Source organism: Coffea arabica, chromosome 1e (genome assembly GCF_036785885.1).
Source record: "Coffea arabica cultivar ET-39 chromosome 1e, Coffea Arabica ET-39 HiFi, whole genome shotgun sequence".
NCBI classification, from domain to species: Eukaryota; Viridiplantae; Streptophyta; class Magnoliopsida; order Gentianales; family Rubiaceae; genus Coffea; species Coffea arabica.
In genome coordinates this window covers 2,239,413-2,311,501 of record NC_092311.1, presented here as the reverse complement: position 1 = coordinate 2,311,501, position 72,089 = coordinate 2,239,413, and the positions used below count along the sequence as shown (strand labels likewise).

At 35.5% G+C, this 72,089-nt stretch overlaps 2 protein-coding genes, 4 long non-coding RNA genes and 2 other non-coding genes across 35 annotated transcripts in view; 1 reads left to right on the top strand and 7 right to left on the bottom strand.

Annotated features, from left to right (window-relative positions):
- Positions 1–14,691: 14,691 nt before the first annotated feature.
- Positions 14,692–14,765, bottom strand: TRNAV-AAC (transfer RNA valine (anticodon AAC)). Its single transcript has one exon. It is a non-coding gene; the product is annotated as a tRNA-Val (tRNA).
- A 1,596-nt stretch (positions 14,766–16,361) lies between these two features.
- Positions 16,362–18,177, bottom strand: LOC113700520 (uncharacterized). Its single transcript, XR_003450724.2, has 3 exons — positions 18,037–18,177; positions 17,446–17,767; positions 16,362–17,339 (listed from the first exon to the last, which is right to left on the bottom strand). It is a non-coding gene; the product is annotated as an uncharacterized lncRNA (long non-coding RNA).
- A 10,596-nt stretch (positions 18,178–28,773) lies between these two features.
- On the top strand, positions 28,774–32,022 carry LOC140007783 (uncharacterized). Its single transcript, XR_011815214.1, has 2 exons — positions 28,774–30,930; positions 31,017–32,022. It is a non-coding gene; the product is annotated as an uncharacterized lncRNA (long non-coding RNA).
- On the bottom strand, positions 30,622–30,695 carry TRNAV-AAC (transfer RNA valine (anticodon AAC)). The gene has a single exon. It is a non-coding gene; the product is annotated as a tRNA-Val (tRNA).
- A 269-nt stretch (positions 32,023–32,291) lies between the features above and the next one.
- LOC113700512 (uncharacterized) lies at positions 32,292–38,642 on the bottom strand. Of its 5 annotated transcripts, none has more exons than XR_011815220.1 (4): positions 38,365–38,642; positions 38,125–38,258; positions 33,377–37,750; positions 32,292–33,270 (listed from the first exon to the last, which is right to left on the bottom strand). It is a non-coding gene; the product is annotated as an uncharacterized lncRNA (long non-coding RNA). The 5 variants fall into 5 exon arrangements; XR_011815219.1 differs by having other exon boundaries at positions 32,292–32,785; positions 33,080–33,270; positions 33,377–38,254; positions 38,365–38,638; XR_011815218.1 differs by having other exon boundaries at positions 32,292–32,785; positions 33,097–33,270; positions 33,377–38,254; positions 38,365–38,638.
- A 3,982-nt stretch (positions 38,643–42,624) lies between these two features.
- Positions 42,625–46,923, bottom strand: LOC113690830 (putative pentatricopeptide repeat-containing protein At3g13770, mitochondrial). Its single transcript, XM_027208907.2, has one exon. The coding sequence runs from the start codon at positions 46,874–46,876 to the stop codon at positions 44,060–44,062; it is 2,817 nt and encodes a 938-aa protein (XP_027064708.2). The 5' UTR covers positions 46,877–46,923; the 3' UTR covers positions 42,625–44,059.
- A 13,192-nt stretch (positions 46,924–60,115) lies between these two features.
- LOC113700503 (nuatigenin 3-beta-glucosyltransferase-like) lies at positions 60,116–61,990 on the bottom strand. The gene has a single exon (XM_027220991.2). The coding sequence runs from the start codon at positions 61,744–61,746 to the stop codon at positions 60,286–60,288; it is 1,461 nt and encodes a 486-aa protein (XP_027076792.1). The 5' UTR covers positions 61,747–61,990; the 3' UTR covers positions 60,116–60,285.
- A 7,581-nt stretch (positions 61,991–69,571) lies between these two features.
- The window catches only part of LOC113700456 (uncharacterized), a 9,990-nt gene continuing 7,472 nt past the window's right edge, over positions 69,572–72,089 (bottom strand). For 18 of the 24 annotated variants that reach the window (XR_011815200.1, XR_011815212.1, XR_003450691.2 and 15 more), the window contains one exon: positions 71,552–72,089. This exon is cut by the window's right edge and continues 508 nt beyond it. This is a non-coding gene — a long non-coding RNA (uncharacterized lncRNA). The other 6 variants (XR_011815187.1, XR_011815192.1, XR_003450719.2 and 3 more) reach the window with 4 other exon arrangements.

The window sequence follows — 72,089 nt, the reverse complement described above, 5'->3', positions numbered from 1 at the left end:
CTTGCCCTAATTAGTTACAAAGTCGTCATTCTGCAGTCGGCATCCAGATTTTCTAGATTTCTGCAGTTACAGGTTTCAACCAAAAGAATACAACTAAAATGACGGAAACAGGAAAAGAAGCCAAGACATAGAACCTTGCAAAGTAGCCAACTCTATGTGTTAGCAGATCAGCAAGTGGATATACAAACAGGGGCTAAATTTCTGAAATCTTATCTGATGTCCTGTAAACTCAAGCTGAAATTCCACACTATTTCTTGAGGAAAAAGCTTATCCATAAGACCAAGATACAAAAGAAAAAGCCTTAAGAGCAGTAAGTTCTAATGCCAAAACTGCACTATCCATGCCCTGTATCTGTGACACAGCTATTTTCTTCATGTTTAGGTTGACCCAAGATTCGCGACACTAACATGTAAGAGAAAAATAAAATTGCAGAAGTGTAATAATGCTAATTGCATTGACAAACTGCAGAATCTAGCAACTTTTCCTTTAGAAAATTTCAAAAAAAAAATTTCAAAAAGTGTTGGTCCTATTAGGATGACCCATTTGGCAATAGTGGACTTGTGCAGCTCTAGCCCGTTATCCTTCCACTGCGAGGAGTGGGAAGTTCTCGTTGCTCTGTCAAGCCAGCCTCACGCAGTGTCCTCCACTTTAGGAGCCAAGTGGTCCAAGCCTCCGCTCAGACTACTAGGTTCAGCTCTCCGCTTGGAATGGGCAGGCCGGTGAGTAGCTCCACAAGGCCTACCATCTGGGCCAATCCAACGTTCCAACACGTTAATGCCCCCACTCGGGTCACAAGCTTGCGCTACCAAGCTCGGCGGCCAGTTGTACCCAGGCATCTGGTTATTAAGTGACGAAAAGATAGAATTTCTTCGATGTGGGACGCATTTGTTTTCTTTTTCTTTCACTAGTTCTTATGTGTTTCTGGGAAACGCTTCAATGGAACCAAAAGAAATGTGCTAGATGTATGTATGGCTATTGGGGTTAAATAAGTGCTGGTATTATTGAGGATGGAAATGCAGGCTTTAAGAGAAGGTTGATTGCTGCCAAATCACCATTAGTAACTAACAAGAAATTGAAGTAAAAACTCGTACTCATCAAATTGGTAAATCTTAATCGTCAAAAGGTTTGAATGTCTATGGAAAACCTCCAACGAGGATTCCTTAAATTTCTTGAGCATGGCAAAAGAAGCTTTTTGTTTTTGACATTCTTGCTCGATTGCCAAATACAAAGGGCACCATATCTTTGTCAGAATTGCTCTACAAAACCTTCGAAATGGTGGATGAATGTAAGAATGGTAGATTAGTTAACTAAAGTAATAGTCTCAAAATGTTTATAAGATTACAAGTAGCCTACAAAAACCGGCATAAAAACTCACTGGATTTCAATTTTTTTTTTTTTTTTTTGTTTTTTAGTATAAGATTAACTACAACTAGAAACTTACATATAGGGAGATTTCAACCTAGTTTCTCGTACTCGTGCAAATGGTCAATGCGGAGAGATTTTGTGGTCAGATTTGATCTCTCACTGGGCATTTCAGCCTATTTGTTGCCAAAGATCGTCCTTAGCTGCTTGCTTGCTAGCAATGCTAGGTTCAGATATCTGTCTCAGTATTCAGTACATACTTTTTTTGGCTGTTTGAAGTGCAAGAGAATAGCAGAGTAGTTATTGAATTACTGCAGCCTGCCTGCGCGATGCTTAAACTCCATCAGATGGAAATTTTTTGAAAAGTTGGTAAGGAAAAAATCATAGAGACCTTAGATGGCTGATTATTTGTGTGATTGAGCAAAAATACAGAACATTGTATTTTATTCTTTATATATATTCCTTTTTTCTCAATATGCATTATCATTCCATAGACAATTCTGAGATGCCATGAAATTTAATTTGTCAAAACTAACTCGTTGACTTCTCAATCAAATGGAAGTTCTATTGTTGTTTCTCAAACTATCCAGGGCCAGGGGTATATTTGATAACTAGAAGGAAGATCCAGCTTCAATGGAAAGTATAACAAAAAAAAATCCCAAAATTTGTGTTCAAATGATGTAATAAGCAGTTATCCTGAAAAGCAATCATCAGCAATGGCCATTCTGTTCAAAGTCTCACCTTCAAATAATTGTCATTGCAGCAAAATAATATTTCACCCCCATTCTTTCTCCCCCAAAGGAAAAGAGAAGCTAACAAAGAGATAGTAATAATTTGAATTACTGTCACCAACTCCAGCTTTGATCGCCCTTTATCCAATAGCCGTTTTCTCTGAAATCAATCTTGCAATCCTCAGAGCATCTTTTGAATGATAATATCCTGTTGCAGGACCTGCGAAGTCCTAATAATCCACCAAGAGTCATTGGAATAGCATCCTGAAACACAAACTCAAATTCCTTGCTTTCACTATATTCAATCGCAAAAACCTGTCAATATGAAGTCAATTAGTCGGTGAGAAATATAATGCAGTTAACTCTCTGATCAAAAATCACCTTATGATTCTTTTATGACTCACATTGGTAAAAATAAGCACTTCGAGATTAGGGGCACTTCGAACCAAGTCTGGTAACAGTTTCCGCACAGAGGAAACACTGTTCTGAGAAGCTCCCAGTCCCAAAGTAGTCAAATTTTCAAATGCTGGCAATGATCGTCGGGAAAATGAGAGAGCCTTCATGCAAAGAAGATCAATAAATCAAGTTCAAAGGAGAAATTTTGCAGAAGCTCTGAATGAATTCAAAGGCAAAAGAGAACTTTCAAACAAAAGACAGAATACCTTCGGACGCTTCTCTGACAGATGGACTGATTTGGCACTTTGCAACCATTTAATAAACTTAAAAGCATGCTGACCAGGTAAGTAGCTGCTTTTTGATCTGTCCTCGTGTAAATATTCAACTCCTACTGCTGCTCTAACGATGTGGCTGAAGTTTTGAATAAAGTCTACCCTAAATGCTTCACTTTTGTAATTGAAATATTTAAGATTTGGGGCGTCTAAGAAACTTCATGCTTTCCCTTTACTTGGTAGCAGAAATATTCAATATTCTTCGACTCCACAGCAATAGGGAACTTACCTCCCATGCCAGGGAGTACAAGTTTTTTCAATGAAGGAATGGAGATATCCAGAGCTTCAACTTGATCACATTCGGACTCATGCTTGTAACCTTGCAACAATAGATACAATTCTTCAAGCAAGGGACAACCCTGAAAAAGCCTCTTAATGTGGTCTTCAGCTACCAATTTGAAGCCTTCCAAATGCAGAACCTTAAGATTTGGTAAAAGTATATTGACTAGGGAGAATAAGTTTGAAGTCCCTTCTTAGTTTCAGTTTAACTAGTCTTTTTGCACTTGAATATCATAGGATAGGATACTGGAAAACTCTTCTGGCCTCCCAAGAAGATGTCAAGTTCTTGCGATCATGTGAAACTGCAGCAGCGATCAGCCAGCCAATTTGGAACCTATAGTCTTCTTCTACATGTTGCATATCGATACCAAATTTTCTAATAGGAGCCCCATCTCGTGCTAGAATCACTCCAAAGCCGAAATTCACAAATTTAGAAAAGATTTGATCGACAACATCCTCGTGGTAGTGATTAGCACCATTATAGCCAATACTAAGATCAATATCAGGACGTAAAATCAAAAGGTTTCTCCATATAGTGGACAGAATTGACGTAGCTGCAGCTCTTTTCATGGGTAGGAATGACAAGATACGGATGAGAACACCATCCGGAAGGGCACTTAACCTATCAATATCATCTCGACAATCTGGAAATATTCTTGCAAGAGATATTTTGTGGTTTTTCATAGGAAGAAAATACAGAGTCTGTTGCAAAAGAGAGTCCGGAAGGGCACTCAACCTATCAATATCTTCCGTGGTGAGGGTTCTTTTAGGCATGGTTTCACAATTTTGCAGACTAAGTCTGTTTTTCAGTTTGGAAAAATCGTTCAAAACATACCTCATAGTTTACAAAATGACTTTTTAGTCCCTCACTTTTAAAAGTGTAATTTTGTATCCTTTACAAATTCATATTAGTCAAATTTAATCCCTATCTAGAAGATTTCCAACTAGTTTTTTACCAGAATCCATCACGTGCCTTGCACGCGATCATTTTTTAAGGGCAAAATTGTCAAATTAAATTTTATATAATCTGATCCAGAGTCTCTCACATTTCACAAAATGAATTTTTTCGTCTCTCATATTTTACAAAATGAATCTTTTCATCCGTCACATTTTACAAAATGAATTTTTTATCGCTTATTGATCATGTATATGAATAGCTTTTTTTTTTATAACCCATGTATATATCTATTTAATTTCATCTGAACAGTACGAATAGCATATAATATATTTCTATTTAATTTTGTACGAATAACGTGCAATATATTTCTATTTAATTTTGTCTGAATGTATTATTTAGGTGAAATCAAATGTGTATATATATATATGGGTTTAACAAAAATTATTAGTTTTACACTTATGTTCATTTCCTTTTACTCGAAAATTGAAAACAAAGAAGGCATTTAATCCTAAACATTATCAAATGTTTATATCGAATTAAATTTGGACAGAAAAAATAAACAAAGGAAAAGTATGACAAAAAGAAGTAAGTGATTGGCACTTTCAAATTTTAAAATAATCACAAGGCAAGTAATTCAACTATTAGTCTTAAAGGGGGCGAGTAAAAACTTCAGATTTAAACTGCAATTTATTAGTATAACTATAGAATATGACCTAGGACCGATTAATTAGATAGCCTTATTATACAACTCAATAAATGAATTATTACCAAAAGAGAAAAGACCACAAATATTGAATAGATTCACATGGTGAAATCAAATAGATATATACATGAGTTTAAAATAAATGGTAGTTTTAAACCCATGTATATATCTATTGAATAGCATGTGTATAACTACAATTAATTTATTTAAGTGAAATCAAATAGAGATATATTACATATTATTCGTACTATTTAGGTGAAATCAAATAGATATATACATTGGTTAAAAAAAAAACTATTTGTACACATAGTCAATGAGGGATGAAAAATTTTATTTTATGAAATCTGAAGGATGAAAAAATTCATTTTATGAAATATGATGGACGAAACAATTCATTTTGTGAAATATAAGGAACTATGAACCGAATTATGTAAAATTTGATTTGATGATTTTGCCTTTAAAAAATGACCATATGCAAGGCATGTGGTAGATTCCGACAAAAAAATAGTCGGAAACTTAGGTAATGACCAAATTTAAGCAAAATGAATTTGTAAGGGACGTAAAATTATACTTTCAAAATTGATGGATGAAAAAAGTTATTTTATAAAATGTGAAAGACTTTTTGAACAATTTTCCCTTCCCGGTTTGTCAGGATATACAACTCAGGAAATAAGGGTTCTATGTGGGGTTTGGACTTATGCATGTAGGTTTTTGTATCATGCATCTGCAGGGGCATTTATTTTAAGGGTCCGTTTACTTGACTAACAATCTACTGGGAAAATTTATTGATGGAGTTTACTTGGATTATAAGTTTAAACGTGCAATAAGATAAGAATAAAAACTCAGACCTTTCTAACTATAAGAATAAATAAAGCCTTTATTTTTTTAAGGAGTGCCCATTAACATATTTAAAATTCATGTAAATTATCAGGTGTATGCGCACATGCTAACAATTATTAGTTTCCATTGCATTTATATATTTTTTCTATTTATTTTTATCTAATCTTCCTTGTATTTATTTACTCCTTAATTAATATTACTTTCAAAAATATGACACATGAAATATATTTTAACGAGTGTCCATTGAGCACTTGTTCAACAGGCCCATAAAAAGTGCTTCATAGAGGGTTAAATATTCCACTAAGGAAGCTTTGGAATTAACATTTTTGACAATGCGCAAAATGCCTAGTGTAATTTGTTTTGAACGATAGGCATTACATAAAGAAAATATTTAATGATGAAAGAATATATATATATATATATATATATATATAATTGAGCTACCAAAGATAATCTAAATGTTTCTTTCTTTCTCAGGTTTCCTAATAAATATACGCTCTTATCTTTGCAAAATTTCTTGCATTATTATACTTCAATTGATACTCCAATAAATGATCAAACACCGTATATTAGTTTCCTTCAACCGCCTACAAGCAATGATCATGGTAGATATTTTGCTTAGATTCAGTAATGAATTTACAATATACTCTTGATCAGTGGGGGCATACGTCTTGGCAGTTATTGTAATTTGACAAAGAACAAATAAATGAAGAGAAGCAAATCAAGCAATGTAGCAGCTAAACTCACATTCCAATGCAACTCTTGAATCGCAAATTGACCGGACTACGCTCCACAACAATTGATTCCTACCATTTAAGTACATTTATTGAGATTTATATGTCACACCCTGGATCCGCAGGCGCAATAAATGACCAGAGTCTCAACAGTCAAATCCAACTATTTAGGCTCCATTCTCGCTAGCCTAAAATGGATATCCCCAGTTGGAGTTAACCGTTGAAACTCTGATTGCGTCTTGAGCCTGTAGGTCATAGGCATGACATTATGATATTAAAGCAAATCTCATGTAGTCCCTGCACAGGGTGAGACTAAATCAATGATATTGGGCTGGAATACACAAGAAAGTGGAGGAATTAAATATCGTGCGGAGTTAAAGTGCTACGTCAACAAGAATCCATACGAGCCACCTCTAGAATCCAACACAATTGAGTGGACAATCCAGATTATGATATTGGGTTGGATTTTGCGAGGACGCAGACTCTTAATTGGATGGGTGAATATAATATCCCACTCCATATCGGAAAAGTAAAGTGCTATACACCAATACTTAAGTAAAGTATCAACAGTCAAATCTAATTATGGATATTCATTTTGGACTAATGAGGATAAAACCCAAATAGTTGAACTTGACAATTGAAACTCTGATCACATCTTGGGCCCACAAGCCCGGGGAGTGAGCGTGACATGTATACCTTTAGAAGGATTAAATAAATATTCTTGTTAATTTTGTGCACCCACTGGAAAATGTTTCTAGTTCTAGACATCTTCTTTAAACCATAGAGCAAGCAAAATCAAAAAGTAAGGCTCACGAATCACGATAACTCATTTTTATGAAGAAAAGCACTTCAGGGTAGGTGGCACTTTCAAGTAAGCTCAGCAAAATGTTCCACGTACAGATACTCTCCATAATCAGAAGCTTCAAGCTCTAAAGTGGTCAAATTTTCGACAATGGCCAACCGCTGCAAAAAGTAGAGAGCTTCCATGCGAACAAGAAGTAAGATCAAGTATAAAGCTTCTAACAATGTCTGAGTCATGAGAGGAAAATTCTCTAAAGCTTAGAATCAAAGCCAAATTACATGAACAAGATATAAGGAAACCATGCTACACCTTTGAGAATGTTTTCAGACAAAAAGAGAGGTTTCACGACCTGCATGCGCCCCAACAAATTTAAGAGCATGCTGATGAAGTTAATCAATTTTCCTCCCAAGACAACTGGGAGATCCAACTTGCAATACTTTTGCATAGAAAGACTTGATTTTTCAAATAAAATCTACACGATTCACTATTCTACTCAAAATTTTTAAGATTTGCAGCATCTATACCAACTTCATGCTTTCCACTCACATAATAGGATGAATGTTCAGGATTGGATGACTTTGCAGTAATAGCAAACATCTCTACTATACTAAGGACACCAGAAAGGCAGAGAGGAAAAAGTTTTCAGAGGAGGAGTCAAGAAATAAAGATTTTGGGTACGGTGAAGAGCCCAATGTTGAATTTCAACAAATGTTGGCTGCCTCAATTCTTGAATTTGGAAGCCAACATTGTTGACTTCTCTTTGGCACAATTTAATCCCACATCGGTTGGGTTATTGGAAGAAGCTTAGCTTGAGAGCTATAAATAGCTCTCAAGTCTTTCCAATTTAGATGTACCAAGAACAACAAAGAATTACCCATAAGGATTTTGTAATTCTTTGTATTCTTTCTTCTCTCCCAAAATTTATAAAAGAGGGCTGCTTGAGTGGTGCTCGGAGAGTAGGCAAAATTGGCCGAACTCCGTTATCAATTTTTCGGGTGCGTTCTTTCCTTATCTCTTTTATTTGTTCCGCATTTATTTATTAGTTTCTTTTCTATTGTAGTATAGTATTCAATATATTTGTCTATATTTGTCGGGTATATTTGTAGTGTTTTATACGGTTCATTTGGGTGTATTTTTCTTATTCGTGTGTACGTATTATTTATGTATACACGGGTATAGTTGTGATAATACACCGTGCACGTAAGTTCTGTCTAGGAGACTGGGTTTTAAGTGGGACCGCTTGTGACCCCTCCAGCCTTTCCTGGGAATTTACTTGGAATGATAATTCTGTCTAAGGAGATTGTTTCGACGGTCTTTCCTGGGAATTACTGAATCGGTTTAATCACTAGTTGTATTTTTGAGTGGGAAATTACCCGATTTCCCCAACAAGTGGTATCAGAGCCGAAGGTTCGTCCTTTGGCTTGTTTGTAGTTTGTTATATTGAATACTATCATTTGAGTCTGTAATGGCATCTGACAATTCCACGTCAAGAATTGTATCTGGGGCATCGGCTTCCTCGTCCACATGGTCGAGAATTCCAATGTCAAGTTTAAAGGTGGCGGTGGAGACATTTGACGGTACTGGCCATTTCGGCATATGGCAAGGCGAAGTCATGGACTCCCTTTTCCAACAGGGTCTTGACATTGCCATTGAAGAAAAGAAACCAGATGACATAGAAGAGAAGGAGTGGAGTACCATAAATCGGTTGGCATGCGGAACTATTCGATCGTGTTTGTCCAAAGAGCAAAAATATACTTTCAAGAACGAAACTTCTGCATGGAAATTGTGGAGGGCGTTGGAGGAGAAATTTCTGAAGAAGAGTGGTCAGAATAAACTCCTAATGAAGAAAAGATTGTTTCGATTCGATTACCAACCAGGTACTACTATGAATGAACACATCACTATGTTTAATCAATTAGTAGCAGACCTGTTTAATTTAGATGTAAATTTTGAAGATGAAGATTTGGCTTTGATGTTGTTATCATCCCTTCCTGATGAATTTGAACATTTGGAAACTACGTTACTTCATGGGAAGGAAAATGTGTCTTTAGATGCTGTATGTTCTGCTTTGTATAGTCGTGAATTGAGAAAGCAGGATAAAATGAAAAAGAAAGTAGCTGCAGCAGATGAAGCGTTAGTGGCAAGAGGTCGTCAACAAAGCCAATCAAAGGGGAGAAGAGGAAGGTCCAAATCGAAAAGCAGAGTTGCCAAAGATGAGTGTGCTTTCTGTCGTGAGAAAGGGCATTGGAAGAAAGACTGTCCAAAGTTGAAGAAAAAAGGGAAAGCTCCGCAAGACGTAAATATTGCAGAATGCAAAAGTGATGCGGAATCAGATTTCTCTTTGGCTGTATCACCTTTAACATCCCATCCAGATGAGTGGATTTTGGATTCAGCCTGTACCTACCATATGACTCCCATGCGGGAGTGGTTCTTTGAATTTGAAGAACTTGAAGGTGGAGTTGTGTACATGGGAAATGACAATCCATGTAAAACAGTTGGGATAGGTTCAATCAAGCTGCGTAATCATGATGGATCCACCAGAATCCTGAAGGATGTTCGGTACGTGCCGAATTTGAAGAGGAATCTCATCTCCTTGGGACTCTTGGAGTCAAAAGGCCTGGAAGTGAAGATGCGAGATGGAATTCTTAAAGTAACTTCGGGAGCACTTGTGATGTTGAAAGGTGTGAGAAAGAATAATCTGTATTACTACCAAGGTAGTACAGTTGTTGGGACAGCAGCAGCAACAACATCTTCCAGTAGCAAGAAGGATGCAGAAGCAACAAAATTGTGGCACATGCGATTGGGACATGCTGGTGAAAAATCCTTGCAAAATCTTGCCAAACAAGGATTATTGAAAGGTACGAAAGTTTGCAAATTAGAATTTTGTCAGCATTGTGTTCTGGGAAAACAAAGAAAAGTGAAATTTGGCACTGGTATCCATAATACCAAGGGTATTTTGGATTATGTGCACTCAGATGTGTGGGGACCTGCCAAGACTCCATCCCTTGGTGGCAGGTATTATTTTGTCACTTTTATTGATGATTTTTCCAGAAGAGTTTGGGTGTTTACTATGAAGATCAAGGATGAGGTGCTAGAGATTTTTCTTAAATGGAAAGCTCAGGTTGAAAACCAGACGGGAAGAAAGATCAAGATTCTCCGAACAGACAACGGTGGAGAATACAAGAGTGATCCCTTCCAGAAGATATGCCAAGAATGTGGCATAGTTCGGCACTTCACAGTTAGAAAAACACCGCAGCAGAATGGGGTGTCAGAGCGTATGAACAAGACACTAGTGGAGAAAGTACGTTGCATGCTGTCTAATGCTGGGTTAGGCAGAAAGTTTTGGGCTGAGGCTGTGACATACGCTCAACACCTCATCAATCGCTTGCCATCATCTGCAATCGGTGGCAAGACTCCATTAGAGGTATGGTCTGAAAAACCTGCAACAGATTATGATTCTTTGCGTATTTTTGGTTCTACTGCATATTATCATGTAAATGAATCAAAATTGGATCCACGTGCAAAGAAGGCTCTCTTTATGGGCTTTAGTGCTGGAGTTAAGGGATACCGGTTGTGGTGTCTAGAAGCAAAGAAGACCATTATTAGCAGGGATGTTACCTTTGACGAATCTGTCATGTTGAATAAGGTAACACAAGATATGACCAATGGTACTCCGCAACAGGTGGAGTGTACGCCGAAGCAGGTGGAGTTTGAGCAAATAATGGTGAGTCCAGCAAATAGCACCATCAGTGACTCTCCCATGACAGAAGAGGAGTCAGATGAGGAAGAGGTTTCAACCCAAGAACCTCAACAGCAGCAAGAGTCAATTGCCATCAATAGGGCAAGACGAGAAATTCATAAACCTGCTCGTTTTGTTGACATGGTGGCCTATGCACTTCCAGTTGTTGATGATGTTCCATCCACATTTTCTGAAGCAGTTCGAAGTACAGAAGATGGTAGATGGAAAGATGCTATGGAAGAAGAGATGCAATCTCTTCAGAAGAACAATACGTGGAAGTTGACACAACTACCGAAAGGCAAGAAGGCAATTGGATGCAAATGGATATTTGCAAAGAAAGAAGGATTTCCTGACAAGATTGATGTTCGCTACAAGGCAAGATTGGTGGCTAAAGGCTACGCTCAGAAGGAGGGAATTGATTATAATGAAGTATTTTCTCCAGTTGTTAAACATTCCTCTATTAGAATTTTGTTGGCCTTGGTAGCGCAGTTGAATTTGGAGCTAGCTCAACTTGATGTGAAGACCGCGTTCCTTCACGGTGACTTGAAGGAGGAAATCTATATGACTCAGCCAGATGGATTCAAAGTTGCTGGTAAAGAGAATTGGGTTTGTAAGCTGAGCAAATCGTTGTACGGATTGAAACAATCACCGAGACAATGGTACAAACGATTTGACCAGTTCATGATGGGCCAGAAGTACACAAGAAGCAACTACGATCACTGTGTGTATTTGCGCAAGTTACAAGATGAGTCCTACATCTACTTACTCTTGTACGTTGATGATATGCTGATAGCATCAAAGAGCCAAGTTGAAATTGATAAATTGAAGGCTCAGTTGAGTAAAGAGTTCGAGATGAAGGATTTGGGAGAAGCCAAGAAGATTCTCGGCATGGAGATAAGCAGGGATAGAACGAGAGACAAGCTTTGTCTGACACAGAAGCAGTATTTGAAGAAAGTACTACAACGTTTTGGCATGAATGAAAATTCAAAACCTGTAAGTACTCCGCTTGCTCCTCATTTGAAATTTAGTAGCCTATTATCTCCAAAGACGGATGAAGAGCGAGCATACATGGCGAAAGTCCCGTATGCTAATGCAGTTGGTAGCTTGATGTATGCAATGGTGTGTACGAGACCCGACATTTCACAAGCAGTTAGTGTGGTAAGCAGGTTTATGCATGATCCAGGCAAGGGTCATTGGCAAGCTGTGAAATGGATTCTACGGTATATCCAAAATACCGTAAATGTTGGATTAATATTTGAGCAAGATAAATCACTTGGTCAATGTGTAGTTGGATATTGTGATTCTGACTATGCAGGTGATTTGGATAAGCGACGTTCTACAACTGGCTACTTGTTCACATTTGCCAAGGCGCCAGTTAGTTGGAAGTCTACTTTGCAGTCAACGGTGGCTTTGTCAACAACGGAGGCAGAGTACATGGCGATTACAGAAGCTGTGAAGGAGGCAATTTGGCTTCAAGGATTGCTTGAAGACTTGGGAGTTGGTCAAAAACACATTGACGTGTTTTGTGACAGTCAGAGTGCTATTCACTTAGCAAAGAACCAGGTCTTGCACGCAAGAACGAAGCACATTGATGTTCGCTATCACTTTGTGCGGGAAATTCTCGAAGAAGAGGAGATTTTTCTTCAGAAGATTCGGACTACGGAAAATCCTGCAGATATGCTGACCAAAGTGGTTACAAGAGCCAAATTTGAACATTGTTTAAATTTGGTTAACATCCTGCACATTTGAGTTGGCGCCTGACGGTGCAAATTTGGAAGCACCACAAGGACCGTTTGATTTTTTGAGGGAGAAGATTTGTATTTTTGGGTGGGATTAGAAATTATGCCAAGGTGGAGATTTGTTGAATTTCAACAAATGTTGGCTGCCTCAATTCTTGAATTTGGAAGCCAACATTGTTGACTTCTCTTTGGCACAATTTAATCCCACATCGGTTGGGTTATTGGAAGAAGCTTAGCTTGAGAGCTATAAATAGCTCACAAGTCTTTCCAATTTAGATGTACCAAGAACAACAAAGAATTACCCATAAGGATTTTGTAATTCTTTGTATTCTTTCTTCTCTCCCAAAATTTATAAAAGAGGGCTGCTTGAGTGGTGCTCGGAGAGTAGGCAAAATTGGCCGAACTCCGTTATCAATTTTTCGGGTGCGTTCTTTCCTTATCTCTTTTATTTGTTCCGCATTTATTTATTAGTTTCTTTTCTATTGTAGTATAGTATTCAATATATTTGTCTATATTTGTCGGGTATATTTGTAGTGTTTTATACGGTTCATTTGGGTGTATTTTTCTTATTCGTGTGTACGTATTATTTATGTATACACGGGTATAGTTGTGATAATACACCGTGCACGTAAGTTCTGTCTAGGAGACTGGGTTTTAAGTGGGACCGCTTGTGACCCCTCCAGCCTTTCCTGGGAATTTACTTGGAATGATAATTCTGTCTAAGGAGATTGTTTCGACGGTCTTTCCTGGGAATTACTGAATCGGTTTAATCACTAGTTGTATTTTTGAGTGGGAAATTACCCGATTTCCCCAACACCCAACAGAAACAATTGTTCAAGCAAATGACACCCCTGAATAAGCCTATTAACAGTGCCTTAATCAACAAATCCAAAGCCCTCCAAGTGCATAACCTTGACACTTGGTAAAGAAACCAATTCAGCAATAATCAAGTCCAAATTCCTATTTGTTTTCAAACTAACTAGTGCTCGGCACGGAAACATCCTAGGAGTAGATATTAAATACTGGGAAACTACAGTAGTTTTCACTATTATAGTCACCCACAAAAATCTCAAGTTCTTTGACATTAATTTGAAGCACAGAACCAATTAACCGGTCAATTTGGAATCTATGAATTTCATCTAAATTTTGCAGCGTACAGACAAAATTTTCTAAAAGAAGCCCCTTTTCATGGTTGAATAACTCGATCCCAAAATCTAAAGGAGTATAGAACCATCCAATCACAGTCATGTTTGGTGCCTTTATACTAATTATATAACATGAGATATATATCGGAAAGTGAAGTGAAAAGAAATCTCCATCTGCTGGACAGGATTGACATGGCTGCCTGCAGCACTTTTGGTAGGGAAAAACAACAGAATGTGTAGAAGAAGAGACATAGAAAGAAGTAAAATGAAGGCATACATACCTGCAGGGAGTGGTGATATAAGTCAAGTGACTTCACACTTTGTAACCAATTAATAAGCTCAAAAGCCTGCTGACTACGAAATAACAAGCCACTTTCAGTTCCTTCTGCGTCGTGATGCGACAATGAAATTGTGGCTCTAACAAGAGACTTCAGTTCTTGAATGAACGCTACTCTTTGAGCATCAATTTCATACACCAAATCTTTTCAGTCTCGGGACATTTAGCATAAATTAGGATTTCCAAAACCGCTGACTTCAAGATATGTTTAGGCTGTTACGCTCAATTACATAGTTGTAGCGTCCTCCCAATCTAGCAAGTCTTAAGTTTTTTCAATGGAGGACTAGATAAATCAACCACTTCAATTATAACAGACAAAACTATGGAAAAGTAAATACAATTCTTCAAGAGATGGGCAACCACGAATAAGTCTCGGAAAGTAATTTTCATCTACTAATCCCACAGGTCCTGTCAAGTGCAACACCTTGAGATTTGGCAAAAAAACTGAAGTGGGAACAAGAAGATTCACTTGCCTTGATAGTTTCATGGTTTCCAGAGTTTTGCAAATGAATATTTCTATAGGAAACAATCGTCACACTGAAGTGCAGCAGATATAAAGAATTCCAGCGCCATCTGAAATCTTTCCACCAGCCTATCGACACAGACACTCAATTTTCTAAAACAAAAGTAGTTTGAGCTAAGTGTTGTTACACATGGCGTCGCCCGGACTCGAACCGGAGACCTTCAGTGTGTTAGACTGACGTGATAACCAACTACACCACGACACCAGGCGTTTGAATGGCTGTCTTATCCTCCTAAGGAATTATAATTGAGATAACAAAAGCTGTTTTTGATCAAGTAACTTAATTACCGAGAATGTATTAGTATCTTATAATTTGATACGTTGACTTTGTCAGTTTGATTTCCAGGTAGGGAGAAGCAAACCTGCATATTATTTAACAACTACACCACGGGAAAAAATTTTACCAAAGAAAGTGAGAACCTGCAAGTATCTGTAGACTGGTGGGTAATGCATTTGGGATTAGCTAATTGAAAAAACAGACCCCATTTCATCAGGCTTCTCAACTTGACGATGAATCTTTTGATAGATCTTCTTCGGTCTCCCCAAATTAGTTGGAGAACCATGGAAAGGCGTGATGGAATATTCCCTCCTCACTTCACTTCTCTTCCGGAAATCGTCTACAGACTAGTAGAGTTAAAACTTCAAAGGCCGCCTGACTTGTTGAAGACTTGAAGGGGCCAGGGGTAGGAAGGGTTGCTTAGCAACGGTTCTTAAAGGATATGTGCATTTTGCACACGGTGTAATCTACTTTTAAGAATGTATAACTCCATAACAAAATTTTATGGGTTTCACACATATTATTAAAAACGAGATACAAGATGAAATCTGGACCTTACAAATTTTTTGACCAAATTTTGGCCGTGAACTGCCAAGGACAGTTGCTGCTTGCAACCATTTCTGTCCCTCCTCCGACTTGAAGAAATATAAAGGTTTATTGCACTTTATTCCCCGCACTCTATGGGTGTAGTCACATTCCCCCCCACCCTAAATTTGCACCATTTATCATAGTTTTTTATAGTTGAAAGTCGAGCCAATCTACTTGATATTCGAAGTCGGATTTAATTTGATTTGGTCGAATTTCATTTGAACTTGGTTTGGAAACTAATTAAACAAGGCATGAATAGCGTGACTTGTTTTTGGTTAATTGTGTTGTGCATTTTTCAACTATACTGAGATGGAACTCTTTAAACCCTAAAATTGAAATATAAAATTTATCCTGTTTGAAGCTAAAACGGGACTAAAATATCTCATCTTATATTGCAGGACAAATTGTATGCCTAAATTAGACCAATTTTATAGTTTAAAAACTAAAATATCTCATTTTAAAATTTAAGTACTAAAGAGAGAATTTGGTTATAGTTGAAAGGCGCAAAATAGAATTAACTCTATTCTGTTTGAACTTTGGCTCAATTATCATTGTTTTTAAAATTTATATGTAAAAAATTCAAACAATTTGAGTTTGTCTGAAAAATGTTTGTTTTAGTTCAGCCTTGATAAATATTTAATCCAAGCTTGAAATAGTTAAACCAAAATTGGCAATTTTTTTTAAGAAGGGGGGACAAAGAACAAAAAAGACAAACTATTCATCCTCAATCTACTTAATTTTTTTCCATCTTTCTCCGTCCTCATTAATGAATGTGTGTAGAAAAACAAATAGTAAACAACTTTAGTCAACTGAACTCATTCCTTTTCAAGTAATAGTTGGATTGATTAGCATCAACTAAAGTTCTTAGCTCTGAAACTTTTTGAGGATTAATGATTTTTTGCGCTTTGATTTGATGTAATAATAGAAATTATAGGATCAACTAAAGTTCTTAACTCCATGGAGAAGAACCTAAGAAATTGTATATCATTGATGAGCCCTTGTAAACTCATCGGTTGAAATTTTTTTACTAATCTGTTTCTTTTGTTTGTTAAAGAAAGAAATGAGTCCTTTTCTCACAAAAATTCTGGCTATTGATAGCTATTACAAACAATACATCTTGCATTGAGCCTTGTGACCTTGCTGCAGTATCCATCATCCAATCCAACAGTGCCAATTTAACAGTGCCAATAAATTGTGAGGGTACTCACTTCCACTATACTTGTCAAGTAGTTTCCAAATGATGAAGATCTTATCCAGGAACATGTTTTTCATTGAAAAAAGAAATAAGCTAAAACCTGTCATCTCGAATAACACTAGCAGATATAACCATGTTATGCTTTATTTTCCAGGTGCAAATGATCCAGTTCAGCTGAAAATTGTATATGTTACTAGAAATTCCAGTTCTGCTACCAAGTGATGTACCAAGCCACCTGAAAAAGCATAAGCAATCACATCAGATGACACTTGATCCTTGTCACAAGTTCAAACACCTTTCAATTTTTAACAATAAAAATCTGAAATAACTGGTCATATGTAAATGATCTCAAGACACAATCGTTAGAAACAACAACCAGGAAACCTCCCCTTACACAAAATCTTTAAAAGACAGACACAAAATCCAAAACTATTTGTTGGAGACTCTTTTTTTTTTTTTTGTTCTTCCTCTTGGTTATCAGGAGGATGAAAAGGCGTAGGACATGTAAGAGAGATGGATATAATTTACTAGGAGATTTTCATAACTGCATATGGAATTCATCAACTTCTCCTCCAAATTCTTTTGTTGAGCACAATCTGGTAAACCTATCAAAGCTTTGAGGCTTTCTTGAACGACAATATCCTATTCCAATCCTCTGACAAGGACTTCAAACATTGCCATTGTCCAGAAAGAGACACCTTCTTCAAAGAATTACCATTCTGCAAAAAATAGGGTGGAAGTTTCAGAGAAGTTGTAGATGTGTTATGGGTGGCTGTTCATAAATTATGGAAACATTGTTTATTGTAGGTAAAATTAAGAATTTACCAAGTTCATAATTTTACACCAGCTCCAACTACCAATTGTTCCTCTTCCTCCTGGAAGATGCTAAAAGTTGAGGTCCATTGCCAGGAAATGCATTCAAATCGTAGTAGGAGATGTGCAGATGACTTGTGGTATGATTGGTGGCACCCTGTTGGACCTCTGATTCAATTGTTTTTTGCTTGCATAATTCACTTGGCACTATCATCCTCAGCCCTATGAGGCTCTGGTAGTCCATTAATATGGAGACAAAGGATAGGAACCTCAAAATACAAGTGGCTGCAGCATCCTTCGTGTACAGAAAGGACATAATGTGATGGAGAATCGTCTGGAAGGGCACTCAACCAATCAATACCATCATCATTTTCTTGATTTGGCGTTTCAATTTTTCCAATTCTTCTTTTACTAGATTTTTGTCTCCACAAGTCATTGTTTGACTGATTGTTTCCTCAAACTAACCAACTGGGATTCTTTTCTATCCAAATTTCAAAATAGCTCAGGGATCCAGGGCATTAAACATCAAAGTATCGATGCATAAAGCTAAATTAGCAAGTTTAAAAGAAAAAGGTATGAATTACAAAAAAAACACAGAAGAACCTGCAAGAGTTTGTAGACTGGTGGCAAACTGGCCGTTGCATCTGGGGTCAGCTAATTGAGAAGACAAGACCACCGGATTATCAGCCCCATTTCATCAGACTTCTCAAGTTGATGACGAATTTCTGATGATCTTCGTCCTCCACTCAAATTAGTTAAGAACGCTAGAAAGGAGTAATGGAATATTCCCTTCTTCACTTCACTTCTTTTCCGTATAGAGTTAATACCTAGAAAGGCCTTTGACTTCTTCAACATACGAAAGGTTTTTTTTTTTTTTTTTTTTGATAATTCAACATACGAAAGGTTAATTGCACATTATTCCCCATACTTTCTGTGTAGACCTATGTTTTCAAAATCGGACCGGGTATCGACTTGGTCAGAGGCCAATGGATTCAACCGGATTCGATAGGAGTTGAACCGGATGATGTTATAAATAAAAATTATTTAAAAATTAAAATATTATATGTAAAATACCTAATAACATGTTAATATTAATAAAGGTATATTCATATATATTTGATGTTTCAAATATATTTAACAAAGAAACTAGAATAATCAAGTAGCAATTTATATTATTTAATGATCATTAACAAGTTTAGAATTAAAATTATGGACTTAATTGAAAAATAAAACCAAACTTTAAGAAAACATTGATAAAGTATAAAATATTAGGTATATTAATAATTTTTAACAATCTAAGGGTCAAAACATAATATTGAAAAAATTTGAGTTTTTTTTTAAATGCTGATTGAACCGGAAAACCCGATCAAACCTGATTTGACCGGGTTTTTACTTACCTGATTTTTTAGCATAACTCGGACCGGACACTTGGCCGATCGAACTGGCTGGTCCGGTCCGAGTTTTAAAACACAGGTGTAGACGAATCCCACAACCATAAAAAAATACTAAAGAAATGTATGATTTGAAAGTCAAACCAAATTGCTTGTATTATCATATATCACATATTATATCATATGATACATGCATACGTATATACATATACATATATACATATGTACATATATACATGCACATACACACAGACATGTATATATATATATATATATATATATAATGATGTTTAATTTGGATTTTGAAAGGTTGTAGATTTGGCTACTCTAACCTTTGCCAAATGCATTATATATCTATTCGTCATGTGGACATATTTAATATTAGTTTTTTTAATGCTTTTGATTTTTTTTTTTGGTTATAATTAATCGGTCTGTCTAATAGGTGTTCATAGAGCACTCGTTAAAATAAATTTTAGGTGTTATTTTTTTTTTAAAATATAAGATTAATTGAAAAAAGTAAATAAATACAAAGGATGATAGGAGAAATTAAATTGAAAAAGTATATAAATGCAAGAGAGGATAATAATTATTAATATATGTATACATATATGGTAGGTTAGATAAATGTTAAGTGTGCTAACCAGTACCCTAAGGGCGGACACCCCTTAGAAATTCCATAATTAATCCATTTCCTTTTTCACTTCTTTATTTGTAACAACTTTCAATCATTTTATTAGTTTCCGCCATTTTTATTTATTATGCCTAATCAAAGAGTTACCATTTGGAAGTAACTATTTGTATAAATTACAAAACAATCGAGGTTAGATTTGTTGAGAACTAATCAATGTATTTTGTAGAAGTAACTATTTCTTATCATTTAGTTTCAATGTTTGTCCAATATTTAGTATTTTAAAATATTTAATAAATTTTGTTGTTTTAGTTCTTTTGTATCCATGTTCATCTAAAAGCAAAATCTTGAAGATAATAAAGAGGACCCGTGCACTACTATATATAATAAAATGCTATTCAGTTCCCTATATAATAGATTTGCTGAGTTCGATATTCTTACGTTCTGTCAAGTCGACATCTTACATTTTTATCCTGTGTACATATTGTCTTATTTATTTGATTAGGTTTAAATTGTTTTATTTTTATTAATAACAACCAATCCGAAACTTTTTCACTAGTATTTTTGTTAACAACAATCAATTATCCACTTTGTTATCCTTAATTGCGCACTAATGTCCTCAAGGTTAAAATGCAATGAAATTGGAAAATGCACATAATGCAAGCCACCTTCTTCTTAAGGAATTCCAAAAACCCAATTATCTAGTTGATCTTTCACAAGATAGATTCACTATGTGGAGCAATACAAGCTCTAGAGACCCAACTTCTAGTATCAATAATGTCACATTCATATTAGGTTAACCTTCTAAAAGCCTTTATTACTTGAGTATCATTCACAGTTTTCAACAAAATTAATTGCTTTCCAATCCTTGAGGCCCCATGCTTTCTATTCCTAGAATGAAAATAGAAGTGATAGACAAGCACTAGCAACCCCATAATGAACTATCGGCCATAATTGATAGAAGATAATAAGACTTGAACACAAAATGTTATAGCTAGTTCAAAAAATCAAGAAATGCTTATTCTGCAACATATCCACCTCAAATACCCTTCAACTTCTCTAGAGGAGATATTCAAATGACAACCACCTAATGCTATGATCTCATAGAACCAATCTTTCAATGCCCGTTGCTATCATGATTAAACATTTGGGCCCCTTTAAGGAACTATTAGACTGTGCATTCCTGTTAGGAATAGGCAACATTCATCACATTTTCCAAGATTGACACAACAAATACAATTACAACATTTTAGATGCACATTACCATCACAGAAGAAGGCAGTGAGCAGCATCCATGCCTCACAATACCATCACAGAAGGATTGTCATGCTAAACATTTTCCATTTTCTTACTTTTCATAACCCCCCCCCCCCCCCATGCTTTGCTTGCCCTAATTAGTTACAAAGTCGTCATTCTGCAGTCGGCATCCAGATTTTCTAGATTTCTGCAGTTACAGGTTTCAACCAAAAGAATACAACTAAAATGACGGAAACAGGAAAAGAAGCCAAGACATAGAACCTTGCAAAGTAGCCAACTCTATGTGTTAGCAGATCAGCAAGTGGATATACAAACAGGGGCTAAATTTCTGAAATCTTATCTGATGTCCTGTAAACTCAAGCTGAAATTCCACACTATTTCTTGAGGAAAAAGCTTATCCATAAGACCAAGATACAAAAGAAAAAGCCTTAAGAGCAGTAAGTTCTAATGCCAAAACTGCACTATCCATGCCCTGTATCTGTGACACAGCTATTTTCTTCATGTTTAGGTTGACCCAAGATTCGCGACACTAACATGTAAGAGAAAAATAAAATTGCAGAAGTGTAATAATGCTAATTGCATTGACAAACTGCAGAATCTAGCAACTTTTCCTTTAGAAAATTTCAAAAAAAAAATTTCAAAAAGTGTTGGTCCTATTAGGATGACCCATTTGGCAATAGTGGACTTGTGCAGCTCTAGCCCGTTATCCTTCCACTGCGAGGAGTGGGAAGTTCTCGTTGCTCTGTCAAGCCAGCCTCACGCAGTGTCCTCCACTTTAGGAGCCAAGTGGTCCAAGCCTCCGCTCAGACTACTAGGTTCAGCTCTCCGCTTGGAATGGGCAGGCCGGTGAGTAGCTCCACAAGGCCTACCATCTGGGCCAATCCAACGTTCCAACACGTTAATGCCCCCACTCGGGTCACAAGCTTGCGCTACCAAGCTCGGCGGCCAGTTGTACCCAGGCATCTGGTTATTAAGTGACGAAAAGATAGAATTTCTTCGATGTGGGACGCATTTGTTTTCTTTTTCTTTCACTAGTTCTTATGTGTTTCTGGGAAACGCTTCAATGGAACCAAAAGAAATGTGCTAGATGTATGTATGGCTATTGGGGTTAAATAAGTGCTGGTATTATTGAGGATGGAAATGCAGGCTTTAAGAGAAGGTTGATTGCTGCCAAATCACCATTAGTAACTAACAAGAAATTGAAGTAAAAACTCGTACTCATCAAATTGGTAAATCTTAATCGTCAAAAGGTTTGAATGTCTATGGAAAACCTCCAACGAGGATTCCTTAAATTTCTTGAGCATGGCAAAAGAAGCTTTTTGTTTTTGACATTCTTGCTCGATTGCCAAATACAAAGGGCACCATATCTTTGTCAGAATTGCTCTACAAAACCTTCGAAATGGTGGATGAATGTAAGAATGGTAGATTAGTTAACTAAAGTAATAGTCTCAAAATGTTTATAAGATTACAAGTAGCCTACAAAAACCGGCATAAAAACTCACTGGATTTCAATTTTTTTTTTTTTTTTTTGTTTTTTAGTATAAGATTAACTACAACTAGAAACTTACATATAGGGAGATTTCAACCTAGTTTCTCGTACTCGTGCAAATGGTCAATGCGGAGAGATTTTGTGGTCAGATTTGATCTCTCACTGGGCATTTCAGCCTATTTGTTGCCAAAGATCGTCCTTAGCTGCTTGCTTGCTAGCAATGCTAGGTTCAGATATCTGTCTCAGTATTCAGTACATACTTTTTTTGGCTGTTTGAAGTGCAAGAGAATAGCAGAGTAGTTATTGAATTACTGCAGCCTGCCTGCGCGATGCTTAAACTCCATCAGATGGAAATTTTTTGAAAAGTTGGTAAGGAAAAAATCATAGAGACCTTAGATGGCTGATTATTTGTGTGATTGAGCAAAAATACAGAACATTGTATTTTATTCTTTATATATATTCCTTTTTTCTCAATATGCATTATCATTCCATAGACAATTCTGAGATGCCATGAAATTTAATTTGTCAAAACTAACTCGTTGACTTCTCAATCAAATGGAAGTTCTATTGTTGTTTCTCAAACTATCCAGGGCCAGGGGTATATTTGATAACTAGAAGGAAGATCCAGCTTCAATGGAAAGTATAACAAAAAAAAATCCCAAAATTTGTGTTCAAATGATGTAATAAGCAGTTATCCTGAAAAGCAATCATCAGCAATGGCCATTCTGTTCAAAGTCTCACCTTCAAATAATTGTCATTGCAGCAAAATAATATTTCACCCCCATTCTTTCTCCCCCAAAGGAAAAGAGAAGCTAACAAAGAGATAGTAATAATTTGAATTACTGTCACCAACTCCAGCTTTGATCGCCCTTTATCCAATAGCCGTTTTCTCTGAAATCAATCTTGCAATCCTCAGAGCATCTTTTGAATGATAATATCCTGTTGCAGGACCTGCGAAGTCCTAATAATCCACCAAGAGTCATTGGAATAGCATCCTGAAACACAAACTCAAATTCCTTGCTTTCACTATATTCAATCGCAAAAACCTGTCAATATGAAGTCAATTAGTCGGTGAGAAATATAATGCAGTTAACTCTCTGATCAAAAATCACCTTATGATTCTTTTATGACTCACATTGGTAAAAATAAGCACTTCGAGATTAGGGGCACTTCGAACCAAGTCTGGTAACAGTTTCCGCACAGAGGAAACACTGTTCTGAGAAGCTCCCAGTCCCAAAGTAGTCAAATTTTCAAATGCTGGCAATGATCGTCGGGAAAATGAGAGAGCCTTCATGCAAAGAAGATCAATAAATCAAGTTCAAAGGAGAAATTTTGCAGAAGCTCTGAATGAATTCAAAGGCAAAAGAGAACTTTCAAACAAAAGACAGAATACCTTCGGACGCTTCTCTGACAGATGGACTGATTTGGCACTTTGCAACCATTTAATAAACTTAAAAGCATGCTGACCAGGTAAGTAGCTGCTTTTTGATCTGTCCTCGTGTAAATATTCAACTCCTACTGCTGCTCTAACGATGTGGCTGAAGTTTTGAATAAAGTCTACCCTAAATGCTTCACTTTTGTAATTGAAATATTTAAGATTTGGGGCGTCTAAGAAACTTCATGCTTTCCCTTTACTTGGTAGCAGAAATATTCAATATTCTTCGACTCCACAGCAATAGGGAACTTACCTCCCATGCCAGGGAGTACAAGTTTTTTCAATGAAGGAATGGAGATATCCAGAGCTTCAACTTGATCACATTCGGACTCATGCTTGTAACCTTGCAACAATAGATACAATTCTTCAAGCAAGGGACAACCCTGAAAAAGCCTCTTAATGTGGTCTTCAGCTACCAATTTGAAGCCTTCCAAATGCAGAACCTTAAGATTTGGTAAAAGTATATTGACTAGGGAGAATAAGTTTGAAGTCCCTTCTTAGTTTCAGTTTAACTAGTCTTTTTGCACTTGAATATCATAGGATAGGATACTGGAAAACTCTTCTGGCCTCCCAAGAAGATGTCAAGTTCTTGCGATCATGTGAAACTGCAGCAGCGATCAGCCAGCCAATTTGGAACCTATAGTCTTCTTCTACATGTTGCATATCGATACCAAATTTTCTAATAGGAGCCCCATCTCGTGCTAGAATCACTCCAAAGCCGAAATTCACAAATTTAGAAAAGATTTGATCGACAACATCCTCGTGGTAGTGATTAGCACCATTATAGCCAATACTAAGATCAATATCAGGACGTAAAATCAAAAGGTTTCTCCATATAGTGGACAGAATTGACGTAGCTGCAGCTCTTTTCATGGGTAGGAATGACAAGATACGGATGAGAACACCATCCGGAAGGGCACTTAACCTATCAATATCATCTCGACAATCTGGAAATATTCTTGCAAGAGATATTTTGTGGTTTTTCATAGGAAGAAAATACAGAGTCTGTTGCAAAAGAGAGTCCGGAAGGGCACTCAACCTATCAATATCTTCCGTGGTGAGGGTTCTTTTAGGCATGGTTTCACAATTTTGCAGACTAAGTCTGTTTTTCAGTTTGGAAAAATCGTTCAAAACATACCTCATAGTTTACAAAATGACTTTTTAGTCCCTCACTTTTAAAAGTGTAATTTTGTATCCTTTACAAATTCATATTAGTCAAATTTAATCCCTATCTAGAAGATTTCCAACTAGTTTTTTACCAGAATCCATCACGTGCCTTGCACGCGATCATTTTTTAAGGGCAAAATTGTCAAATTAAATTTTATATAATCTGATCCAGAGTCTCTCACATTTCACAAAATGAATTTTTTCGTCTCTCATATTTTACAAAATGAATCTTTTCATCCGTCACATTTTACAAAATGAATTTTTTATCGCTTATTGATCATGTATATGAATAGCTTTTTTTTTTATAACCCATGTATATATCTATTTAATTTCATCTGAACAGTACGAATAGCATATAATATATTTCTATTTAATTTTGTACGAATAACGTGCAATATATTTCTATTTAATTTTGTCTGAATGTATTATTTAGGTGAAATCAAATGTGTATATATATATATGGGTTTAACAAAAATTATTAGTTTTACACTTATGTTCATTTCCTTTTACTCGAAAATTGAAAACAAAGAAGGCATTTAATCCTAAACATTATCAAATGTTTATATCGAATTAAATTTGGACAGAAAAAATAAACAAAGGAAAAGTATGACAAAAAGAAGTAAGTGATTGGCACTTTCAAATTTTAAAATAATCACAAGGCAAGTAATTCAACTATTAGTCTTAAAGGGGGCGAGTAAAAACTTCAGATTTAAACTGCAATTTATTAGTATAACTATAGAATATGACCTAGGACCGATTAATTAGATAGCCTTATTATACAACTCAATAAATGAATTATTACCAAAAGAGAAAAGACCACAAATATTGAATAGATTCACATGGTGAAATCAAATAGATATATACATGAGTTTAAAATAAATGGTAGTTTTAAACCCATGTATATATCTATTGAATAGCATGTGTATAACTACAATTAATTTATTTAAGTGAAATCAAATAGAGATATATTACATATTATTCGTACTATTTAGGTGAAATCAAATAGATATATACATTGGTTAAAAAAAAAACTATTTGTACACATAGTCAATGAGGGATGAAAAATTTTATTTTATGAAATCTGAAGGATGAAAAAATTCATTTTATGAAATATGATGGACGAAACAATTCATTTTGTGAAATATAAGGAACTATGAACCGAATTATGTAAAATTTGATTTGATGATTTTGCCTTTAAAAAATGACCATATGCAAGGCATGTGGTAGATTCCGACAAAAAAATAGTCGGAAACTTAGGTAATGACCAAATTTAAGCAAAATGAATTTGTAAGGGACGTAAAATTATACTTTCAAAATTGATGGATGAAAAAAGTTATTTTATAAAATGTGAAAGACTTTTTGAACAATTTTCCCTTCCCGGTTTGTCAGGATATACAACTCAGGAAATAAGGGTTCTATGTGGGGTTTGGACTTATGCATGTAGGTTTTTGTATCATGCATCTGCAGGGGCATTTATTTTAAGGGTCCGTTTACTTGACTAACAATCTACTGGGAAAATTTATTGATGGAGTTTACTTGGATTATAAGTTTAAACGTGCAATAAGATAAGAATAAAAACTCAGACCTTTCTAACTATAAGAATAAATAAAGCCTTTATTTTTTTAAGGAGTGCCCATTAACATATTTAAAATTCATGTAAATTATCAGGTGTATGCGCACATGCTAACAATTATTAGTTTCCATTGCATTTATATATTTTTTCTATTTATTTTTATCTAATCTTCCTTGTATTTATTTACTCCTTAATTAATATTACTTTCAAAAATATGACACATGAAATATATTTTAACGAGTGTCCATTGAGCACTTGTTCAACAGGCCCATAAAAAGTGCTTCATAGAGGGTTAAATATTCCACTAAGGAAGCTTTGGAATTAACATTTTTGACAATGCGCAAAATGCCTAGTGTAATTTGTTTTGAACGATAGGCATTACATAAAGAAAATATTTAATGATGAAAGAATATATATATATATATATATATATATATAATTGAGCTACCAAAGATAATCTAAATGTTTCTTTCTTTCTCAGGTTTCCTAATAAATATACGCTCTTATCTTTGCAAAATTTCTTGCATTATTATACTTCAATTGATACTCCAATAAATGATCAAACACCGTATATTAGTTTCCTTCAACCGCCTACAAGCAATGATCATGGTAGATATTTTGCTTAGATTCAGTAATGAATTTACAATATACTCTTGATCAGTGGGGGCATACGTCTTGGCAGTTATTGTAATTTGACAAAGAACAAATAAATGAAGAGAAGCAAATCAAGCAATGTAGCAGCTAAACTCACATTCCAATGCAACTCTTGAATCGCAAATTGACCGGACTACGCTCCACAACAATTGATTCCTACCATTTAAGTACATTTATTGAGATTTATATGTCACACCCTGGATCCGCAGGCGCAATAAATGACCAGAGTCTCAACAGTCAAATCCAACTATTTAGGCTCCATTCTCGCTAGCCTAAAATGGATATCCCCAGTTGGAGTTAACCGTTGAAACTCTGATTGCGTCTTGAGCCTGTAGGTCATAGGCATGACATTATGATATTAAAGCAAATCTCATGTAGTCCCTGCACAGGGTGAGACTAAATCAATGATATTGGGCTGGAATACACAAGAAAGTGGAGGAATTAAATATCGTGCGGAGTTAAAGTGCTACGTCAACAAGAATCCATACGAGCCACCTCTAGAATCCAACACAATTGAGTGGACAATCCAGATTATGATATTGGGTTGGATTTTGCGAGGACGCAGACTCTTAATTGGATGGGTGAATATAATATCCCACTCCATATCGGAAAAGTAAAGTGCTATACACCAATACTTAAGTAAAGTATCAACAGTCAAATCTAATTATGGATATTCATTTTGGACTAATGAGGATAAAACCCAAATAGTTGAACTTGACAATTGAAACTCTGATCACATCTTGGGCCCACAAGCCCGGGGAGTGAGCGTGACATGTATACCTTTAGAAGGATTAAATAAATATTCTTGTTAATTTTGTGCACCCACTGGAAAATGTTTCTAGTTCTAGACATCTTCTTTAAACCATAGAGCAAGCAAAATCAAAAAGTAAGGCTCACGAATCACGATAACTCATTTTTATGAAGAAAAGCACTTCAGGGTAGGTGGCACTTTCAAGTAAGCTCAGCAAAATGTTCCACGTACAGATACTCTCCATAATCAGAAGCTTCAAGCTCTAAAGTGGTCAAATTTTCGACAATGGCCAACCGCTGCAAAAAGTAGAGAGCTTCCATGCGAACAAGAAGTAAGATCAAGTATAAAGCTTCTAACAATGTCTGAGTCATGAGAGGAAAATTCTCTAAAGCTTAGAATCAAAGCCAAATTACATGAACAAGATATAAGGAAACCATGCTACACCTTTGAGAATGTTTTCAGACAAAAAGAGAGGTTTCACGACCTGCATGCGCCCCAACAAATTTAAGAGCATGCTGATGAAGTTAATCAATTTTCCTCCCAAGACAACTGGGAGATCCAACTTGCAATACTTTTGCATAGAAAGACTTGATTTTTCAAATAAAATCTACACGATTCACTATTCTACTCAAAATTTTTAAGATTTGCAGCATCTATACCAACTTCATGCTTTCCACTCACATAATAGGATGAATGTTCAGGATTGGATGACTTTGCAGTAATAGCAAACATCTCTACTATACTAAGGACACCAGAAAGGCAGAGAGGAAAAAGTTTTCAGAGGAGGAGTCAAGAAATAAAGATTTTGGGTACGGTGAAGAGCCCAATGTTGAATTTCAACAAATGTTGGCTGCCTCAATTCTTGAATTTGGAAGCCAACATTGTTGACTTCTCTTTGGCACAATTTAATCCCACATCGGTTGGGTTATTGGAAGAAGCTTAGCTTGAGAGCTATAAATAGCTCTCAAGTCTTTCCAATTTAGATGTACCAAGAACAACAAAGAATTACCCATAAGGATTTTGTAATTCTTTGTATTCTTTCTTCTCTCCCAAAATTTATAAAAGAGGGCTGCTTGAGTGGTGCTCGGAGAGTAGGCAAAATTGGCCGAACTCCGTTATCAATTTTTCGGGTGCGTTCTTTCCTTATCTCTTTTATTTGTTCCGCATTTATTTATTAGTTTCTTTTCTATTGTAGTATAGTATTCAATATATTTGTCTATATTTGTCGGGTATATTTGTAGTGTTTTATACGGTTCATTTGGGTGTATTTTTCTTATTCGTGTGTACGTATTATTTATGTATACACGGGTATAGTTGTGATAATACACCGTGCACGTAAGTTCTGTCTAGGAGACTGGGTTTTAAGTGGGACCGCTTGTGACCCCTCCAGCCTTTCCTGGGAATTTACTTGGAATGATAATTCTGTCTAAGGAGATTGTTTCGACGGTCTTTCCTGGGAATTACTGAATCGGTTTAATCACTAGTTGTATTTTTGAGTGGGAAATTACCCGATTTCCCCAACACCCAACAGAAACAATTGTTCAAGCAAATGGCACCCCTGAATAAGCCTATTAACAGTGCCTTAATCAACAAATCCAAAGCCCTCCAAGTGCATAACCTTGACACTTGGTAAAGAAACCAATTCAGCAATAATCAAGTCCAAATTCCTATTTGTTTTCAAACTAACTAGTGCTCGGCACGGAAACATCCTAGGAGTAGATATTAAATACTGGGAAACTACAGTAGTTTTCACTATTATAGTCACCCACAAAAATCTCAAGTTCTTTGACATTAATTTGAAGCACAGAACCAATTAACCGGTCAATTTGGAATCTATGAATTTCATCTAAATTTTGCAGCGTACAGACAAAATTTTCTAAAAGAAGCCCCTTTTCATGGTTGAATAACTCGATCCCAAAATCTAAAGGAGTATAGAACCATCCAATCACAGTCATGTTTGGTGCCTTTATACTAATTATATAACATGAGATATATATCGGAAAGTGAAGTGAAAAGAAATCTCCATCTGCTGGACAGGATTGACATGGCTGCCTGCAGCACTTTTGGTAGGGAAAAACAACAGAATGTGTAGAAGAAGAGACATAGAAAGAAGTAAAATGAAGGCATACATACCTGCAGGGAGTGGTGATATAAGTCAAGTGACTTCACACTTTGTAACCAATTAATAAGCTCAAAAGCCTGCTGACTACGAAATAACAAGCCACTTTCAGTTCCTTCTGCGTCGTGATGCGACAATGAAATTGTGGCTCTAACAAGAGACTTCAGTTCTTGAATGAACGCTACTCTTTGAGCATCAATTTCATACACCAAATCTTTTCAGTCTCGGGACATTTAGCATAAATTAGGATTTCCAAAACCGCTGACTTCAAGATATGTTTAGGCTGTTACGCTCAATTACATAGTTGTAGCGTCCTCCCAATCTAGCAAGTCTTAAGTTTTTTCAATGGAGGACTAGATAAATCAACCACTTCAATTATAACAGACAAAACTATGGAAAAGTAAATACAATTCTTCAAGAGATGGGCAACCACGAATAAGTCTCGGAAAGTAATTTTCATCTACTAATCCCACAGGTCCTGTCAAGTGCAACACCTTGAGATTTGGCAAAAAAACTGAAGTGGGAACAAGAAGATTCACTTGCCTTGATAGTTTCATGGTTACCAGAGTTTTGCAAATGAATATTTCTATAGGAAACAATCGTCACACTGAAGTGCAGCAGATATAAAGAATTCCAGCGCCATCTGAAATCTTTCCACCAGCCTATCGACACAGACACTCAATTTTCTAAAACAAAAGTAGTTTGAGCTAAGTGTTGTTACACATGGCGTCGCCCGGACTCGAACCGGAGACCTTCAGTGTGTTAGACTGACGTGATAACCAACTACACCACGACACCAGGCGTTTGAATGGCTGTCTTATCCTCCTAAGGAATTATAATTGAGATAACAAAAGCTGTTTTTGATCAAGTAACTTAATTACCGAGAATGTATTAGTATCTTATAATTTGATACGTTGACTTTGTCAGTTTGATTTCCAGGTAGGGAGAAGCAAACCTGCATATTATTTAACAACTACACCACGGGAAAAAATTTTACCAAAGAAAGTGAGAACCTGCAAGTATCTGTAGACTGGTGGGTAATGCATTTGGGATTAGCTAATTGAAAAAACAGACCCCATTTCATCAGGCTTCTCAACTTGACGATGAATCTTTTGATAGATCTTCTTCGGTCTCCCCAAATTAGTTGGAGAACCATGGAAAGGCGTGATGGAATATTCCCTCCTCACTTCACTTCTCTTCCGGAAATCGTCTACAGACTAGTAGAGTTAAAACTTCAAAGGCCGCCTGACTTGTTGAAGACTTGAAGGGGCCAGGGGTAGGAAGGGTTGCTTAGCAACGGTTCTTAAAGGATATGTGCATTTTGCACACGGTGTAATCTACTTTTAAGAATGTATAACTCCATAACAAAATTTTATGGGTTTCACACATATTATTAAAAACGAAATACAAGATGAAATCTGGACCTTACAAATTTTTTGACCAAATTTTGGCCGTGAACTGCCAAGGACAGTTGCTGCTTGCAACCATTTCTGTCCCTCCTCCGACTTGAAGAAATATAAAGGTTTATTGCACTTTATTCCCCGCACTCTATGGGTGTAGTCACATTCCCCCCCACCCTAAATTTGCACCATTTATCATAGTTTTTTATAGTTGAAAGTCGAGCCAATCTACTTGATATTCGAAGTCGGATTTAATTTGATTTGGTCGAATTTCATTTGAACTTGGTTTGGAAACTAATTAAACAAGGCATGAATAGCGTGACTTGTTTTTGGTTAATTGTGTTGTGCATTTTTCAACTATACTGAGATGGAACTCTTTAAACCCTAAAATTGAAATATAAAATTTATCCTGTTTGAAGCTAAAACGGGACTAAAATATCTCATCTTATATTGCAGGACAAATTGTATGCCTAAATTAGACCAATTTTATAGTTTAAAAACTAAAATATCTCATTTTAAAATTTAAGTACTAAAGAGAGAATTTGGTTATAGTTGAAAGGCGCAAAATAGAATTAACTCTATTCTGTTTGAACTTTGGCTCAATTATCATTGTTTTTAAAATTTATATGTAAAAAATTCAAACAATTTGAGTTTGTCTGAAAAATGTTTGTTTTAGTTCAGCCTTGATAAATATTTAATCCAAGCTTGAAATAGTTAAACCAAAATTGGCAATTTTTTTTAAGAAGGGGGGACAAAGAACAAAAAAGACAAACTATTCATCCTCAATCTACTTAATTTTTTTCCATCTTTCTCCGTCCTCATTAATGAATGTGTGTAGAAAAACAAATAGTAAACAACTTTAGTCAACTGAACTCATTCCTTTTCAAGTAATAGTTGGATTGATTAGCATCAACTAAAGTTCTTAGCTCTGAAACTTTTTGAGGATTAATGATTTTTTGCGCTTTGATTTGATGTAATAATAGAAATTATAGGATCAACTAAAGTTCTTAACTCCATGGAGAAGAACCTAAGAAATTGTATATCATTGATGAGCCCTTGTAAACTCATCGGTTGAAATTTTTTTACTAATCTGTTTCTTTTGTTTGTTAAAGAAAGAAATGAGTCCTTTTCTCACAAAAATTCTGGCTATTGATAGCTATTACAAACAATACATCTTGCATTGAGCCTTGTGACCTTGCTGCAGTATCCATCATCCAATCCAACAGTGCCAATTTAACAGTGCCAATAAATTGTGAGGGTACTCACTTCCACTATACTTGTCAAGTAGTTTCCAAATGATGAAGATCTTATCCAGGAACATGTTTTTCATTGAAAAAAGAAATAAGCTAAAACCTGTCATCTCGAATAACACTAGCAGATATAACCATGTTATGCTTTATTTTCCAGGTGCAAATGATCCAGTTCAGCTGAAAATTGTATATGTTACTAGAAATTCCAGTTCTGCTACCAAGTGATGTACCAAGCCACCTGAAAAAGCATAAGCAATCACATCAGATGACACTTGATCCTTGTCACAAGTTCAAACACCTTTCAATTTTTAACAATAAAAATCTGAAATAACTGGTCATATGTAAATGATCTCAAGACACAATCGTTAGAAACAACAACCAGGAAACCTCCCCTTACACAAAATCTTTAAAAGACAGACACAAAATCCAAAACTATTTGTTGGAGACTCTTTTTTTTTTTTTTTGTTCTTCCTCTTGGTTATCAGGAGGATGAAAAGGCGTAGGACATGTAAGAGAGATGGATATAATTTACTAGGAGATTTTCATAACTGCATATGGAATTCATCAACTTCTCCTCCAAATTCTTTTGTTGAGCACAATCTGGTAAACCTATCAAAGCTTTGAGGCTTTCTTGAACGACAATATCCTATTCCAATCCTCTGACAAGGACTTCAAACATTGCCATTGTCCAGAAAGAGACACCTTCTTCAAAGAATTACCATTCTGCAAAAAATAGGGTGGAAGTTTCAGAGAAGTTGTAGATGTGTTATGGGTGGCTGTTCATAAATTATGGAAACATTGTTTATTGTAGGTAAAATTAAGAATTTACCAAGTTCATAATTTTACACCAGCTCCAACTACCAATTGTTCCTCTTCCTCCTGGAAGATGCTAAAAGTTGAGGTCCATTGCCAGGAAATGCATTCAAATCGTAGTAGGAGATGTGCAGATGACTTGTGGTATGATTGGTGGCACCCTGTTGGACCTCTGATTCAATTGTTTTTTGCTTGCATAATTCACTTGGCACTATCATCCTCAGCCCTATGAGGCTCTGGTAGTCCATTAATATGGAGACAAAGGATAGGAACCTCAAAATACAAGTGGCTGCAGCATCCTTCGTGTACAGAAAGGACATAATGTGATGGAGAATCATCTGGAAGGGCACTCAACCAATCAATACCATCATCATTTTCTTGATTTGGCGTTTCAATTTTTCCAATTCTTCTTTTACTAGATTTTTGTCTCCACAAGTCATTGTTTGACTGATTGTTTCCTCAAACTAACCAACTGGGATTCTTTTCTATCCAAATTTCAAAATAGCTCAGGGATCCAGGGCATTAAACATCAAAGTATCGATGCATAAAGCTAAATTAGCAAGTTTAAAAGAAAAAGGTATGAATTACAAAAAAAACACAGAAGAACCTGCAAGAGTTTGTAGACTGGTGGCAAACTGGCCATTGCATCTGGGGTCAGCTAATTGAGAAGACAAGACCACCGGATTATCAGCCCCATTTCATCAGACTTCTCAAGTTGATGACGAATTTCTGATGATCTTCGTCCTCCACTCAAATTAGTTAAGAACGCTAGAAAGGAGTAATGGAATATTCCCTTCTTCACTTCACTTCTTTTCCGTATAGAGTTAATACCTAGAAAGGCCTTTGACTTCTTCAACATACGAAAGGTTTTTTTTTTTTTTTTGATAATTCAACATACGAAAGGTTAATTGCACATTATTCCCCATACTTTCTGTGTAGACCTATGTTTTCAAAATCGGACCGGGTATCGACTTGGTCAGAGGCCAATGGGTTCAACCGGATTCAATAGGAGTTGAACCGGATGATGTTATAAATAAAAATTATTTAAAAATTAAAATATTATATGTAAAATACCTAATAACATGTTAATATTAATAAAGGTATATTCATATATATTTGATGTTTCAAATATATTTAACAAAGAAACTAGAATAATCAAGTAGCAATTTATATTATTTAATGATCATTAACAAGTTTAGAATTAAAATTATGGACTTAATTGAAAAATAAAACCAAACTTTAAGAAAACATTGATAAAGTATAAAATATTAGGTATATTAATAATTTTTAACAATCTAAGGGTCAAAACATAATATTGAAAAAATTTGAGTTTTTTTTTAAATGCTGATTGAACCGGAAAACCCGATCAAACCTGATTTGACCGGGTTTTTACTTACCTGATTTTTTAGCATAACTCGGACCGGACACTTGGCCGATCGAACTGGCTGGTCCGGTCCGAGTTTTAAAACACAGGTGTAGACGAATCCCACAACCATAAAAAAATACTAAAGAAATGTATGATTTGAAAGTCAAACCAAATTGCTTGTATTATCATATATCACATATTATATCATATGATACATGCATACGTATATACATATACATATATACATATGTACATATATACATGCACATACACACAGACATGTATATATATATATATATATAATGATGTTTAATTTGGATTTTGAAAGGTTGTAGATTTGGCTACTCTAACCTTTGCCAAATGCATTATATATCTATTCGTCATGTGGACATATTTAATATTAGTTTTTTTAATGCTTTTGATTTTTTTTTTTGGTTATAATTAATCGGTCTGTCTAATAGGTGTTCATAGAGCACTCGTTAAAATAAATTTTAGGTGTTATTTTTTTTTTTAAATATAAGATTAATTGAAAAAAGTAAATAAATACAAAGGATGATAGGAGAAATTAAATTGAAAAAGTATATAAATGCAAGAGAGGATAATAATTATTAATATATGTATACATATATGGTAGGTTAGATAAATGTTAAGTGCGCTAACCAATACCCTAAGGGCGGACACCCCTTAGAAAATCCATAATTAATCCATTTCCTTTTTCACTTCTTTATTTGTAACAACTTTCAATCATTTTATTAGTTTCCGCCATTTTTATTTATTATGCCTAATCAAAGAGTTACCATTTGGAAGTAACTATTTGTATAAATTACAAAACAATCGAGGTTAGATTTGTTGAGAACTAATCAATGTATTTTGTAGAAGTAACTATTTCTTATCATTTAGTTTCAATGTTTGTCCAATATTTAGTATTTTAAAATATTTAATAAAATTTGTTATTTAGTTCTTTTGTATCCATGTTCATCTAAAAACAAAATCTTGAAGATAAACAGGACCCGTGCACTACTATATATAATAAAATGCTATTTAGTTCCCTATATAATAGATTTGCTGAGTTCGATATTCTTATGTTATGTCAAGTCGACATCTTACATTTTTATCATGTGTACATATTGTCTTATTTATTTGATTAGGTTTAAATTATTTTATTTTAATTAACAACAACCAATCTGAAACTTTTTCACTAGTATTTTGTTAACAACAACCGATTATCCACTTTGTTATCCTTAATTGCGCACTAATGTCCTCAAGGTTAAAATGCAATGAAATTGGAAAATGCACATAATGCAAGCCACCTTCTTCTTAAGGAATTCCAAAAACCCAATTATCTAGTTGATCTTTCACAAGATAGATTCACTATGTGGAGCAATACAAGCTCTAGAGACCCAACTTCTAGTATCAATAATGTCACATTCATATTAGGTTAACCTTCTAAAAGCCTTTATTACTTGAGTATCATTCACAGTTTTCAACAAAATTAATTGCTTTCCAATCCTTGAGGCCCCATGCTTTCTATTCCTATAATGAAAATAGAAGTGATAGACAAGCACTAGCAACCCCATAATGAACTATCGGCCATAATTGATAGAAGATAATAAGACTTGAACACAAAATCTTATAGCTAGTACAAAAAATCAAGAAATGCTTATTCTGCAACATATCCACCTCAAATACCCTTCAACTTCTCTAGAGGAGATATTCAAATGAAAACCACCTAATGCTATGATCTCATAGAACCAATCTTTCAATGCCCGTTACTATCATGATTAAACATTTGAGCTGGGGTGTGCAAAATCAAAAAATTTTGATTTACCGACCGAATTCGAATTGAATTCAGAATTTCGAATTCAGTAATTCGGAATGGAAATCAGAATATCCGATTTCGTATTGGTACAATTCGGGTCGAATTCGGTAATGATATTTTTCAAATCGGAAATTCCGATTTCGAATTCACAATTCAAAATCGAAATCGGAATTCAGAATTTCTATTTCGATTTCAAATCTGTTGTTCATATATATATATAATATAACATTTATATTATAATAATAATTTTTATATTCATGAATTTGGTGAAATCGGAATTACTATTTCGATTTCAATTTCGTTTTCACACATATATAAAATATTTTTTATATATACGTAATATAATATTTATATTATAATAATAATAATTTTTATATTCATGAATTCGGTGAAATCGGAATTTACAGAATTCCGAATTGAATTCGGAACGAATTCGAATTCAGAATTGGTGAATTCGAAATCGAAATCTGTCGAAATTTCTGATACCAAAATTTCAAAAAATTCTGATTTCAAAGTTCGGAATTATCGATTTCGATTTCGATTCACACCCCTAATTTGAGCCCCTTTAAGGAACTATTAGACTGTGCATTCCTGTTAGGAATAAGCAACATTCATCACATTGGAGGCTCTTCCATGATTGTCACAACAAATACAATTATAACAGTTTAGATGCACATTACTTCACTCTGTTTAAGAAGAAGGTAGTGAGCAGCATCCATGTCTCACAATACCATCACAGAAGGATTGTCATGCATGCTAAACATTTTCCATTTTCTTACTTTTCATAATCCCCCCATGCTTTGCTTGCCCTAATTAGTTACAAAGTCGTCATTCTGCAGTCAGCATCCAGATTTTCTAGATTTCTGCAGTTACAGGTTTCAACCAAAAGAACACAACTAAAATGACGGAAACAGGAAAAGAAGACAAGACATAGAACCTTGCAAAGCAGCCAACTCTATGTGTTAGCAGATCAGCAAGTAGATATACAAACTGGGGCTAAATTTCTGAAATCTTATCTGATATCCTGTAAACTCAAGCTGAAATTCCACACTATTTCTTGAGGAAAAAGCTTATCCATAAGACCAAGATACAAAAGAAAAGGCCTAAAGAGCAGTAAGTTCTAATGCCAAAACTGCACTATCCATGCCCTATATCTGTGACACAGCTATTTTCTTCATGTTTAGGTTGACCCAAGATTCGCGACACTGACATGTAAGAGAAAAATAAAATTGCAGATGTTTAATAATACGAATTGCATTGACAAACTTATCTTGAGCAAGAAGCCGGACTGATGATAACTATTTCCAATTCCTCAATTTTTCTTTGTCCCAACAAATGTGCAATCTCAGTCATCACTTTTTTTTAATTTTTATCATTCATATTCAAAACAAATCCTCCCACCAATTCATAGACTTTACAGTTAAATACCCAAAATAAATGGCTAACTTACATTCTGAAAGAGCAACAATAGCCTAATATACTTGTGTTGTATCTATAGCTTAAGTATCAAGATTCAATTTTCCATCAAAATACCAACACCAAGTGAAAGATATAATTAAATTCAGAACATTTTCCTTACCAGATTAATTACAGAACAGTCCGTGACCTAATGTTTTGTTTTCTGCTGGACCATCAAAGGAAGAAAAAATCTATATTTTTCATAGATTTCAATTTCTTGAGGGGTAAATTGTATCATCAAGAATTCCACCCTGCCTTGCGAAAAGCAACATAAACTCGAGCCTCAGAAAGAAGTAAAGGAATTATCCTAAACAAAGTGACTGACACTTGAACGAATAAAGGTAAAGGGAAGAGAGATTACCTTGCAAGAACAGCGGATTTGGAGATAATTCTGATCTTGGGACGAAAATTTTTACGTTTGTGAAGTTACAAGGTTCCCTGCTGTCCCGCTGAGCTCAGGAGAGGTGCTGTTGTAAGCCAAAAGAGAGAGAACCATTCGGGCTGTGACACTCGTGCAACAATTTTTTGGCCCATTGAAAGCCATCTTTTTTTTTTCTTAAATAAAAGTGGACAGTCTCATCTTTTAATTATATATCCTTCTCATGCCACTTAAATCATCCCTTCTTTCAATCCATCTCTTTTCCAAATTATCTTATGCAATGTTTTATTTTTGGTTCCTTTTTTTCGTTATATGTATTGAGGTCGATTTTATTTGAAAAGTAAAAACTTTCGTTAAATCAAATCTTTTTTTTTTTTTGGATGTCTCTCTACCACTACAACTACAATGTAGGTTGGTAGGTCATGTTGTGCATTTTTTTGCAGCCATTAAATTGATTTTTTAGAGGGTTGATGTTTTCTCTAAAATGCAATCAGAGTTATTTTTAGTAAACAATGATATAAAACTCCAAGCATATATTCGGCTGATAAAGAATGAGTAAACTTGAAAATGTGTGTAGGTATTAGACTTTTAATCACTCAAAAACCAAATGTGAAGAGAATTTTGGTGAAATAGTATTTGAAAATTGGAAAAACTTGGTGCTTGCCGTTTCCTTTATTTATTTTTTTGGAGATTTTATTTTGATTGCAAGTATTGGGAAAACGCAACGCTTTATTATCTTTGCAGATTCACCATTTCTTTGTCTTTATTGCAAAAAAAGTTTGTACTGCACAACTTTTCCTTTAGAAATTTTTTTAAAAAAAATTTCAAAAAGTGTTGGTCCAATTAGGATGACCCATTTGGTAATAGTGGACTTGTGCAGCTCTAGCCTGTTATCCTTCCACTGCGAGGAGCGGGAAGTTTTCGTTGCTCTGTCAAGCCAGCCTCACGCAATATCCTCCACTTTAGGAGCCAAGTGGTCCAGGCCTCCGCTCAAACCACATGGCTCAGCTCTCCGCTTGGAATGGGCAGGCCGGTGAGTAGCTCCACAAGGCCTACCATCTGGGCCAATCCAACGTTCCAACACTTTATTACCCCCACTTGGGTCACAAGCTCGCGCGACCAAGCTCGGCGGCAGGTGGGTCCTAGGCATCTGGTTATTAAGTGACGAAAAGATGGAATTTCTTCGATGTGGGACGGATTTGTTTTCTTTTTCTTTCACTAGTTCTTGTGTGTTTCTGGGAAACGCTTCAATGGAACCAAAAGAAATGTGCTAGATGTGTGTGTGGCTATTGGGGTTAAATAAGTGCTGGTATTATTGAGAATGGAAATGCAGGCTTTAAGAGAAGGTTGATTGCTGCCAAATCAGCATTAGTAACTAAAAAGAAATTGAAGTAAAAACTAGTACTTATCAAATTGGTAAATCTTAATCATCAAAAGGTATGAATGTCTATGGAAAACCTCCAACGAGGATGGTAGGCTTACTCTTATTGAAAAAATTTTGTTTCTCAAACTATCCAGGGCCAGGGGTATATTTCATAACTAGAAGGAAGATCCAGCTTCAATGGAAAGTATAACCAAAAAAAAATCACTAGAGTCTGTACGAGCCACCTCTAGAATCCGTACGAGCCATCTCTAGAATCCAACACAATTAAGTGGACAATTCAGATTATAATATTGGGTTAGATTTTGTGAGAAGACAAACTCTAAAATGAAGGGGTGAATATAATATCCCATTATTAATCGAAAAAGTAAAGTGTTGTACACCAATACTTAAGCAAAGTATCAACAGTTAAATCTAACTAAGAATATTCATTCTGGACTAGTGAGGATAGAACCCAAATAGTTGAACTTGACTATTGAAACTCTGATCACATCTTGGGCCCACAAGCCCGGGGAGTCAGCGTGACATGTATACCTTTAGAAGGATTAAATAAATATTCTTGTTAATTTTGTGCACCCACTGGAAAATGTTTCTAGATCTAGACATCTTCTTTAAACCATAGAGCAAGCAAAATCAAAAAGTAAGGCTCACGCATCACAATAACTCTTTTTTATGAAGAAAAGCACTTCAGGGTAGGTGGCACTTTCAAGTAAGCTCAGCAAAATTTTCCACGTACAGGTACAGAGAGTATCTGGACTATCATAATCAGAAGCTTCAAGCTCTGAAGTGGTCAAATTTTCGACAATGGCCAACCGCTGCAAAAAGTAGAGAGCTTCCATGCGAACAAGAAGTAAGATCAAGTATAAAGCTTCTAACAATGTCTGACTCATGAGAGGAAAATTCTCTAAAGCTTAGAATCAAAACCAAATTACATGAACAAGATATAAGGAAACCATGCTACACCTTTGAGAATGTTTTCAGACAAAAAGAGAGGTTTCACGACCTGCATGCGCCCCAACAAATTTAAGAGCATGCTGATGAAGTTAATCAATTTTCCTCCCAAGACAACTGGGAGATCCAACCTGCAATACTTTTGCATAGAAAGACTTGAGTTTTCAAGTAAAATCTACACGATTCACTATTCTAGTCAAAATTTTTAAGATTTGCAGCATCTATACCAACTTCATGCTTTCCACTCACATAATAGGATGAATGTTCAGGATTGGATGACTTTGCAGTAACAGCAAACATCTCTACTATACTAAGGACACCAGAAAGGCACAGAGGAAAAAGTTTGCAGAGGAGGAGTCAAGAAATAAAGATTTTGGTTGTGGTGAAGAGCCCAACAGAAACAATTCTTCAAGCCAATGACACCCCTGAATAAGCCTATTAACACTGCCTTAATCAACAAATCCAAAGCCCTCCAAGTGCATAACCTTAACACTTGGTAAAGAAACCAATTCAGGAATAATCAAATCCAAATTCCTATTTGTTTTCAAACTAACTAGTGCTTGGCACGGAAACATCCTAGGAGTAGATATTAAATACTGGGAAACTACAGTAGTTTTCACTATTATAGTCACCCACAAAAATCTCAAGTTCTTTGACATTAATTTGAAGCACAGAACCAATTAACCGGTCAATTTGGAATCTATGAATTTCATCTAAATTTTGCCAGGTACAGACAAAATTTTCTAAAAGAAGCCCCTTTTCATGGTTGAATAACTCGATCCCAAAATCTAAAGGATTATAGAACCATCCAATCACAGTCATGTTTGGTGCCTTTATAGTAATTATATAACACGAGATATATATCGGAAAGTGAAGTGAAAAGAAATCCCCATCTGCTGGACGGGATTGACATGGCTGGCTGCAGCACTTTTGGTAGGGAAAAACAACAGAATGTGTAGAAGCAGAGAGTTGGGTGGAACACCCAAACTATCAATACCACCTATTTGGCATTGAGGCATAGTTCTCAGGACCAGAGACAAACGCACTGATAAAAACTCAAATCATAAAATGTTCACGTATGCTGATACATAGGCAGTTCACGTATGTCATGTTTGGTGCCTTTATAGTAATTATATAACACGAGATATATATCGGAAAGTGAAGTGAAAAGAAATCCCCATCTGCTGGACGGGATTGACATGGCTGGCTGCAGCACTTTTGGTAGGGAAAAACAACAGAATGTGTAGAAGCAGAGAGTTGGGTGGAACACCCAAACTATCAATACCACCTATTTGGCATTGAGGCATAGTTCTCAGGACCAGAGACAAACGCACTGATAAAAACTCAAATCATAAAATGTTCACGTATGCTGATACATAGGCAGTTCGCTCCTTATTAAGTAGCTACAAATTTTTGCTAATAAAACAAATATTGTGTTCTTTTTCTAAATGATGAAGGTGGTATCCAGGCAGGGCAATATTTTTCACTAGCTGGTTATTTTGTTGCCAAAACAAAAATGCCATAAAAAGGAATAAACGGAAAAACTGAGAAGCATGCTAGTTTTTGGGACTCAAAATGGGCACAACTGGGGAGTTACTTTCCTTCTCTATTCTATATTCATTGAAGGATTCTACAAAATGGTAAGATGACATAAACTGAACCAAAACTATCATATTATCTAATACTAGCAGATATTGCTATCTTAGTCAAATTGATGTCATACTTTCTTTCTAGATGCAAATGATCCAGTTCAACTGAAAAGCATACCATTCACTTGGAAGAGCATTAGCAATCACATAGGACATACAATCCTAATCACAATTTCAAACACATGTTTTTTGTAAAGAAAAATCTGAAATAAATGGTTATAAGTTAAACATGTAAAGAAGATTAAGTGTCCGCATACAAACTTGTAAAGTACACTGCACCTATTATTACTGCTAACTAGAAGTTACAAAAAATATTCCACCAGAAGGGAAGATTTTATTCAGACAAATTTGGACCTTACATCTGGTGCACATGCAAAAACAGAAGACAAACAATAAAATACCAATCACCTGAGCTATAAAATTTTAGAAAAGCTGACAAACCGGTCACCTCAATGAATAATTTGCACTTAATTCTTCTGCCTCTAGTACTATTTATGACTTTGTCAACGCCTGTGCACCTGACAAATTAAGTTTCCAGCTTCAAGAAGAAAAGGCAACGCTCATGCAATTGAAGTCAAATCAAGAACCAGGAATACTCATCATTATTATCAGACGTTCTCTATGTATTGTCTAGAATAAAGGCTGCATATACCTTTTTGCATATCTTTTGAACAGAAATTTTAAAAGTAAAGCAAAAATTACAAGCATGCTCTTTTTAACATTGTTGGAAAGATGGAGATCTCAGTAGTGGTTAATTGAGCTCATAAGCACAAAGAAAAAATTAACTTGGAGGCTGATTGTGGATTAGCCTCTGGTCAAAAGGCAAAAGAACCAGCGTGTTCTCCATCTTGCTTTAGATGGAAATTTACACTTGGGCATAGATATGCTATTTTACAAAGGAAAAAATTACTTCATAAACATATTCTTAGCAATACTCTCTGGGATAGCTTTTTAATAAGTTAATTTTGTTTAATGTGATCACAAAAAGTGTGGCCTATGGTATAGTAGAGACAATTTTACAGCTACCAAAAATATAGAGCTCTACCAAAATCGTCAGAAGTCAATTGTGAATTTTAAGGACTGTTCAAATATTTTAGCAATTTTATCTACTGCTTTACTGAAAATTTGAAGAACTTATATCAAGAAAAAACACTCAAAGTTTACATGAATTTTCCGTCTGCATCTCACGACATTGAAAAGTTTGGAAAACTGAAAAAGAAATGCCCCATATTACGTGCATTAAATGCCCATTTATCAAGCATTTTCCACACAACCACGCAGAGCATGAGGACATGTGCACAAGGAGGAATTAAAATATTATGGAAGTTAAATGGCTGGAAAAACAACAAAGTATAGGCATAATTGAAACAGAAAACTTCAATCAATCATGAATGTCCAGAGCAACCTAGTTCTTTGTACAACTATTAACAGATATCCAAAGGATTCACATGTAATTTGAGAAGTTAATGATTGTAACTTAACGCTATAATCTTACAGAATCAATTTGTTGGATTGTGGCACTTAGTTGAAAATGTTGCATCCAGTCTATAGCTGGATTATGGTAATTGGAGACACAAAGAGTAAGATTCCAAACTTCATAAGTTGAACTTTGACCTTCCTCTTGATCCAGAGTTATTACCCCAAAAGAATAGACTTAAAATGGAAACCTGATCTGAACAAGCAATCACACCACTCCTCACCAATAATCTTTGCATGAACAGATACCATTGCTAAAATGATGGAAACGACTTCCATCTCTCAGAATTATTTCTTTGCCAACCAATCTGGATACATGCTTACTAAATTCATGGCAATCACCACAAACCCTCAGGTTCTTTGTGATCAAAACTGGTGACTTAGCGCCTGCATTCATCAATCCGAAAGCAATAGCAAGCTTCTCACTGTGGCTTAGTAGCCTTCTGAGTTTTTCTTCAGGTTCTTCATCATGGAGAACCCAACAAACATCTGGAACATAACCCCTTCTTTTAATTGATGACACCAAATAAGACAACTTTTGATAGATTTTGTCACTTTCGGGATGTGACTTGTCTCCAGCAGTGAACTGGTGAAGTTTATTTTTAACCACGATCCAACTTTTTCCAGGAGGTTTTACCAAACCCTTTTTCTCAAGTAGTATTCGCAATTTTCTGACCTCTGACCAATGGCCTGCAGCAGCATAGACATTTGAAAGTAAAATATAATTACCTGCATTTGTTGGTTCCAATTCAACAAGCTTTTCAAAAATGATTTTGGCATAACTGGTTTCAGAATAAACTCTACAAGCACCAAGCAGAGCTCGCCACACTGATGCATCAGGAGCAATTGGCATAGACTTAATTAATTGCATGGCTTCATCTAAACGCCCACCTCGTGACAATAGATCCACTGCGCAAGCATAGTGGACAAGTTTTGGGGTAATATAAAAGTGCTGAACCATCAAGTGGTAAAGCTGCAATCCTTTTTCTATCAAACCAGAATGGCTGCAAGCTGACAAAGCAGAAACAAATGTCACATCTGTGGGCAGGAACCCTTCTTCTAACATTTGTGAGAAGGCAAGAACAGCATCATGTCCTCGGCCATGCATGCCATAGCCAGCTATTATTGCATTCCAAGAAACTGAATTTCTTTTTCGTAAGGAACTAAATACATATTCAGCATATCTCATGCAGCCGCATCTTGCGTACATAGTTATTAAAGCATTTGCCACAGGCAAATGAAAACCCATTAATGATTCCCTTCGTGTTATGTAGGCATGTAAACAAAGGCCTTGAGAAAGTTCTGCTAGATATGCACATGCAGAAAGAGCACTTACTATTGTTGAGAAATTGGGTTCAACTTCCGAAATCATGCGATGGAAAAGCAACAAAGCTTTTTGAGGTCGGTTGTTGTTCACGTAATTGGAAATCATGGCATTCCAAGAGATCAAATCTTTGTTTCTGAAGCCCTCAAACAGATACTTAGCATTTGCCTCATCACCACAATTCATGTACATTTCAGTCAGTGCAGCATTCAGTGCTGCATCTACTTCCAGACCATTTTTTACTACATAACCATGGAAAGATCTTCCAGTGTTCAGAAAGGTATCATCATCACAAGCAGCAAGAATGGAAATTATAGTGTGACCATTTGGTTTGACATCTGATTCCTGCATCTGCCTAAAGAATAAGAATACTTGGCTTCTTAATCCATTATGAACCAATGCAGCAATTAAAGTGTTCCAAGAAACTACATCTGAATCATTTGTCTCGGAGAAAATGTTCAAGGCATCTTCAACACAATTTAAAACTCCATACATATTCAACAAAGCAATTCGACAGAGTGTAAAGGCCTCCATTCCATACTTAATTGCATAAGCATGCAAGCTTTTTCCATTTGTCAATCCTTTTTCCAAACCTGCAAATAAGTTTATCATGCTAATAATAGAACTGTCATTTGGTCTAATGCCTTCTATTTGCATCTTAGTGAACATTTTAATTGCTTCATCATTCAAGCTGTTATCAATGCATGCTGAAATCATAGAATTCCACAGCACAACATCTTTGTTAGGAACAGAGATAAATAGATTAAATGAACATTTCAAGTACCCCATGCTGCTGTAGAACCTCATCAATGCATTTAGTGTGTGCAGATCTTTACTGAAGCCATGTTTTTTTACAAGTTGATGGACTTGCATTCCCAACTCAATAAGTCCCAGTTCCGCACAGGCCTGAATAATAACTAGAACAGTAACATGATCATATTCTTTTCCCCCCTTGAGCATCCAGAGGAAAAGATCTACAGTTTTCAAGTAATGACCGGCATCAAAATACCCACAAAGCATCGAATTCCAACTAACAGTGCTCCTTGAACCCAACGACCTGAAAACATGATTAGCAGTTGTCATGTCAAATCTTGAATAGAAACTAATTAAAGCACTACCCACATGACTGCTCATTTCCATAAGTCCATTCCTCAAACAATACCCGTGGATCCCTTTCCCAAGGCCCAGCTCTGAAAGCTCACCACATGCCTTAAGCAATGAAACAACCGTCCTAGAATTAGGCCTCAAATTCTCCTCTTGCATCTCCATGAACAGAAATAACGCTGCCTCATACTCCATGCACTGCACGCACCCCAAAATCATTGCATTCCAGGCTATGACATCCCTTTTTGGCATTTCATCGAATACGTAATAAGCATCTTCTAGACACCCACATTTGCTATAAAAATCAACAAGACTAGTCCCAACCCGGATGTCATTGATCAAAGGGGAACCCATCATATCGTTTTGTATCTTCTTGCCTCTCTCAAGGGTTTGCAAATTCGCACAAGCCTTGAAAATCAGAGGCAATGTTGTACTATTAGGCAAGATGCCCAAAGCTTCCATATGGGCGTATGTAGTAAGTATTGCTCTGTCATTTTTCAGCTTTGCTTGATGTTTTATCACTGAATTCCAGTGTATTGAATCGTGGGCTGGGACTTGTTTAGGCAAAAATGGGACTTTTTCGAGGTTAAGTAGTATAGGTGCCTCCATCCGTTTGAAAAACCGTTGGTGTTTTGGCGCCTACTATAACAAATGATGCTAACGGTCGAGTATTATGAGGTAATTTTGAAAAAAAAAATTATATGGGAAGAAATAAAAATATTTATTTGTACAATCCTTTAAGAATGAGGAAATGCCTGCACTGCCCCAAAGTTTATAGAAGATTAATTATTGAAACAGAAAATATACAATATCATTCAATCAATCAGCACATAAAGTTATCTACACCATTTCAACTAAATTAAGGGTGCGTTTGATAAAACTGGAATCTGAAATTTGAAATCTGAATCCATTAAATTATTGAATTGTTACATATTAAATCAAATATATTTGAGTGTATATCACATTCAATGATAAGTAAATAGCTTATCACTTATATTTTGAAACAAGTTTTGCCTAAGAAATTCAATGACATTTAATTAATTCAGATGTTCAATTTTTTATTATCAAATGCGTCTGAATATATATTAAGACATGTATTCATTAAGTTTAAGTGCTAGATTGCGTTATCAAATAGGACCTAAGTCCTTGTAGCTTTCCTCAATGTTAGGATACTCTGTATAAGCTAAGCCAATTGAAGAAAAGGTACCACATCAATTTGTGATCTTATATTTTTTTATCACTGTATTTTCCTTAAGAATGTTAACTTAAAGACCTAATTAAAATAGTTGAATAGACACTTTATGCCTGCGTACATGTTAGTACTGGATCAAATTATTGAGGAAAGAAGTGGTTAGGGAAATTTATGTGCTTTTAGAGTGAAATTTTTAAGTAATCTCAATGGTAGGTTTTGTTTTTATTATTCGCTAAAGAGATTGTTTGACAGTATGAAAGTAGACATTTAAAATGTTGCCAATTTAAAATTTCACCATTGGGGTTAAAGTTTTGATTTAATCTTTTATACAATATCAGTGTATATACCATTACCATTAGATGCATGATAATTTATCTGAATTTAAATTTAAATTCTAAATTTTGCTCATGTGTCATGCATCCAATCGTAAAAGTGTATATATTATCAGTGTATATAAAATTTATTCTAAAATTTTATGCATCTAAGATATAGTAACAAATTACAATGGAGTGTCACGTGTAAACTTGAAAGAGAGAGCATTTTTATTTTTTAGATACCGCCATCATAAATTCATAATCTAGGAATACCATGATTTTTTTTTTACGCGGTTATGCACTACTCTCTATCGTTTTTCTTTTCTTATATAATCATGCATCATTATACCAAGTGATTGTAAAATATATCACATGCTTTCCAAGTGGATCCACAGATTAAGCCTCTCTAATTATTCCCATTGCTGAAATATAGTAGTATTCTGACACTTAACATTTTATTTGAAGAACATAATAGTACTATTCCTTGGACAACTAACTCTTGATACCAAAAGCACATGCTTTTAATGCATCAATTAAATCAAGCAGATTTTGATAGGAAGAGCCACCTTCTTCCACAGCTTTCTTTGCCAATGCTGTCAACCAAGGATGTTGTTGCGGTATGTTAATTGGTCAAAAAAGAGGTGTGGAAAGGTGGGGGAACAGGAGGAGTAAGTGATTACAGCCACAGACGGTAGGGGAAGTGTGCTGGATGGGCACATATAAAGGTATTTTGTGACTTGGAACTTGAAGACCCGTTGGGTGTTGAAGTTGAGCGGAAAGGCGATAGGAAAAATTGAAGGGATTCCAAAACATAAATGGGAAAGGTGGAGTGGCTAAAATAATCAACTGCCAAAGTGAGATGGTCGTGAGCAAAAGTACGGGCAGTGAAAAGGCGCGAAACTTGGCAGAGAAGCTAAACACTGCAGGCATATAAAACGAAGAAGAGCGAAACCGGACAGGAATTACCACGAAGAATAGCAAAAAAAAGGGTATTTGTTATGGAGTTGGCGGCTGAAATAGATGCTTCGGATATGCAGTGGGATAGTGAAGGAGAAAGCGAAAATCCACCCTCACTGATGCATAAAAGTGGAATGGCAACAAATTATTATAGTTGCAGCCGTGAAAGGAAGTCGCTTCGGCTAACAGTGGAAAGAATGGTAAGGAACTCAACTCATCCAGTGAAGAATATGATGGGCTGCCTTTTGGATGAGCAACGACAGGCTATTAGAGAGTTTGGATTCGGGTCAATTCTGAATGTGAAGGGAGTTGAGGTTGACGAAGAGATGTTTAATTGGCTGGTTGATAACTTTGATGTAGATCGGAGGACACTGAACGTTCATGGGTACTGTCTACACGTCACGGCCGAGGTTGTGGAATGTGTATTTGGCTTGAGCAGCCGTGGAAAAGATATAGAAAGCGAAAAGCGAAAGGCAAGAGATGGATACAGAGTTGGAAAGAGAATTGAATATCAGAGTAAATAGTGGAAAAGTTGTAGTGGAGGAATTGAGGGACAGTCTATGTAGTTTGCATAACGAAGGCTTAGAATTCAAAGTGAAATTCGTATTGTTTGTTGTTGGTAGGGTGTTAGCACCAACTTTGGATGACACAGTGAGCAGGGATCTTGTGGCTGTAGTGGGTAAAGAAGAGAATATGAAATTTTTGAACTGGTCAAAATTCATACTAGACAATTTGGTAAAGAGCATCCGTGAAAGAGATGGCAACGGAATAACGGGATGTGCACTTTTCTTGATAGTATATGAAGACGCACCTTTTGCAATAGCGCTAGAAATTGCTGGAATAATTAAATTTAACTTTGACATAAAGGACATGTAAATGATTAATGAATTTTTTGTCCGTGCAGATTTATTATCTGGAACGATTCTATATTGAAGGTGAGGACGAGTTTCGCAAGTTCCAGCCAAGAGACCGAGGATAAGATTTTGGGGAAGGTATAAGATTAATGAAAGTGTGCAAATATTGAGGAGGAATCGCATATTTGATAGGGAACAGGTAATGTAAAATGCTCTTATGTGAACTGCTGTTGAAATTGCAATTGCATTTTGTGACGTTACTAGTTGTACAAAACTTAAACGTTGTATTGACAGGACAATGTACAGTTTTACAATAACGTAACCCGTAGAGAAGACATTGATAAAGATTGATTGAAATTGAATGTGGTAATAAAGATGTGAAGGACAGTATTAGTAGAATAGAAGCAATGATTGAATCTCGTTTTGAAACACTAAGGAGCATGTATGAAAGTGGAAGGCTGTGCAAAAAACATGAACCACTTGGTGTGGTGGGTGGGCAGAAGGACGATTGGTATGGTAAGATTAGAAGAGGCGGTGAAATACATAAATTTAGTCCTAAAACGCTAGATGTTAGGTCCAAAAACAAGAGTGAAAATGCCAAAGTAACTAGGAATACTACAATAATAGGCGAAAAGACTGCATCGAAAATTACAAAGTGGAGATGCAAAAAGAGACTAAGGATGAACAATACGGAGAAACCTGTGTGGGAAGGCAAACAAAACAGAAGGCAAGGTAAAAGAATAAAGGTGTGTGAGTAATTGCGAAGATATTTCGTAGTATTACAAAAGTAAAGTACATAAAAGTTAATTGCGAAGATATTTCATAGTATCACAAAAGTAAAGTACATAAATATTACTTTTATGTACAGATAGATAGTAGTGGGATAAATGAGTGTCAAACAAAGATGGTTATTTTATTGGCAAAGGTAAGTATTCCAACGTTCCATAATTACTAAAGGAAAGAACTGTAGACTAGAAAAGCTGACATATGTTTGTGGTAGCAGGAAACTAGGCTGTCATCTGTCGGCGAAAACTTGAGTGAAGGACGAGCAAAAATATTGAAATTCTTGTTTGACATTCATCTCTCACAAAGGTATGGCTTGGATCATGGATTTGGTAAAGTGGCAGTTGTATTTTGTTTGATCCTTTATTTGAAATTGCAATAACAAAGGGCAAGCAAAAGTAATTGCAATTATAAATTTGAATAAATAGGTAGTATGATTATCCCCACGGGAGAGGGGGCATGGGAACGAAAATTTTGGAAACAGTTAAATTTGGTTTACAAGTAAGCGGCAAATTTACAATTTGTGTTGCTATCAATCATGCTTCCATATATAAATAGCAAGTGTAGGTAAGATGGTTGCATACACAATATAAGGTGAGTATTTAATACATTGACCATTGAATTAGAATGATAATAAACTATAGTAGTACTTAATATACTTATGTTTTTCGCACATGACCGTTATGCTCATTGAGCACTACCTAAGGAAGTTCAACGTAATTGATGGCTCTATTAATCAGGAAGAATGAATTTAAACTGATGTGTTTACTTAAGTCATTGAAATTAATGATATCAAATTTGTAGATTATGAAAACTTAATATGCATAGTGAAAAGTTTAATGTAACTGTATAATGACAGGGAAGTATTTGTGTCAATTAAGGGGCAAACAGCAACTAGAAATGCAATGGAGTCCTTGCTTCCCGAAAAAATCATGGTATGTGATGTGAGTAAATTGAGGGATTAAAATTGGATGGTGTTTTGTGGAGTGTTACATGTATGACGAAGTGATTTAACGTGCGTTTGGTGCAAATAATAAATTGTTATTGTACAATGAAAACAGCAAGGCAACAAAGGCATGAAGAAGATGAGTCAATTCGATGGTGGTTCATGCCAACTTGGTTTCAGGTACAAGTGTTCGACCAAAGTTGGGGGGTGTAAGTACGTCCATTCATATAAAAATGACATCTTTTACTTTTTTGTTGTAGCAAGGGATTCTGGATTTCAACAAATCAGTAGACGAGCTGTATTGTACATATATACAGGAATCTAAAGTAGGAGTTAATATCATAAAGTGTGAGAAGGTACAACAAGCCGTCCGGTTCTGTAGCATAATAGAATAGATACAGAATTCCATAATGATGACTAACTAAGCACTACTGTTGTCAGATATTCATGCCAATGTGGCACAATGAACATTGGTATTTGTGTGTGGTGGACATGGTAAGCGAAGAAATATTAATTTATGATTCAATGAGAGGACACGAGAAAACGAATATGTTTAGGCGTGAGTCTGTGGAGACAATGGTAACCAATAACAAATATTTGGTTTGTCAAACATTTCATGAACACAAATATCACCTTTTAATTGGTGCTAGTACACTTGAATTTGCATATGTTTAACAACTTTTGCGACTTAGATTGAAAGGTTGGAAGCAGCGCTGACTTACGATTTGAAATAGCAGTATTCATCATGCCTTTGGTTATACAAAATAAAAGCTGCAGTCGCATGTCCGCAGCAACGGAATGCGTAAGTTCAGTGTATATAGGTTGGCAGGTTTTTACATACTTCATCAAGGGTTGTGTCTAAATTTGTGGTTATGGTTTGTAATGCAGGTGAGATTGTGGGTTATTCATATTGAAGTACATGGATATGTTATCAACTGGAATTGGGAGCTGAAAATGGAAACAGGTAAGGAAAATAAAATTGTGTCTTGTGCTTTAACAAGCAGTGTCTTTGGTAGCCAACAATCTGCATAGTAACAAGAATGAATCGGTGCAGCACAATTCGGAACTTGAGCGTCGCAAATTAGCATTGTGTTTGGTTCTGGATGATGCCAACGTTATCTGTAATCAAATTTTGAGTAAAACGAATATGCATAGCAGCTTCGAGTTGGATTGTGCACGTTAAACAAGATCCCTCAAATGTGGGTTGGGGAACAGGTGACTGTCGATGAAGGTGAACATCATGGTAGCGTTTTATATTACAAAAGGAAAGACATTAACTGGCATCTTTGGATAACTGGAGACATTAACTGGAGTTTGGATGCATGTTGAGGCATCGATCGATATATATTCACGCGTAAGCCTACTTTCGACCAACGTTGAAGACCTCCAGTGTTCCCGCCTCTACACACATGTAAAGGGCAAGGGCCATGACAATTTGCTACATGCACCGTGCAAATCTTATCCTATTGAAAATCACATTGACAGGTGGGCCACCAGCCAAGCAACACCATTCATGACCTGTGGAAGTACCGTCCGACTGAATAGACAGGTACAAGTGATGCATCTTCTCCAACAAGAATCACTGGCGCCAAACTTGGAGTTATCGGAACACCTTCCAACTGTGACCCATTTTCCTATTACCAAAGTTAGACGGACTAAATCATTGAGTTTGTTAGCCATAGTCAAAATTAACCCAGCAGCAGCTGACTCAAATCACTCAATCCTTGCACCGTCGCCTCCTCCATTTGTTGTATGTCCATGCACCGTAGCCTTTTCTATAAGAATTTCACACAAGAACCGTCTCTCTTGCATGCCCATTGAACCGCACGTTCAATTCCATCTGCTTGGAATTGAACTTTAGCACCTGAAATCTCTAACTCGACCGCAACTTTCTTTCCTTGTGTATTTTGTAACCCGTGAAGCAAACCCTCCTCTTGCACTTTTAATCAGCCTGCAGACCCCGGCATGACACTGGAACGAATTCCTGAAATGCATGTCCTCAACAATGGCGAAATGGTAGGTTACTTTCAAGATGAGCACTTACCACTTCACCACGTAGGAGTGAAGTGGATTGTTGAGGAAGCACTTGTGCGGTTAGATAGGTTTCCTAGACAAGAGTTTTCGCAAACCATGTTGGTCTCTTGCATCCCCGTTCGCAATCCCATTGCCAATGAGGAAGTGTTCCGGTCACTAGTGAAGTGGCGCCGTCGTCCACTCCTTATTATGCACAACCTTAAAACATTTTATATTATGACTTACAATGCCTAATTTGTGGGGAAAGAGGAATTTGTTGCATATTACCTGGGTCTGAAACCACTGCTTCACATCGACGTGTAGATACTCTTCGGAGCCAACTTTGAAGATTGGTCAGTAACCCGATTTATGGCTGATCAGGGATACCATGCCACTATGACCCGCAACGTAGCCATTGCAGACAACGTTCATACTACTACTATTTGCTGAAATTCATCAGCTGTGGAGATAACCTTTGAAGACAGAGATGCAACCAATAGTCTCCTGCTAACTGTGAGACGTAAAAAATACCGCAGCTTTCTCAGGGTGGCTACCACTAACCCTCTGTTTGGCCTATTGCGGAGCGGTTTTAGTGACCGTTCACAACTAAAACGGTGTGCTTTTAATTTTTTTATGAAATATTTTGATGATGGGTTGTCTTTTGTTCCTGACACTTTGTGTCAATGGCCGTACCATGGTTGGTTGTGCTTGTTAGAGCCAAAAGGGTAGGGGTTAAGGCTGATAATATGTAATGTTGAAAAATTTGTGATATAAAGGGTAGGGGTTAGAGCATAACGTAACATTTTAATCCACTCATGAAATATGGATAATTTTGTAGGAAAAGTGTAATGACACGAAACAATTTTCCCCATTGCTTTGCAATAAATATGCCTATTATGTTGAGATATGGCTTATATTTTCCCCCCATTGCTCTGCAACTACATATCACAAATTTTTCAGTATTACATATTATTAGCCCCTAACCCCTACCTTTTTTGCTCTAACAAGCACAACCAATCATGGTACGACCATTGACACAAAGTGCCAGGAACAAAAAATAACCCATCATCAAAATATTTCATAAAAAAAATTAAAAGCACACCGTTTTAGTTGTGAACGTTCACTCAAACCGCTCCACAATAAGACCAAACAGAGGGTTAATGGTGGCAACCGTGGTAGCCACCCTGAGAAAGCTACGGTATTTTTTACGCCTCACAGTTAGCAGGAAACTATCAATTGCATCTCTCTCTTCAAAGGTTATCTCCACAGCTCATGGATTCTAGCAAATAGTGGCGGTATGAACGTTGTCTGCAATGGTTACGTTGCGGGTCATAGTGGTGTGGTATTCCTGATCAACCATAAAGCGGGTTACTGACCAATCTTCAAAGTTGGCTCCAAAGAGTATCCACACGTCGGTGTGAAGCAGTGGTTACTGACCAATCTTCATGGATTCCAACAAATAGTGGTGGTATGAACGTTGTCTGCAATGGCTACGCTGCGGGTCATAGTGGTGTGGTATCCCTGATCAGCCATAAAGCGGGTTACTGACCAATCTTCAAAGTTGGCTCCGAAGAGTATCCATACGTCAGTGTGAAGCAGTGGTTTCAGACCCAGGTAGTGTACAACAAATTCCTCCTTCCCCACAAACCAGACATTATAAGTCATAATATAAAATGCCTTAAGGTTATGCATAATGGGGAGTGGACAACGGCGCCACTTCACCAGTGACCGGAATACTTCCTCGTTGGCAATGGGGTTGCGAACAGAGATGCAAGAGACCAACATGGTTTGCGAAAACTCTTGTCCAGGAAACCTATCTAACCGCACAAGTGCTTCCTCAACAATCCACTTCACTCCTATGTGGTGAAGTGGTAAGTGCTCATCTTGAAAGTAACCTACCATTTCGCCATTGTTGAGGACATGCATTTCAGGAATTCGTCCCAGTGCCATGCCGGGGTCTGCAGGCTGATTAAAAGTGCAAGAGGAGGGTTTGCTTCACGGGTTACAAAATACACAAGGAAAGAAAGTTGCGGTCGAGTTAGAGATTTCAGGTGCTAAAGTTCAATTCCAAGCAGATGGAATTGAACGTGCGGTTCAATGGGCATGCAAGAGAGACGGTTCTTGTGTGAAATTCTTATAGAAAAGGCTACGGTGCATGGACATACAACAAATGGAGGAGACGACGGTGCAAGGATTGAGTGATTTGAGTCAGCTGCTGCTGGGTTAATTTTGACTATGGCTAACAAACTCAATGATTTAGTCCGTCTAACTTTGGTAATAGGAAAATGGGTTACAGTTGGAAGGTGTTCCGATAACTCCAAGTTTGGCGCCAGTGATTCTTGTTGGAGAAGATGCATCACTTGTACCTGTCTATTCAGTCGGACGGTACTTCCACAGGTCATGAATGGTGTTGCTTGGCTGGTGGCCCACCTGTCAATGTGATTTTCAATAGGATAAGATTTGCACGGTGCATGTAGCAAATTGTCATGGCCCTTGCCCTTTACATGTGTGTAGAGGCGGGAACACTGGAGGTCTTCAACGTTGGTCGAAAGTAGGCTTACGCGTGAATATATATCGATCGATGCCTCAACATGCATCCAAACTCCAGTTAATGTCTCCAGTTATCCAAAGATGCCAGTTAATGTCTTTCCTTTTGTAATATAAAACACTACCATAATGTTCACCTTCATCGACAGTCACCTGTTCCCCAACCCATATTTGAGAGACCTTGTTTAACGTGCACAATCCAACTCGAAGTTGTTATGCATATTCGCTTTACCCAAAATTTGATTACGGACAACGTTGGCATCATCCAGAACCAAACACAGTGCTAATTTGCGACGCTCAAGTTCCGAATTGTGCTGCACCGATTCATTCTAGTTACTATGCAGATCGTTGGCTACCAAAGACACTGCTTGTTAAAGCACAAGACACAATTTTATTTTCTTTACCTGTTTCCATTTTCAGCTCCCAATTCTAGTTGATAACATATCCATGTACTTCAACATGAATAACCCACAATTCCACCTGCATTACAAATCATAACCACAAATTTAGACACAACCCTGCAGGTGCAACCGTTCCTAGCGATTTTGTACATTTTGCACACCACGTAACTTTATTTGCACACGGTATAACTTTATTTGCACAATGTGTAACTTTAGAATAAATTTTTATGGGTCCCACATACGTTATTAAAAACGAGGTACAAGAAATGATCTGAACTGTATAATTTTTTGGGCCAAATCCTGACATCTCCTACCTTATCGATAAAAGGATGATTTTGATTTTGATTTTGATCCCCTAATACAACGTTGTAGATCTATCAATTATTATGTTCAGGCAAAAGGTATAGTTGAATTCAATGTTTAAAAGGATGTTGACTGCCCTATCACTTTCATAGGAGGTGGAAAATATCTGGCAATTGATTATCAATGTGAATAATTAGCTTCCACAATACTGCTGGCTCCCAGCAAGGGACCCTAGATTAAATTCATTCTTTTTTTTTTCTTTTGATAAACGAATTGGAGCCTTTCATTCATGATGAATCTGTGGTTACAGCATCAACGACATTACGTAACCAACTTTTTTTTGTCGTAAAAATAGGATTCATCTAACCTAATCAAGCCTAATCTAGGGGGGAGGGAACTCAATGTGAATAGAAACTCCATCGAAGATGGCCACTAATGACCGTCACATATTATGACAAATTTTTATGGGAGGCAAGGGTCGAACCCTTAACCTCTCGCCCCACCAAACCTTAGAAGGTTTGGCACCACTGGCACATTACGTAACCAACTCCCAATAGAGGAGTTGGCTACCATCAAATCTTTAAGGCTTGGTGGGGCCCACTAATTGTCACAGGTGTGGCTCTCCAAATTCAGACGGATGTGTAGTGTACCCGTCTGATCCGATGGTGATTCAGTCTCCGTCGGTCTTCCCATAGGCTCAGTTGGATCCCCCTAAAATAGGATAGAGTAAGAGTAGGATAAACAAATATCGAGTGTCGGAAAAAAAAAAATCAATGACATTACGTAGGCAGGAACGTTATTGGTCCTACTCACATGACTAATTCTGACATACTCAAAACTAGCCAACATTTACCTCATGCCATAAATCAAATTCATTCTTGCTGGTCCCTTCAATCAATGATGCAAAACTATAATTAAAGGTTGCAGAGTTGCACTGACTTTCTGCATACACATATACACACAAAGATACAATGCAAGTTAATTTTATTCCATTACTGCTCCTTCCGTTTCATTTTGATAGTTTTGATTTTTTTTCACATAATTTAAGAAAAAATTAGTTAATTTTATTGGAAGGATAAATCTAGCCTACTATTTTCTTAAAATACTCTTATGTTAATATTAATAGTATAACTAACCATTGTACCTTTACATTAATTGCAAAAACAATATTGATGAAAACTTGCACCATTCAAGGCATGAATTAAAGCAATTATTGTATAAGGTAGGTTATATTCATTGATACTCCTTCTGTCCCACTTTGGTAGTCATGGTTTTTTTCATATAATTTAAGAAAATTAGTTAACTTTATTGGAAGAGTAAATCTAGCATACTATTTTTCTAAAATATCCTTACATTAATATTAGTATTATAGGTAACCATTACACCTTTACATTAATTGTAACAATAATATTGATGAAAAGTTGCACTATTCAAAGTATGCATGAATCAAAACAATTAATTTATAGTGTAGGTTATATTCATTGATAACAAAGTACATTAAATAAGGGCATTTTAGAGAAATTAAAAATTAACTATATTCTTTAATTGGAATATGGACTATAATTTGCGATTGATTAAAAAGAAAAACAAAACTATCAAATTGGAATGGAAGGAGTAACAAAATACATTAAATAAGAGCATTTTAGAGAAGTTAAAAGTTTACAAATATTTTTCAATTGAAAAGTGAACTATAATTTGGAATGGATAAAAAAAGAAAATAAAACTATCAAAGTGGAACGGAAAAAACATTTTCTCCACTAATTACTAGTTAATCTTCAAGAAAACATAGTAAAGAAGACAAAAATGAGAACTGCCAATGCAAAAAAAACAAAAAGTTGCCATATGAGCGGATGTAGCAACCCCACTGGGAGAAGTAAAGGGGCAGGGAGACACAGCTGCCTCCCAAGATACCTTGTGCCAAACTTAGATAATGTGATTGAGGGAAGCTACGTGGGCTAGGAGTCAAACCTTTTAAGTAATCTCAGTATCGGTCTTAAACCTTTTTTTTTTTTTTGGTAGTACGAGAGTAGGCTTTTCAAGTAATCAAGTATTTACATTTTTTTAGTGGTAATTTGAGTAATGGACTAAAAGTTCTATCCATCTAAGATTTTTTTAAAAAAAGAAGTTAGAATAGCGTAGGATTAAAAGACGAACCAAACTACTCAATAATAAAATCGATTTCGATTTAATTAGAGCCTGTTCAAACTTGATTCATCAATTAATCAAGTCAAATTTAAATAATATTTTGCGCTCGGTAAACTTTCAACCTCAGATTGTAGAACTCACATTGGCACATGCATGCATACTCAACAAGCTTCTCATTGTAGAACTCTCCAGCAAGTGCAGGGGAAGTAAATTCAATGGCATGACCCCTAACTATTCCCACATGCATGGTCAAGAATCTTAAATTTATGGGATACCACTCTGATGATGATCAAGCCCTTGCTACTCTCTTACTTATTATTTAAAGGCAAATAAACTTATTTTATTGATCATTGCAAAAAATCATGTGTAACTTGTAGATTAAACTCAATAATACTAAAGCTAAACAAGCTATGCAGCCTATCTAAACAATATTTTGGAGGAAGAATCCCCATTCTGTATGTGCTTCTTCCATGATGCCACTGTACATGGCAGCATGAAAGAATAAATTGCACAACTCCAACATTATTTGCAGACTGGGAAGAGAATAGCATCTGCTTCCTTTCCTTCAAGATCTGGTACAGTGTAACAGTTACAAGCCAGTTCCTTCACCTTACTGCCAAAGGTCTTCAACCAGAAATGGAGATAAGTTGACAACCACAGTAGTTTCATCTCGGCATCTCTGAGGAATTCTAAAGATCAAACAAAGCTTTATAATTCTACTCCACACGGCTGTTAAGTAATTAGACTGCAAAAAGAAAAGGTAACTTTGAGATTCATCTTTCTGCTTGCGTAGCAGAAATAAAAGGGTCAAAATGCTCCGTTCCCCAGTTGAGAAGCCCGTCTACAGTACCGAGCCTTCCTTTGCATAAAAGCCATAATACAAATGAGAACAGAGGGGCTGTGTAGCTATACCACACCAGATGCTTCCATCAACAATAGATGACTTATCTCTCACTTCATGTAAAGCAGACTTAACTAAAAAGACACCAGAAGGAGAAGGTACCTAAAAACATGTATCAATCTGGCTACTACACAGAAAAATTGCAGGAGTATCGCTAATCAACTTCTCGCCTTCAACATACAACCTTCTTCCAGTCCCAGATGGCCATATCCATTCCTTCCTCTGGACTACATGAGTTGCCATATCCGTATCCATTCCTTCCCTCTTGGAAGACCATTGCTGGTTGCTACTCTTTAGTCTTTAGTCATTACCTATGTTTCCATTTGACCACCTCTTTTCTCCATCTTTCCTTATTTTCCTTTTTAATTCGTCCGCCAACCAAAATGAATTATATTATTTTAAATTAGGTTAGAATTAGAAATAAAAGTGCATGAAGTTTGTCTTGTATTATAGATGAAGAATCACAGGCATTTTTAGATTGGCATGAATCATAAAACCAACCGAGCAATGTGTCCGGATTCAACTCTCTTTATTATCATTGCAGCATCCCTTCATTCTTACTTAGACAATAAACTGAACAAACTTAGAAAAAGTACCTAGAGACATTTTCCAATCTCAAAACATTTCATTTTGCAATCATACTAGTAGTACTCCTTAGACAACTAACTGTTGACACCAAAAGCACATTCTTTTAATGCACCAATTAAATCAAGCAGATTTTGATAGGATGATCCACTTTCTTCCACGGCCCCCTTTGCCAATGCTGCCATCTTCTTTGCCCTCTTTCTGATTTCCTGGCTTTCTTCAGAGTTGCTCATCAATAGGCTTATTGCTTCCTCTATCTGTTTGCTTTCCACTACAGGACCCTCGTTAATTGGAGATAAGTTCCAATGATCTGCCCCAACACTGACTCCAACTTTCAAAACCTGAACAAGTTTCTCATTGTAAAACTGCTCAGAAAACACTGGCCAAGTAATCAATGGCACCCCAGCAGTCATAGCTTCCATCGTTGAATTCCAACCACAGTGAGTCATAAACCCTCCAACTGCTGGATGGTTCAAGATCTTTAGCTGTGGAGCCCAACCTCTAATGATCAGACCTTTGTTTCCTTCAGTTATTCTTTCTTCAAAACCATCTGGCAGCCAGCTCTCTTGTTGATTATCTTGGTCATTTTCTCTCTTCCTGACAACCCAAATGAACGGTTGGTTCGAAGCCTCAAGAGCTAATGCAATTTCCTTGAGTTGGGCGGTTGAGAATCTTACAACGCTTCCAAAAGAAACGTAGAGGACTTGGTTGGCCCCCTGAGTATCAAGCCAGTTTAAGCAACTCTCCTTCCCATCGGCAGTAGTGTCAGTTTTCTCCTTGTTGGAGAAGTAGAAAAGAGGTCCAATGGTCCAAAACTTTATCCCTCTTACCTTTTCAAAGTAATCAGCATATTGAGAATCCAACTCATAAAAAGTGTCAAAAAGCAAGCCGAAGCTCCTAAGCTCTGATTCTTTGATTGGCTTTACTATCATTTCAAAGTACGGTGTTGTTTCCTTCATGTGATCCTCCAATTGGGACTTCTTCATTTCAATCCTGTTTGGTAAACCAGGGATCAAGAAACTCTCAGAATCTGAGCTGACTGACTTATGAGGCTCATATAGCCGAAGGTTATGGCGCAAACAATGAGAAATGAAGCTTTCTGGATAGAACAAGATTCTTGGTATGCTCAGCTTCTGCGCTAAATCACATGTCCAAAAAAAGTGCTTGTCCGAGATAATACAGTGAGGATTAAGATGCTGAACAAGTTCTTCCATTGGTTTCTGGAGCAGCAACACAGCCATGTGTACCTTGGGAAGCATTTCTTTTGTAGTTGCCGCGGTGAAATACTCGATTCCTTCTGGTAGTCCCACTTCAGCTGATGGGAATTTCAAGTTGTGAATTGTAATGTCGTGGCCTAATTCGATGGCATGATCAATGGAGGATTGAAACAGGACAGTGTTGTATTTGGTGGAGAGAATAGTTACCTTAACGCCCTGAGCAGCAAATAGCCTGGCAGCATTAACAAGAGGGATCATGTGGCTTGGGCTCAAGTATGGAAGAAATAGGACATGAAGTTTATCATTGTCCACAAATTCCATAATCAAATTTCTACTTCAAAAATATAAATTTTGCAAGCTTTGACAAAGCTCTATTGCAGAATCTATATGTGCAGAATGTTGAAAAATTCTACAATCCAAATTTGGGTAGGACAAAAGGGCTATGCAGAGGCAAAATCTTGCACCTACTTATAGTTCCTTGATTACTTCACTCCTTGTCTAGTCAAGAAAACCTGAAAAAGGCGGGGCTATCTCCCTCCGAATAAGCTCCGATGCTTAAGTTAGTGAAATGAAAGAAGGAAAGAAGGTAGGTGTACCGAGATAATTCAGCAATAACTTCACTCCCTGTCCTTTCATTGTTTAATGCACAGCGACAATTGTCAAGATAGGTGATATCTTTAGGTAACATTTACTTCTATACTATTTCTTCTTTCCAGGCTATGACATTGATATATAAAGACTGAACATCGACTTTATCATTTGTTTTTTTTTTTTTAAGTGTATCATTGGCACTCTATTCTCTTACAGAAATTTAATTCATCAAAATTTAAGTTTGGGTTGGCTAACATAATGTCTATATTTCTTATTCTAGATTCAAAAGATATTTTTATTTCTAAATTGTATTCAAGGTGTACTATATTTATTGATAAAGTACTAAACAGCTTTGCTTGAACCCGAGCTTCTCACTTACACTCCCTCCCCCCGTACCACCCAACTCATCCCTCCCCCTATCATTTGTTAATTCATTGTTGATTGAATGCTGTATGCCTTGGATTGGTTCAATTCAAGGGATAATTTCAGAAACCTCCTTTGAGGTTTCTGACAATTTCACTGAGCTCCCCTGAGATTTAAAAAATTACACATACCTCCTTTAATTTGATAGTTTTAGTAACAAAACCTTAAAATAATTTTGACTTGATCAAATTTTCAAGTCAAATTTTTAAATGAATATCCAAAAATGCCCTTGTGTAATGAGTTTTAAATTACTTCCCTATAGAATTATAAGATTATCTAATGTAATTATAAGGAAAATGTATCGAATTTTTTGTGTCCATACCTACTATTTGATAAACAATTATAATAATAATTTTATCACTATGATAGGATATTTTTTATGGTATTTTATTATAAATTTAGATTTATAAGATAGAAAATAAAATGTTGAAATAATTGATTCAGAGTTTATGAATTTTTTGAGTTATGGGATAATCATAATTTAGTAGTGACTTTGGACAATTTCTTTTTGATTTATTGCTAATTTTAATACCAAAAGATAGAAAACAAAGATTAGCAAAAAAACATCGGATTACATATAAAGTTAACTCATCAAAAAATCATTAGTTCAACATTTGATCACAATAGAAACTAGAGATAATAGTAGTAATTTTACAATTTTATTAGTAAAAAATTAAAATAAAAAGGAATAAGAAGGAAAAAGAATGAAAAAATAATTTTAAAGTCATTCTAAGTATAAGCATACCAAACAATGGAATTTTATTAAAATATTTAAGGGTAATATTGTCATTTTAAATGACAAGGAAGGTATGTATAATTTTTCAAATCTCAAGGGAGGTTTCTGACATTATCCCTTAATTCAATCATTTTGTTGTTTTTTGGGATAATTTCAGAAACCTCCCTCGAGATTTCTGACAATTTCGCCTGGTACCCTTAAGGTTTTTAATATTACACATGCCTTCCTTGGTCTTACAAAATGACCATAATAGTCTTAACATATTAATATTTTTTCATGCAATTAAACAATTCACTCCTAATCTTGTTCATATGAGTGCATCACAAAATTAGAAATTTAATGGAAACAAAAATAAAATTCACTGGTGGAATATTCGACCTTGTCTTAAACACAATAATAATATAATAAAAATTAATTTTAGCTTTGTTTGGAGGATCTGAAGATGAATAGAAGAATATGTAAATTGGGTTTAAAAAGAATAGAGCTGGTATTGATACTCCAATAGTTGACGGAAAGGATGTTATATTGATGCATTTATTAAAATTTATAAAGTTTAACCATACAAATTTTTTGAATCTCGACTAAGGTTTTAGAATTTAAGGATTGATGGTGGTAATGATCATGGTGATAATAGTTCTAATTTGAAATGTGGTAATATGAAAAGAGTTAAAATAGTAGAGATGGGGATTGAAAATGAGTTTGAAAATTTGTGCATGTTCCATAGTTTTTGAATAATTCTATAAGAAATTAAAGTGAACTTTGCAAATTTCATGAGGGAATTTTGGGTTATCCAATCAAAAATTTGACCATTAAATAGTTTTTGTTACAGAAATGGTAAACTTGGGGGAGGTATATGTAATTTTTCAAATCTTAAGGGAACTAGGTGAAATTATTAAAAACCTCAAGGGTGGTTTCTGAAATTATCCCATATTTTTTGGTGATAAATTTGGGGCTTTGCTGCGCAGTCTCCATCATCTATAACGTATACAAAGATTCTATCATTACTTAAATTATAGTAGGTTGAATGTTGATTTGACTAGGATCAATGTAAATAAGTATTTTAATTTTTCTTCTTGTTGATTTACTAGCAATATAATTAGCAACGTAAAATACAAATTACATGAAGTCAAACAATTATGATATATTTTTAATATATTTTCAATTTTGATAAAATTCACAAAAAATTATTTTTACTTTTACTTAATGTTATTTTTTTCCCATATATCCCCTTAGTTGTTGATTACATGTTCTTCCACTAAGTATATGCTCAAGTACTCAACTTCTTCAAATCAAAAGGCTTACCTTGTTTCTCTCTTTTTTTACATTTAATTATTCTGATAGATAGAATTTTGGGGTAAAATTGGATTTAATTTTAGTAACAGACTTACAGGATTACATTCCAAACTTTTTCTTTTATGACTCTTGACTCGAATAATAAGAATCTAATGGTCTTGTATTTTGTTGTTAAATTTTTTTCATTGATTATAAAACATATTTGAAGGATCCTTTTCTTGATGGGTGCTACCAGGTGCCCTTGAGAGTGCCCCGGGAATACTTGTTAAAATAACTTGAAGTACAAATTTTTTGACAAGATTGTAACTAATTTGAGAAAGTATCTAAATGCAAGGGAATGTAAGTGTGAGTTTGTAAATTAAAATATCCATTAGATTTATCCACAAAAAACAACTCAAGTAATTGTAGAATCTAAACCATTAGACGTTTTGGCTCTAGGAAAGTTTTGCCAAATTGGTTAGCATGCAATGAATGTGGAGTGCCTAAAATTACAATTAGAGTGGGGGATTAGACCAAATTTTTGCGCCTGCAGTGTTCTATACATATTATCAAAAGCTTTGGTCTAAACGCATAATGCATGCTGATTATCAGTGACCACACCACTTATATTTTGCCCGTTAGTTGTGGATCTTGAATGTACATACATATTACTCCTTCCGTCCCATATATTTAGTCATATTTAGGGATGTGTATTTTTTATGTATAGTACACTCCACTATAATATTTTTCTTTTTATTTCACTTTTGCCCTTAATCATATGCTAGTCAAAGTAAAAAATAGAAAGCAATTCCTTCACATTTATCTTTATGCATCATTAATGAAGGGTATAAAGGAAATTTCAGGGTATAAAGTAATTAGAAATATCAAACATGACAAATATTTTGGAACAGCCAAAAAGGAAAGTATGACATTTTCAATGGGACGGAGAGAGTAAAGAAAACGACATGGCACGTTAACTCCATCAGTTGATTCTATCAGCAAATACAGAGATTTATATCTTGCAAGTTGCTTTTTTTTTTTTTTTTTTTTTGAAACGAGAGGTCTTGAATGGGATTTTCTACTTGTTATCCCTCCCTCTTACCCAAACCCAACCCTCCCCACATCTTGCAAGTTTATTGTATTAGTAACCTACTTACCTGTCAACATATAAAATCAAAACTCAAAATTAGAATTTTTCATATTATTATTTAATAGTGTTTTAGTCAAGTTAGAGTTTTAGTAATTCTATTAAAGTCAAGTCATAGTAGTTTTATTGTTTAGAAATTAGTATCTTATTAGAAAACTTCCACTTATATGTGTGTAAATTGCCTCCCCCTCATTTTGATTTTGTCAAATATATCTCCAATATATTTTTAGTTAACTTTTTGGTTCTACATCTGGTATCCTAAGTTCAAGAAATTAATCTTGGGATGCCTATGAATATTGAAGAATTGACCGACTACGAGGATAGTCACGGGTGTTTTGTGTTGTGAGACTTATGATCATAAGAGATTGATGTGAAGAAATTAATTGATTGATTTAGACCACAAGATTGGTCATGAAGTATTCAATTGGTAAAGATTGGACCATAAGATTGGTTCGGAAGAATTGTCAGATTAATTGTGGGTGTAAAGACAGAGATCAAAGAAGAATCCTATCAGTTGAATTGTAATTATGAAAATTACAAAGTGGTGAATTGTCAATGAATTGACATCAAATTGTATGAGAAAAACAATATATCCAGATGCGTGGATTATTGCAACGAAAAAAGTGTTTGAAAATGAAGAACCAATACAAACTCATGTTGAGTTTGATTTAAAGAAGGCAATGTTGGCATATTAAATCAAGACTCAAAATTAGAAATTTCCATATTATTATTTAGTAGCGTTTTAATCAAGTTAGAGTTTTAGTAATTCTATTTGAGTCAATTATGATAGTTTTATTATTTAAGAATTAGTATCTTATTAGAAAATGCAAGGGAATGGTAAGTGTGAGTGTGTAAATTAAAATATCCATTAGATTTATCCACAAAATACAACTGAAGTAATTGTAGAATCTAAACCATTAGACGTTTTGGCTCTAGGAAAGTTTTGCCAAATTGGTTAGGATGTAATGAATGTGAAGTGCCTAAAATTACAATTAGAGTGGGTTAGACTAATTTTTTGCGGATGCAGTGTTCTATACATTATCAAATGCTTTGGTCTGACCAACCCAAAAAAAAAAAAAAAACTTTGAAAGTATAAGGCTGGTTGATTATCAGTGACCCCACCACTAAAATTTTCTCAGTTAGTTGTGAATCTTGAATATACACACATATTAAAGAAGACAACATGGCACGTTAATTCTATCATTTGATTCTATCAACAAATACAGAAATTTATATCTTGCAAGTTGATTTTTTTAAGTGGCAATTCTTGAACCGAAACATTCTACTTATAATTCCTCTCTTCTTATCATCCAACCCAACCATTCCCGCTTCTTGCAAGTTGATTGTATCGGTTTGATTGTATCAATAACCTCCTTAATGTATTTTGTCCACCTAGTTGTGAATCTCAAGGAAATATTACTAACACAACGCGGGAACTGCCACATTTTTTGTAAAAAAAATCTCTTGATACTGTGTGGCGACTTCACATAATTTTCAACATTAGATTGCCAATTGCGTTACTGCCCACAAGGACAACGAACTGCCACCACCTTAGCGCTGCAAATGAGACGAATTGAGTCGAATTTTAGTCTAATTAAACCAAATCTCAACTTGATTTTATCAAAATTTAACTCAAAATTGAGGTTGACGAGTTTTCAATATAAAACTCGAACTTGAACTTAATCTCAAATTCGAGACTAGTTGAACTTAAACTCGAGCCTATTCGAACTTTAAAAAATAAAAAAATTAATTAATTTGTTTTTTAAAAATGAATAAAATAATTTTTTTTCCTTGATAAATAATAAACATATTAGACATATACATATAATATTACATAATATATATATATATATATATATATATATATTCGAGCCAACTCGCGAACTAACAAGTTGAAAAAATCGGCCCGAGCTCAACTTGAACTCAATATTAATCGAGCAAAGTCATAAGCGCTCGTGAGTGAACTTGATTTGTTTGCAGACTTCTAAGCTCTTTGATAAGTACGCATTTTGTGAGCTTCAAGTGATTTTTATTATTCAATTTTGGTGTGTTTTATTTATTTTTATAGCTAATGAACTAGGTTTCTAGTGAAGATTGACATTTTATGGTTTAAGTGTCGAAAATTGCATTTTTATGGAATAAAGTGGTGAAAATTTCATATTTTGTAGGATTTAATGATTCAATCATCAAATGAAGTGAATTGATAAGATATTTAGATGATTGTTGATGATTTGAATTGATTTAAAAAGAATATGAAGTGCAAAGAGGAAATACAATCTAGTGTAAAAGAAAGGGAGTTTGACAGCTTTGATACCTGTTGGTATTTTGACTATGTCTTCAATTACAACCATCAGATTGAGTTTGAAGCTAACACATATCTCTACATTTCTTGTGAAGACATCGAAATCCATTTAATGAGTTTTCCAAGTCAAAAAGTCAAAATGCAATCAATCATTTTTCTTGTCAAAAGCAGAAATAGGGGATTGACCAATCAAGAATATTTTGGTCATTTTTCAATCTACAGAACTCCAATTGGATGATTTTTGAGGCATTGAAAAGCTAACTCAAAGGTTACAATTTTCATGTTTTGTACAAGAGTTAGTTTAGCCTCCATTATTGAGAAAATATCAATGAAAATTAGTGCAAAAACAAAGCAAAATTGAAGACCAACCATAAATGAGAAAACCTCCAAAAGAGGCAAAACATGGGGGTAAATACGCGATCTCAACCCATGTTTCCAAAGGTCAGGTTTTCTTTAATTGCGGCTGTAACTTATTCTGTAACTTGTGTTCTGTTCACGTAAATTTTTTGACCAATTTTTTTGCAAGAATTCCACGGTGGATATGAGCAAGCAAGCATAAAAACTTCAAGAAGCAACTTTTTGTGATTTTAAGGGACAGCTTTGCCCACTAGAAACAACTCACTTTAAATTTGAATTCTCTATAAATAGAGGCCTATGGAGAGTTTGTTTGAAATAAGTTTGGAGGATTAGAAACACTACCAAAATGTAGTTTAATTAATTTTTCTTAGTTCATTAGTATAGTATAGTTAGTTTAGTTTATCCATCTTGTACTTGTAACTAGATTTGGATGAAGAATTGAATAGTAAAGATGAAAAGTTGGAGCTCATATGACAACGGTAACCTGTCTCCTAGTACTTTCTCTTTTGTATTTGATTTCACGTTTACCTAAAATACAAGTTTGGTATTTATTTTCATATTTTGTTAAAGTTTATGCTTAGAATTATGGATGAATTTTTCATGTTTTGTTAGTGATATTTACTTGATTATTTGATAATATTATTTTGAACAAATTATTTATCACTTTTTACTTATCTAATTATGATTAATCGACTATTAATTGTGATAATCTTAAGGTATTAAGTTTGTAATGAAAATTAAAATTTAACACCAGTTCAAAGATGTGCTAAATTTGAACTGGTGTTAAATTTAGGAAATTTACTCATGAACGTAAAGGAGCACCTTTTTGGATTTAGTAATTTATTTTATGTAATTTCACAGAAGAAATAAACTTGTAATTAATTTCATATCCACGAGAGTAATTTATAAGTATAATTGATTCACTACGAGAGTAAGTTTTACAATACATTAGGAAATTACGTCATAACTAATCAAGATAATAATAATCAAGATAATAATAATCAATTAATCGGTAATTTCAATTCTAAGAATAGTGAAAAATCCTTTAATCTTAGGAGCTTTTCTATTATTATTTGTATTACTTTTATCTCATATTTATAATGTAAATTTAATTTATTATACTTGTAATAATCTAAATAATAAAGGAATTCACAGATCATCATTAATTGAAAATCTTCCTTGTAAGATCGATATTTAATATTCACGATCTGTATACTTACAAAAAATAAAATATTTAGATTTTATTAAAATTTGATGCATATTAGAATCTTGTCAAAAAGTCCAATAAAAGAAGGGACTTGGAGAAACCACCAAACCATATTGCAATAATTTTCTCAATTAGATCTATTTCAAAGTCCAGAGGACATTGAAGATTTTCACAAGACAGCATACATAAGAACATCAGCCATTACTTTCACATCATACTGCACTTAGATTATAGCCTTCTTAGGCTATTCACATGTATTCAACATCTAAGAAAAGCTTCTACTAGCATACTAAGTTCAACATCAGCCACTATAGTGCAGTAACCAACTTATGAACAGCTTTCCCTCCTCCTTATTTCCGGGCTTGGGACCGGCTCTGGTGATATCACAGAGGCGGAGTTACAAGCATCATACAAACAGCAGAAACAAATAAGCAACTTGCATTGGCAAAGACAATTAAGAAAAAAAAAATGAAGAAAGAGAAGATGTGCTCTTGGAGGAAATTACACACTATCAAAAGTTGGTGCAGATGCAAATGGACTCCAGCACAAGAGAATGCAATCCGTTTCCAAGGGCCTAAAAAAAGAGCATACGCAGAGAAAATTCCATTCCCGCACATATTCATGAATAGACATGCAACAAACCTCACAGAGCAATCTCAACAAATAACATGATGAACCAACATAAAAACAAGATTTTATCAATTTCCTGGGTAGCTTTCACTAGAACTGGGAGTAAGGATGTCTGCTAAAATGTATGTTCTGGAAAAAGAAATAACCCACAACTCTAATACACCTGAATGATCTGCTCTCTCATTTAAGATTTATAGAAAAATCTTGTCTGCATGCACCTATATCATATAATCAACGCCTACATAAATGTAATTACCTTATTTAATCTTCTTTATCTGTTTTCCTACCAATTTGTAACAATCTAACCTAATTGTAAAATTCATCAAGAAAATAAAGAAATAAATGTCTTCCACACACAATTCTACACTCAGATTCATGCCACAACAAAAAGCTGAGGATGCATAACTTAACTCACAAGTAAATGGATACGCTCAGGTGAAAGCTTGAATCAAACTTGGGAGAAACACGAGGCACCTTTAAATTGCAGCAAAAACAATAGGATTGGAGCCCTACAAGTGTCAGACAAGGCCTCAAAAATATGAAAACATTTTCTATCTCATTTTTATCCCCTTGAAACTGGTGCCTCAGCTTCTTTTATATCAACAGTGGAGAACAGTAGGAAAAGAAGCCCCATTTTCTGACTGCAGGATCATAAGCAGGTTGGAGTAAAAAAAAGATAAATCACCGGCATACAACAGCAGCACTTTAATCAACTTTGCTAGAGACTTAGCAAACTTCATCAGACAATAGCCAAAACCTCCAATACATGCTCAATCTGCTATAAATACACCACAGAAATTAAGATAAAAAAGTCCCAGACCTCCAGAATAAGAAAAAATCCAACTCATAAACCATGAAAAAAAATTATTTCCAGATTAAGCTGATGAACAGAAATTAGTATTTGCATCCAATTATTTAGCAACTGCACCACATAATCAGGAATGGATATTATCCGTGAAACTCTGCTGACTAATGGTACAAACTTCAAAAGCAGATGAAACAGCCAGGGATTGTGTCAAGCACTAACAAACAATTGATTTAGGCAGAATAGGATTCCTTCAAACCAATATGGATAGCCTCTAATCTGAAGGAGGCCACAGATGTCACTACAACCGCTCCAACCAATTGAAACTCGTAAAACAAATATGCAAAGGCATAACAGATAGCCTAAGACATACCAATACACAGTCCTTTCAAACACTTTAACCACACAACTGACTTCTTCAATTCCAACCTCCTTCCTAAAATGATGATGAACAGTAGCATTTCAATAGATAACCAGAAACAGTTCATTATTGTTCACAGAAACCCAATATGAAAAATAGGGAAAGGAAATTATTCCTCTGGTTCTCCTTCAAAATCATTTAGACCACAACACAGCCCTTGCAATTCTCATCACATTACAGAACATGGAATTTACTGCCACACCAAATGATTAAGAAAGATTATTCATTAAACCAGTGAAGAAAGAATGAATTTTATAGATAATCCAGAAACTGTCAATCTTCAAACAAAGTAATACATGAAGGGCAGCAAAGAACTCCTTTCAGTTACTTTAGCGACATGACTGAGCTCCTCGAATTCAAGATCCTTCCAAATTAAAGATGACATAGATCTTAGTCAACCTGACATGTCAACTATTTGGTCAAAGAAAACCTCAGGAGAAAAACAGGGAAGGAGAAAACTCCCATTTTCTCTTGCAAAATCATGAACAAGAGAACATAGACTTGCACTTCTCACCCACATTACGGAGAGGTAGATTTTACTGCCACACCAAACAACAGAATGAATTCGACAAATAATCAAGAAGCAATAAAAGGGCTTAGAGTCTCTTCAAGCACAACACCCATCTTGTACCACAGTTCCTACAATAGAAAGGAGACATCAACATCAACAATTTCCAGAAAACCAATAATTGATCAAGCACAGAGATCAACTGGTACGGGGTCCAAGTGAATAGTCTTAGGCTTACAAGAACAAAGCAAAGATCTCGATGAAG

Excerpts from the sequence above, each read along its gene's own strand:
- LOC113690830 (XM_027208907.2), bottom strand. The coding sequence starts at position 46,876 with ATGGAGGCACCTATACTACTTAACCTCGAAAAAGTCCCATTTTTGCCT.
- LOC113700503 (XM_027220991.2), bottom strand. The coding sequence starts at position 61,746 with ATGGAATTTGTGGACAATGATAAACTTCATGTCCTATTTCTTCCATAC.